General features: G+C 44.7%; 1 protein-coding gene and 1 non-coding gene across 2 annotated transcripts; one reads left to right on the forward strand and one right to left on the reverse strand.

The window, feature by feature from the left end:
- The first annotated feature begins 221 nt into the window (after positions 1 to 221).
- Positions 222 to 30,580, forward strand: LOC144144900 (uncharacterized). The gene is made up of 6 exons (XM_077676403.1): positions 222 to 416; positions 10,597 to 10,697; positions 23,922 to 23,984; positions 24,049 to 24,123; positions 25,831 to 25,884; positions 30,432 to 30,580. Exons 1-6 carry the CDS (start codon positions 317 to 319, stop codon positions 30,513 to 30,515), a joined length of 477 nt encoding a protein of 158 aa, XP_077532529.1. The 5' UTR covers positions 222 to 316; the 3' UTR covers positions 30,516 to 30,580.
- On the reverse strand, positions 14,351 to 14,422 carry Trnar-ucu (transfer RNA arginine (anticodon UCU)). The gene has a single exon. It is a non-coding gene; the product is annotated as a tRNA-Arg (tRNA).
- Positions 30,581 to 72,089: the final 41,509 nt, after the last annotated feature.

Below are 72,089 nucleotides of genomic sequence, written 5' to 3' on the forward strand. Positions count from 1 at the left end.
CAAGGTCTCCTGCTGTACCTTTGCACAGACTACCTTTGCACAGCCACCTTTCCACGGACTACAGGAAATAAATGCGCAGAGTGTCAGCCATATGAGCGATGCGCACCATCAATACAGGCGTGGGGAAGCAGGAAATCTCGCTTCGTTTAAAACAAACGCAGATGGTGCAAATTCTGAGTTACTCCTTTCGGAGAGAAGACCTTGAAGCGAAACATTTAACGTTCTTTTTAGTTACGAAATCTCTAAGCACCACTATGAACGCATTACGGATCATCGTATTTCACAAAGCAACAGAGTTGGACACATCGGGCCAGCAATGGACAGAAATTTGTGGACGCTCCTGGTAACCGTTTTGGCAATGTGCTCGGCTTCCCCTAACGACAGAGAATACTTTCCTTGGTGCGGAGAGAGGCTAAGTACGACGCTCTATATTACTTTTTACTATTACGGCACACGAACTGGGCTTTTGTACATTAGAAAAAGTTGTAAACGAATGTAGCCCGTTATTGAAAAGTTAGCTTAACATCCAAATCGTTGAATATACGTGTAATATGTAGGCTCTATAATGGAATTAGTTGAAGCTGCAGTTAATTTTAAATGTGAATAAAATATGTCAGTAAATGCCACAGGTTTAAGGAGTAGGGAAAACAATGAGGCAGTGCATCGTACTGAACTGTTTCACTAAATTTTGCCGTTGAACTTGTTTGTGCGTGCGCTGTTTCTGAAGCCAGTTCCTGCAAATTTCCGTGCTTGCGCGCGTTTGTAAGGTTTGGTCTGACATCCATGATCAAACTAAAAAGGCACTGTCGGGTTTTACATAATACTTATTGAGGTTAAGTGGTAGTTGCAAAGAAGAGTGAAGGTCGAGGACGCAGCCGAGGGAAAAGTTTCTTTGGTCCATTAATTTGACGGCATTTTATGCACGTACTGAGCACTGAAACGATATTTACAACAATGCCGCACAAAACAGCCGTTTTATGTACGGCTCACTAATTTTACGAAGTATTACAATATGGTTATTTGCCACAAATATTGATTGATTTATTGATTGATCGATTGATTGATTGATTGATTGATTGATTGATTGATTGATTGATTGATTGATTGATTGATTGATTGATTGGTTGGTTGGTTGGTTGGTTGATTGATTGATTGATTGATTGATTGATTGATTGATTGATTGATTGATTGATTGATTGATTGATTGATTGATTGATTGATTGATTGATTGATTGATTGATTGATTGATTGATTGATTGATTGATTGATTGTGAGGTTTAAAGCGGCGACGCTATACAGGCGCCGATGCACGCCGTAGTGGAAGGCTCCGGATTTATTTTGACCGCATGGGGATTTTCAACGTTCGCCGGAATCTCGAACACACGGGCATGATTGCTCTTCGCCTCGATCATAAAAGCGGCTGCGGTGGCCGGGAAACGAATCCGCACCCTTGGGATCAGGAGCTCAACGCCTTAACCCTGAGCCGCAGTGGCGGTGGCCACAAATATTAAGTCAGCCTTTATAGCCTCAACGAATTCCGAAGAGGTTTGCGTCAACACAGCTATAACGCACCATCTTATAAACAAGAGACGATTTTTCTAATTGGCTGCTAAGATATTAGGACGGTTTATGCGCTTAGATAAGGACCACAAAACGGCAACGCCAAAGGACGTATTGTGGCGGAACTTACAGAGTTGCCTGGGGAATATTTTACTTCCTGAGATGTAATTCGTCTTTTTATGCAGCTTTTTTTGTTTTTGCGTGTTATGGGCTTCTTAATTTTTATAATTTACGAACGTATTGTTTGTTACAATAGATCCACGTTGCCCGAATTAGTGAATGCTAGGATAAATTTGAATAGAACAAATATGCGAAAACTACGCTGCTGTATTAATTTCTCCTTAATTAAGCAGGCGCTTGGGTTGCGCGACCCATTTCGCGTGCACAACAAAGCCATCTCGTTTGCAACGTCTTTAACGCTAGCATCGGGCGCTCTATAGATGCTGCAGGACTCGACAGGAAATGAGGAACTTCCGGGCCTTTGTCCCATGCGTAGGAGGAGCGCAGCAAACTCCACTAGTACAAGAGATCGTGGGTATTTTCAATTCCCACGAAAAAGGTTTACACGCGAAGGAAAGCGACGCAAAATTTACAATGCCTTTGTAGGGAAATGTTCGACGAAGCGGTTCGAAAAGGTTCGCATCACTGCTGCACCATCAGCCCAAAGCCCATTTCTGTACGAAACGTTAAGCAATTTTCAGAATTCGCCTTGTCAGAACTGTATTGCTTTAGTATTTTAGTGCGGACTCATCGGGGGAATTTGTGTGCCTCTCTGTAATGCTAGATGCATTGGAGTTGTGCCGAACAAAAACAAGAATAAAAGCGAGCATATTATGCAGAAAGAAACCAATTGAATGCCAAAAAAATCTGCTGCATTGAGATTAAAGATTATGAATCTAAACGTGGAACGCCGGTATCTTACCCATAGCGCTACCGCTTCGTTCTCGGTAGCAGCGGCACTGAGGTCCGTGTCTGTTGTATTGGCCGCAAACGGTGGTGTCAGGGTTCAGCAACTGACTGCACTCACGAACCACATGTGGTGCTGCGGTACCATATCTTAGTACGTTTCGCGCGAACTACGTCCTTTTGGCGCGTATTGCCAAAGTATTGCGTCATTGAGCATTTTATGGTTTAAGCGGCAAGCGCTGTTCTAAAATTCTGTCTGCTTCCCAACATTTCTTCGCAGTTATGCACGTAGCAATCACGTGGGGTTACTTACCACAGTAGGCGCTCACTGATAAAAAATGGAGACGCAGAAACAGGCTACAAAAGCTATTGTGGTGGGCTCTGAAGGAAACAAAATAAGGAGGGACAAAGCATCGCGCGTGGTATCAGCACAACCGCAGTACAATAAGAGGAAATGCGATGTTTTAATGCAGCCGGAACACGCTTCTACAGGAAAATTTGCGAACGAGGAAAATGACAATAAATACAACTGCATTATAGCGAATATCAACGGGTACAAGCATCTCAATCTTTCGACGGCTAATCTCGAGTGATCCCAGCTTAGTTGGTCGAGAAAGCAACCCACGAAATCTAAATACAAATTGGCCGCACACGTGCTACTTCGTTTCAAATGTCTTCCAAACGCGATGTCTTTGTTACGCACCTGACATGAAACCGCCTCTCTCTTTTTAGATGCGGAGCAGCTTATGGTCGCGCCTGTGCCGTCCGCCGTTGTGCGACCTTTTGTGCGGCGTCCACACCCCCACTGCGTATGCGCATCCTCCTCTCCCTTCTCTCATCTCCTTGTCTCATCTCCTCTCCTCTTCGACGCTCCTCTCCTCTCCGGCATTTCTCCTCCCCTCTCCGAAGCACCTCTTCTCTTAGGGATTGCGCAACAAATGCCAACAGCTGTGGCTCCGCGCGCGATAGTGCGAAGCAACTTAGGTAGAGTGAACTAGATCTAGTTCACTCTAGCTTAGGGTTAGATTCGCGACGGTAGCCGCTGGGGGCGCCTCTGTAGCTCCGCGGTATAAATGACGCGCGCGCGCGCTCAGCTCCCTTCGTTCTCCTCCCGCAACGCCGCATTCGAACTGAAAACTAATGGGAACTTGAGTCTGCCCAATGGCTGCTTCGCATACTGCTCAGGGTTTCCCTACCGGACGATGCTGAATTTTTTTTTCCGCTCACCTCTCACGCTTTTACCCTCCCGTTTCGTTACTCGCACGATGAACACAGTAAAATTCGCTCAACTTAATTCATTTTTACCGTGTTGTACGGCTGGCACCACCTACAGCAACTGTTTGTCACGGTTAAACTTGGCACAGTGCCGCAAGAATGTACCCGGACCGCTTTTTGTAATTTGAAATAAAACGCATTTTTAAGGTGCATTCTTTTACTGACCTACGCGAAAACCCAACCGTCACGTATGTATTAATTTCCTGCCTCAAATATTCCCAATGTTGTCTTTTTGCTGAAAAATATTGACAAGTATGAACATCGTTACCAAATTTAGTAGGTTGTAAGTGTTTTTCTTTCTTAAACGTGTAGTTCAAAAACTCAATTGAGTTTCCCCGTGCGGCTGAATCCAGGTACAGAAAGAAGGACGGGAATGCCGCCACACTGACAGATCAAAATTTTTCGCGTTGGGTAGCCAAAGAATAACTTTTTTTTTTAAGATGGCGGATGCTACATTCAGCAACTCGCTTACGCCCGTATTCTTACATAGCAGTCAGGGTTGCAAAGAGCGTTTTTGGAATGTAGTTGTTTGTTGCAATAACCGGATTTCCCCGTTTGGGAACGCTGCCTCAGAGTGAAACCCTTGAAGTGCGTCGTTCGACCCTGGGATAAAAAAGTTTAAGAGTGTCATTTTTATTGTATTTTAAATGCCTTTTGCGTGTCGAAGTAGCCATCCTTTCCATTTTTCTTAACATGCTCTTTGCTTTTGACGCATTAGGGCTACATTGTTTTAATAGAGACAACAGTGTATATTTCATACGAAAACATTGTATTCAGGTCTTTTTTGGTTAAAAAAACGACGACGACGAAGTGAAGTGATATCTACCCCATTCTGTGCTCTCCGGAGTTTATTTTGTAAAGTGATGGTTCTGCGCAGTTAAACGTGATTATACTTGTGTGCACCGGGAATCGCGATGCTGCCCGCGGGCACCGCGGTACCCCGCGGCCTCCCCCGCCCGGCCTTCCTCGCCCGCCCGCAGCACCCGTTGACATGCAAGCTGGGTCCGCTCTTTGGGCGCTTGGTCTAGCGCTAGCTTCTGGGCCTCCGGTACGACTGCCGGCGCAGCAATAGACCAATGCGTCTATGGCAGGGACTGCACCCCAAGAGGTGAGTGCGGCCTCATACGCTAACAACACCCAGGTTGTCATGTCATGAACCATGACGGTAGCTAGATCTCTTCTATCTCCTCTGAGTTCCTCAGCACTGTGATTTAGGAGTACGCCAACAACACCACACCACCTTCATCCGAAGACGATCAATTTCAACTTGTTGTTCCATCAAAACGGCGGCGTCGAGCCTCAAAAATGTCGCTTGCGCCTCGAGACAACACTGTGACTGCGACTCCCCCGAAACATGGTCTTCTTGTGATTGTGGAGCCCGTGGAATCCACTAATATGGTCACGTGCGTCATCCCTTTGGCACTAAAGGACACCATAGAAGCAAAGCTACCAGGTGGGATTTTGCAGCTAAAGTCAAATTAGGGGCTAAATCTACTCGCTATCGATACAGGAAACACTGCTGCTACGGAACACCCCCAGAAGACAAGTGCCATCGGAGACATACCTGTCCGCACCTACGAGCCCCGCCCAGAGAACTGTGCTCCTTAAGTCATCAGAGGAGTGCCACATGACATTTGTGATTGTTAACTTCACGACAACTTGCGGCAGCGAACACCAGTGCGACCAGCGCGGCGTTGTGGAACCTCGGAGGTAGTGAAAATTGTATTTGCTACGCACAAGAGTCCAGACTATGTCATCTTGTGCTACACTCAATACTAAGTGTACGATGTTTCGAAAAAGCCGACACAGTTTACCCGTTATCACACCTTTGGCCACATCACAGTGAATCTACCCGCAAGTTGCGTTGCGCGCACTGTGCGGGAGAAAATAAACTTGGGGCATGTCAGGCTGCTGAAAAGCTGTGGGCAAACTGTGGCAAAACTCACTATGCCAAATTCGCTAACTGCCCAACATACCAGAAAGTGAAATGTATTTATAGGTAGAAGAGCGAGAACAAGGTTGAATACAAGGCTGTGAGAACGGTGGTCTTATGTTAAAAAAGGCTCTGGGAAGCGAAACGCGAGCAAGGTTCACTCAAAGGAGCCAAGGCAGCCAGTGTCTGAGGACATGAACTTAGACATTATTGACCTTCCGCCGCTACGACCGCAGGCGTGAGACCTTCCTCAAAGTCCTGCTCTGCCCGCAGACGCACAGCCACCTGCCTGAAAACGGTCCAACCAAATTCGCATGGGTCAGTCCAACAGAAAGCCGTCGCCAAACTCAAGCTCCTCTCTTTTTACGCTCATTGAAACTGCGCGTTCATTATCAGTGCCGTTTTTGGCTCCTGTGGCTCAAGCTAGTTTAACTCTCCTAAACACCATTACTCCGCTCTTACAGGAATGGCTATATACCATCTCGGGAGCACCGAATCAGTGCGCATGCGATCTCTTTGAAATCGGGCAACTTTGTTTCAGTGGAATACCTGTGGTCTGAACTCACGCTTGCCCGACCTCCGGCAGCATGTTAACACGCATAAATTCCAGGTCATTGCCATTTCAGAATTTCCGCCTGCGATGGCATTTTCGTCTGTCCGGGTCCGGGTACACACTGCATATGTCTTCGAGGAGCTCCGGCCAGAGCAGAGTACTAATCGGAATTCGTTGGGACTTGCCCTTTGTGCTTCACAATGTCGCACAAGACGCATCCAACGAATACATTGAGGCAACAATGAAGCATGACTGTGCAATTTTCACCATATTAATAGGGTACATCCCACCGAGGGCAAAATTCAACACGAAGCTCCTGAAAGACATTTTGGTTACTATACCTCCACCGCACTTGTTCACAGGTGATTTAAATGCACACAATCCAGCTTGGGGCAGCACAAAGACTACGTCAAGGGGAATCAGTTTACTCAGTGTTGCCAGCGAAGCGGGCCTGGACATGTTAAACACTAGATGCGCCACATTTTTCTGCGGCAAAACTTCAAGTGTGTTGGATGTCACTACGGCCTCTGCTTCCCTGCTGCCGTCTGTTTCTTGGCGTTCCGATATTAAACGTTTTGGTAGAGGCCACGTACCCATATACACAATAATTGAAGAAATTTGTAGAGGACCCTCGAAGCGGAAAGTATGATGTGTGTACTGGGTCACCAACCAAAACCGATTGGAAGATAATGCTGGTGCCTTATCAAAAAGCGAGGAACTCCCAGTTTCCATTGGTCGGGCCAGATCAGAATCAACACGGCAGTTTACTACCAAAGCCATTGTCTGCATTTGGTAGGGAATATGAACATCTTTGCTCTATTTGCCGGAGAGCCGAGCGTCGGGCCAGAAACACCCTACGGCCAGGCCAGACGACATCCGAACTTGCGGGCGCCCGAAGGAGCGCGTTCAGAAGCACATAAACGTGCTTGCCAAAAACCGCTGTGCACAGTTTTGTTCCAGATCACATCCACGAAAGCCACTCACACGCATATGGCAGGTGTTCCGCAGCCTGAGAGCCCCACCCAGTGAGATTCACCCATTTTCTTCAGTAGCCCTCAAGCGTGGAGTCAGTGAAGCAGACGTTGCAGAAGAATTTTGCAGAACATTCAGTGCTCGCCAGAGCCCTTCTCTAATTCCCGCGTGACCGAGTGGCTTCCTACCACGAAGGATGTGATGATGGTTATCTGTGGCGTTAAAATGTGTTAATTTACCCACCATGCCTGGGCCTCGTGGAGTTAGTGACTCGGCTCTGCGACATCTCGGCGACAAGGCTTTTCAGCAGTGGCTCAATATATAAAACGCATCGTGGCAGACAGGTTGTGTTGAGGCAAGCTGCGAAATTGCTCGCCTGCTACCGGCTCTCAAGCCCCAAAAATTACCCAGAGACAAACCCTTACCGAACGTTTGCTCTATTAAGCTGCATTGAAAAGGTAATGGAAAAAATGCTACTACAGCGGCTCGTCTGAGACCTCGAAAACAGGAATGCCTACCCGCCAGAGATGTCAGCATTCAGGGAAGGAAGGAGCAGCATTGACAATGTGATCGCTGTTCGTGGACAAAAGGATTCGAAAAGGTTCACCATTGCTCTCTTCCTAGATATAAAGGCAGCATTTTACAGTGTTGCCCACGAAGCAATTCGATGGGAGGTGGCATTTGCACGACTGCGAGGCCAAAAAAGCAAGCAAGCCTGGCTGAGCTATTACCTACACAATCGGCATGTCTCCATGACAACCAACCATGACACGACACGACACGCCTTAAAGCAAGGTGTCCCACGAGGTGGTGTCCTGAGCCCGACACTCCTTAGTATACGCCTCATCCGCACCCCAAAGGTATTTTCTCTGGGAGTTAACATCTAGCTCCATGCTGACGAAATTCGCATTTGGGCTTTGGGCAAGAATCGCAAAACATACGAGAAAAAGTGCACAAGGCTCTGTTTGCCATTTAAAAATACCTCAGCAGCTGCGGTCTGCTTCTATGTCCTCAGAAGTGCGCGGCCATAGCATTCACTAAGCGCGATTTATCTCGATACCCACTAGAGATAAATGGCGTGCAGATAGCCTATGTTTTCAACAACAAAACTCTGGGCATTACAATTGACTGTTTGTTGTCCTGGGCTCCCCATATCAGGCGGCTAAAGGAGCGACCCCTTTAGTTCCTTCATGTTTTGAGGGTGATGACAGGAAGCACCTGGTGCTGCTCAGTGTAAGCACGCTTGCGACTCTACAAAGCGCGTTTCGTAGGCCTCTTTTGATGTAGCCTTGCGGCTTTACATGCTGTGTCCTGGACTAACTTGAAGGTTTTGGGAATCTTGCAAGCTCAGGCACTACGAACATGCCTGGGCCTTCCAAAATGCACCTACACGATACGAACATTATGTGAGGCAAGGGGCATTTCTGCGACCCCTCTCCATTGACAAGAATTGCTCCGTACTGGCCATCGGCACGTTTCTCAATGCTTTGCACATCTACTGGCGGCCGCTTCTGCATCTCGCGTGGTGCACGTCCTCCCGTCTAATTACCTCCGACCCAAGCTGTCTGCTACTCCATCGTGGTTGTCCGCGGGTTGGGGGTGTGTGCATCACTGTAGCTGTGATAGGCAAAAAGTCGTCTAGGCCGGATTCTGCTTGACATATTTTGTCCTGGAGCATATCCAAACCCGTTAACCAGACCACAATCAAGTGTACACGGGTGGATCTGTGACATCGGCCTCTTCGGCAATCGGCGCATGGATTCCGTCAGTGAGACAGGCCAATTAAAGAACAGCTCAGCCACAGAACATCTCCACCACCACTGAGCTAGCAGCTGTCAGAGCAGCACTTTTTTACAAAAGCGGAAGTCCCGCTCGGTGGTGGATCCTTATTTCGTAAATTTTTGACGCCGTGAAGCGGCATACTTAGCAATCCCTTTTTATTAAACTGCATATCTAACAGTATATTCTGGTCAAGGCGACTGATTGCTTGCACAAAAGTCAAATACGTTCAGTGTTACGCGGAGAAGGGACAGCTCATCTATGAGGCGGGGCGAAGCTGCGGATTAAGGAATAATGTTTACCACCTGGGCATATTTAACTTGACCGAAATCGCAGCCAACGGCCGTATTTTGTTTTTATCTTCCTCTGAAAAGTGGCCAATGCGTCGAAAACTGAACCCGCGGGCTGAACCATCTCCAACTCTTAACCATCGAGCCACCATGGTGGGTTAGCTAGGAGATTGGGTATTAACGCGAAGAGGAAGGCGGCTTGGAGCCGGGGGGGGGGGGGGGGGAATGACGGTATAGTGGAAAGAGATTGCGGAAGGGTTGCCGGGTATTGGTGCAGTCGTCGTTGTTATTTCTTTCGCGGAGCTGACTACTGGACCAAGGCCATCACTGTAGCGACAAAGAAAGCGGGCGCTAGTAGAGCGTGATTGGGAACCGCTAAAACATTTCGCCAGCTATTTAGCCACAGTGAGCACAAAACACGCATAAATACCGCTGAAAGATAAATGGCTACCTGACATCCGTCTGTCGCTCTATTAATAAAACTTTTGGGTTAAAACCAGGTATAACGAAGTCACCGGTAACAGCGAATTCTTTCATAAAATCAAAAATTTCGTAAAATCGGGTCTCTCAATTTGCAAGCTGTTGATTAAATAAATTTGATGTCTAAGGGGGGAGCGTACCAGCGCTACCATGTCATGGTATTTTAGGTGGCCACTGCACTCGATGGGTGATAAACTCAGTAATGCGCAAAAATTCCGCGGCAAAACAATATCAAGAAAACCCTAGGGCATCGGGGGGGAAACAAATTATATCGTGGAAAAAAAAACTTGCAATTTCAGCCAGAGTGGGATTTGTCGGGATTACCCGGATAGACTTTTTGCATCACACTAGGGCTTTCAACGCATCCTTGGTTGCTCCGTGATCCCCTGGAGGTTCTCTGAGCAAGTCTATAGCATCCATCACTTGGCCTGGAGCGGGCATAGGAGTTTCAGCAGTTTTAGCTGTATCACTGCTTCAAAAACGGGACTGATGAGTTCACCTCGTGCAGCTCCGTTACAACGAATTATAAGCCTCGTTTTTTCTTCTGACTTTCCGACCTGGTGCAACAATTTTCGTGTCGTTCTGACGAAATGGTTCAGAAATTCGTGCGTTTTAAATGTGACTGTATCTCGAAATACTTCGTTACATCGGGAATGGAGTGGAATGTATTTTGTTTGTTCCAGTTCATAAGAGAATTAGGTTGCAGAGGCACCTGTGGGAGTATCCAAGTGTGTTTGTTAGATCGGGAAATTGGAAGATGGGTTTAGTCAGATCACAGTTCCAGTGTTACATTTCTTATTCCTATTACTTGTACAGTACACTTAAAAGTCACCGTTTTGTTTGCGCAGATCCAAGGGAACAGGGGAAGGCCATGCGAATAGCAACCGAATCTATGCACGCTTGCAAAAGTGACATCATTAGACTCAACCTGAGCCCCTTCGTTGTACAGGTAAGCTATCAAAATATTGTGTCCTGCGAGAGCTTGATATAACGCGCAAAACAGTTATATGTATATATATATATATATATATATATATATATATATATATATATATATATATATATATATATATATATATATATATAGAGAGAGAGAGAGAGAGAGAGAGAAAGAGAGAGATCATGAGGTTCGATGGGCCAGTATAACAATAGTTATACCCCTGTCACACGGGCACTTTCAATCGCGATTGAGTCGATCCGGATCGAGCTCAATCCGGATCGGGCACCTGCTACACGGCAGTTTCAATCGCGATCGAGCTCGATCCCGCTCGAACTCAATCCTGGTTTCTCAAGCGCGATCGAGGCTTCCAAGCGCGATCGAACGAAAGTGGCGATACTCTCGTCCCCGCTCAGTAATGGCACCGAATGTGACAACTTCAACTAACGCCACAAATTGTGTGAAATAACTTGACCCAAATAGCGTGAGGTAATATTTACATAGTTACGTATACCTACGACCGCGCGAAGTTACCAGACGCTGGCCACAAGTACATGGTTAGCGCCATCTGGCGAACACGAGCGCAACCCGTGCAACTTCTCAATCGCGATTGAAACGTGCCGTGTAGCAGCGGCAGTACGCCGAGCGCGCTCGAAAACTCGATCGCGATTCACTTCAATCGCGATTGAAAGTGCCCGTGTGACAGGGGTATTACAGAAGTCGACTGACACGTTTCCCGTTTTTGTTGCCAACAGTTTCGGAGTTAAACTCCTTCTTCAGGGCTGAAGAAGGAGTTTCTAACTCTGAAACTCTTGGCAACAAATATATCTATATATATATATATATATATATATATATATATATATATATATATATATATATATATAGTAATACGTCGTTAACTCGAACTTGCATATCTCGAAAAATCGGCTAAGTCGAAATTTTCCGCGGCACCGAACATTTACCTATACGTCCCATTTCCCTTTTTTCCCTTTATCTCGAATTATTTTTGGGTCGGATTGCGGATAACTCGAAATCTTGACTGGGAGTTGAACGAAAATTCCGCCGCCGGACCATTTCACAAGATTCGCGCGATGCTGCCACGCCTGAAGTCCGTCGATTTTTTTTCTTATTTAGCCGCGCCTGCCATACGTCGATGCTTTCCGCTAACTTAGGAGACGGCGGAGACGACGGCGATGACGAACCACCTCGAGAGGTGCCGACATCTTCTGAGACGATAAATTTGCTGCACTTGCTTCGAAATAAGGTCGAGTGCCGCGGCGAGGAAGATAGACTGACGCGATGCGTCAAGCAGCTGGAGGACGCTTTCCTAGGCCCGAGTACGACCGCAAAGCAGACGAGCATTAGGCAGTTTTTCTCTGCTAAATAAAATGGCAATGCGTCAAAACCCAGCCGGTTAAAGTTTCTTGTATGTTATTTTTTCTCTTTTAAACCTGCACGAGAAGAAAGATTAGAAACTGCTGCTAAAGAGCCGGTAAGTAGTAGTGATTTTTCTGAAGAGCACTCAGTTTTCCCGGCGATTAGCGCAACTTTGCTTATCTCGAAATTTTCCGTGGTTTTTACGACTTCGAGTTAACGAGGTATTACTGTATATATATATATATATATATATATATATATATATATATATATATATATATATATATATATATATAGATATAGATATATATATATAGATATAGATATATATATATATATATAGATATATATATAGTCTCTTTGCTGAAACGTTGGCAACAATAGTGCTTTTACCTTGTTAAATGTTTTCTGTTCCTGTATATATATATGTATATATATACTGTTTGTAGGGTTTAACGCGCCGACGCGACGCAGGCGATGAGGCGCGCCGTGGTGGATGGCTTGGGGTAATTTCGACCACCTGGAGTTTAACCTGCTGAAATCTCGTACACAAGGGCGTTCTTGCTGCTCGCCTGCATCAGAAAAGCGGCCGCTGCAGCAGGGTATTGCACCCGCGACCTTGTGCTCAGCAGTGCAACTATATATATATATATATATATATATATATATATATATATATATATATATATATATATATATATATAGAAATGAGAGTTGGCAGTCAGAAAAACCTCGGAAATCAAAGGGAGGATGTGGTAGGTCATTAAAACAGATAAAGAATTTGTAAAGAAAGAAAGTGGAGAAAAATTGCCCGCCATGTGGGATCCGAACGCACGACATCCACAACACAGATATATATATGTAGTTGCGCTTTTTTTTCTTCACTTTTTTCTCCACTTTCTTTCCAAATTCTTTATCTGTTTCAATGACCTGCCACATCCTCCCCTTTGCTTTCCGAGGACTTCTTGACTGCCAACCCTTATTTTCTGTCTTATTGCAACGAGCCTCTCATTTCCGATTATGATTCGCTACATGCATAGCGAGGGCCTCTGTTATGGCAGTCTTGGTGCCATAGGGAGCTTAAGAGGGTTCAACGCTAGTCGACCACTCTCGACATGTCCTAGACACTCGAGTCACGGCGCGGGGTTTAAAAAGAATGTTCCCTTCACCCCGAGAAGTCAGAGTGGCGCTGGCTTCTACTGCCAAGCACAGGAAAAAATTACATTGACATAAATGTCCCAGAATGTGGAGGGGAATATCGCCCCGCCGAAAGCGTAGTGGTTATTGCACCAGACCGGTATTCTGGAGGTCGTGGGTTCAGATCCCACCTGGCGGCCATTTTTTCTCCACTTTCTTTTTTTCCAAATTCTTTATCTTTTTCATTGACCAACCACATCCTCCCCTTTGCTTTCCGAGGTTTTCTTGACTACCAACCCTTATTTTCTGTCTGTTTACAACGAGCCCCTCATTTTCAATTCTGATTCGCTACATGCATAGCGAGGGCCTATGTTATGGCAGTCTTGGTGCCATAGGGAGCTTAAGAGGGTTCAACGCTAGTCGACCACTCTCGACATGTCGTAGACACTCGTGTCCCTGTGCGGGGGTTAAAAAGAATGTTCCCTTCACCCCGAGAAGTCGGAGTGGCGCTGGCTTCTAATCCCAAGCACAGGAAAAAATTACATTGATTAAATACTCCAGAATGTGAAGGGGAATATCGCCCCGCCGGTAGCGTAGTGATTATCGCACCAGACCGGTATTCTGGAGATCGTGGGTTAGGATCCCACCTGGCGGGCACTTTTTATCCACTGTCTTTCTTTCCAAATGCTTTATCTGTTTCAATGACCTACCACATCCTCCCCTTTGCTGTCCGAGGTCTTCTTGACTGCCAACCCTTATTTTCTGTATCATATATATATATATATATATATATATATATATATATATATATATATATATATATATATATATATATATATATATATATATATATATATATATATATATTTATATTTATATACAGAAAGACAAGTCGGCAATCTGCCGACTTATCTTTCTGTATTTCCCCAACGAGCCCCTCATTTCCTTACTATATATATATATATATATATATATATATATATTTAGGGTCTGGAAATGAGGGGCTCGTTAGGAAATACAGAAAGAAATACCGGCAGTCTACAACGCCAAAGAAGGCATAGGGGAATGGTTAGAGTATTTTTTACCGTTAGTGACGTTACATTATTTTTTATTAATAATTACGTGAGAAAGAAAGAAAGAAAAACACGCGCCCAGAGTGGGGACCGAACCCACGCCTTTCGATTAGATCTCGAATGCCTTACCAACTCGGCTATCTGGGCGACTGTGTTCTCCTTCAATTTCTGGGGTATTTATATTTACTACAACTGTATCTGACGCTTGAGGGTGGTAGCCAGCGCCCCTCAGACTACACGGGGAGAAGGGGACCTTCTTTTCAATCCCCGGGGCGTGACGCGAACGTCTACAGCCTGACAGGCTGTAGACCCCAGAAAGTGAAGGAGAACACAGTTGCCCAGATAGCCGAGTTGGTAAGGCATAAACCAGTTGGTAAACCAGCCGCTTGACGCGTCGAAGTCTTCAGTGTGCAAAAAGAGTACTGATATGTCACCTTTTTCCTTTAGAATTGACCCTCGACGTTGACTCATTTTGCTCTATATTCCTCGAAGCATGTAAGCAGGACTTCTTCCGGCGGGATTATGACACGTTTTGCAAGATGGCGCAGTGTATCCCCTGACGTACCATCATGAATGGACGGAGCAGCCACGCCTGGCAGCGATGTTTTCGCCGCAAAAGCGGCCCTGCCAAGGCTTTAGCGGCTCCTAAACGTACAGATCGTGCCTTAATGAAAAGCGGCTTGAGCTAGTACAGCGAATAGTAAACGTACGATTTTTAGAAATGTCGGTTTATATCAACTTTCGCGATCGTATTATCAAAATTTAGGCAAAATCTGATCGTGTTATATGCACACAGATGGATTATTTCGAAGGAACGTTGGCCGGTAATGAAACGAAAAGCGTATGAAGCCGAAAAACCTAATATACCGAATCGTATCAATGAGATTCCATACTAGACATTATTCGTGCGTAAAGTTTGAGGGTATAAGTGACTGATGTCGAGTTCACCGTCGCTACAAAATGAACATCACGTGCACAACAAGAACGCATTGAGATATCATTTGCCATCCGGAAAATAAACGTCAACTAAGCTTACGGGAATCATACGAAAAGACTAAAAGAGCAAAGAATGACATGGAGACCTCGTGTGTTTGTCGCAATGTTGTTTGCAGAAATTTCTCTTTGTTTTGAAGGCACTGCGACTGGTGCGTTTGGACAGTTTTTGTGGGACAGTACACAAAGCTTGGCATAATTTACGTGCGCATTTTGCTAATATTAGGTCACTTCAATTTTAATAAATGCATTGTCTACAACATACTATCGTACTGTATGCCTTAATTATTCTTACCCATTGCTTTAGCAGCTGAAAATGACAATAGCGGACTCAGTCTTACTGGAGTTGGCTAAATAAGTGAATAGTTTTTTATTGTATTGGTGTAGAATGAAATATTCAAATCCGCACTCTTTTTGTATAGCGTGGACTAGTTGTTTGCAGTCTCTGAAACTAACAAAAGAAGCAGTAGGTGTTCGATCATGTGTTAAGGATACCGCTTACGTTACACGACAGCTTGAACAAATGAACGAACGGTGAAAAATTCATGTTCGTACACTTCTAATGGAAATACCCCGGATAGGGAGTAAATTGCTTGTCCTCTAGCGTGCTCCGTATACGGAGTTTTATTTGCTCCGCTAAGAAAGAGTATCTAGTAAACTCTCCGATGGGAGGGAGCTTTTTCAGGCATTTAGCGTAGTATTTTTGCTCGTATTACTCCGCTGAGGAGGAGAGCTTTTCGGTGTATTTAGCGGACTATTTCGTGCTGTCCATTACTCCGTTGAAGACGAGGTTTTTGGCATTTAGCTAAATATTGTATGTAATTAAGAACACCCATGAAGGAGGCCGTATTTACGCAGCCGGAGGACTACTCTATGTCACCTAAAGCTCCGCCACAAATAATTGTTTTTCAGTGTCTAGCCAAGTATTTTATGTTTTTAAAAACCACTCTAAGCAGGGCAGCACCGAGACTTCGAAAGAGCAAAGCAGACATTTACTTTCTTTTTTTCATCAACTTCAACGTCAACGCTACGTCAATTTCAAATTCAAAATAAAACAAATGGCACGTCAACTTCGAAAAAGAAAAAAATATTTGCGCTCAGTTGAGAGCCAGCGCCGTCTTGTGTCTCCTATTCGTCGTCGTGGCGTTGCCAAGCGCTATTTAGGATGCTCAAAAATACATCAGCTGATGCTCAAACATAGGACAGAACACGGTCAACTACGATAATGACGAATAAGTCACATCGTGAAATAAATCGCATCAAATTCAAATGAAATACCAATCAGTTTAAACATGAAACATGGCAGAAAATATATGCGGCTACCATCCATACGGTGGCCCAGTGGGGTTGAGATACTGAGCCCACGGATGTTAGTACGATGCCGGCCACACCGGCGGTTTTCTGATTAACGCGAAAAACAATAAATTTCGTGTGCCGATATTTTCGCTATGTAAAAAAACCCCACCCGTAATCCTCCATTACAGCGCGCCCCATAGTCATAGCAGCTTGGGCTCGTTGAAACCCCGAGATACTTTGTTTGCAGCTCCAAAGCAAGCCCATAAGATTTGCGCCTATTTTACTCACTCATTACCGCGAATTCCGAAGAAAGTGACCAAACGTTGTAAAGGGGAAGTTAGACCTCTTCCTGATATAAACAATGTGATGTATTTAAAATAAAAAAGAAATAAAAGTGGAAATCAGCACCATATTTGACGGGTATCATTATTATCAAGTTTGATGCAGCTTACAGGAACAAGATGACTAGCCACGTCAGAAAAAACAACTACCGAAAGGCTAACTGAATTCAAAACAGCCCAAACGATACGAAAAAACTACACACATAAGACATCTGAATACAAATACAAAAAAACTGAGGACTCACTAAAAGAAGAGAATAAGCAGGGTATTCACATAAGAAAAAAATGAAGAAATATCACCAAGCCTGAAGAAAAGGAGATGTTTAACTACGAGAATGCAACAAGGTGACCACATTGCAATGCGACTAGGAACCTGCGTAAAGTGCAAATATTTTCGTTACCAGTCAACGTGCTTTGTGTCCGTATATCCCCTTCTTTTAATCGCATTCCCTAAACGGTAGGGGCACCCGGCAGTGCCTCGCTGTGCACCGAACGGGGCTCGTAAACGCTCTCAGGAAACGACGGAGAGATGTTCTCCCCGCGTGACGAAGGGCGAAGCGAGTGATGTCTTCTTGAAGCAACACCATCGCGGCATGTTTACGGTGCATTTAGAGCTTTTCTGGCACTGGAAGCTAATGAATATAAAGGAGAAGGGACGACTTCAGGCTATGAAAACAAATAAAAACAAATTAACATGTAAAGCTACTTTGTACAATCATATGCTGTTTACAAAAAAAGAAATGTGAACGGAACACTGCAAACAATGGGGCTATTACGGAAAACTCTAGCTTCTCTTTGACCTACTCCTCTTAATTTAAAGCAAGGTGCAGCTCCTGGGATATTTTTTTATAAAAAATGAAGGCGGGTAGCCCTTAGAAAATGATTGCAGCCAGACACAAACACGTTCACTTTCACGCCACCAGAACCGCGCCACAGTTCCCGACGGTGGTAGCATCTTTAAATTGAAATTGAAATTACAGGCTTTGAGAAACATCACGGCGTTAGCTGACTTTATCGAGTAGGCACCTACCGCAGTACAAAGTACAGGCCAGTACGCTTCCCTACCGTTTTCGACATCCACCTTGCTGTGTAGGAAGATTGGTTGCTTTCACAGCGCAACCCTTTATCTGTTGACGATTCCTGCGCTTGTTGATCCGATTGCCACTTGAAGTGTACTGTTAGTGCTCCCGCACGCGCCCACCGCAACATTCCACACCGCGATGCGAACGCGCGCACCACACAATGCGTCGGGAACAGTCTTGGTTGATCGTGCTTGTACATTCTTTTCTTGTATGCCGTTTAAGCGGCAAGGTCATCGCTTTTTGGAAACTGCACGCGAGAACCCACGCTTTCTATATAGAAGCTCGCTTTCTCGCTGCATGTACACCGGGAGGGGCGCCCGTTTTGACGACTGCCGTCTCGTTTGTGGCGAGATCTCGGGAGAGGCTCGTCCTTCAACTCCGCTGGTAGACGGAGCTTTTTTCGGTATGAATCTCCCCAGCCGGAGTTTTCTTGGAGGTTACGTGCTGAACTCCGTCCTCGGTCGGAGAATTGAGAAACATCACATTACCGCTCCGTATTTGCACCGTCATTTCGTTGACGGAGTGTACAGGCGTATTGTGCTTTATACACTCCGCAGTACGGAGTAAGCATTGTACCGCTGGAGGATTAACGTGAGCATAAACCTAATGAAATTCTTTATGTGGTTAGTTTTCATTTACTGTGTATTGTAAAGTTGTTTGCCACCTTGAAAGCTGTTTTCTATTGGTGCCAACACAAAAAATCAAGCATGTGTGATATGCGTCGTTTCATCGACACCCTACAAAGCTTTGGCTGCGGCTTAGTCTCCTGCGAGAGAAAGAGACCCAGCGCCTCCGCGCTTCCCAGTACATAAACTATACTTACCCACTCTTTCCTATGTGGCGAAGGGCTATTGCTCAAGTTCAGTTTTCAGTACAATGATTCTGCTGGATATTGCGGCGTGGAGATGCAGGGCAGAGTGGTGAAAATGCAGCCCTAATTATCGTTTGCAAAATTTGGGCGTTCTCTGGAGCTGTTATACATTTTAGTTGTGTCAATGCCGAGGCTTTTGAGCGCAGGTCGAGGCCGACTCTCTGGACGTCTTCATGCGTGGCCCATATAACATGAAAAGCGCTACATCTGCACAATACTTTTACTGTGAAGAGTAGCTTCGGCGTAAGATTCTCCCAAATAAAAAAATAAAAACTTGCGATATCCTAATTCTTAACCTACCCTTACACAATTTTCCATGAAGTAGCAATCAGTATAATCGCCTGCCCACTCAGTGAAATCCTATAATTCTAAAACAGAAGACCCTGTCCTTGGAGTCGCCATCTGCAGAGGGAGGAAGTCGCGAGGAAACTAGACCATCAGCTTGAACAACTCTTAAAAAGGACGTTGTGACGATAAAGTGATTTCATACGCACTTGCTTAGATTGCCTGCACATCCATACCTAGAAAGAAATACCGCTGTGCTTGAACGATAACTATACAAATGACCCCACCACTACGCTGACCTTAAACCGAAAGTTACAAAAGTTCAAAGAGGACTGACTGCCTTTGGGTTACCAAGCGGCTTGTCTGAATTGTGACCCCTACCTTTTAAATGCCCTCAGCCCCAGAAATGCTTCAGAGGCTGGGTGAGACTGTGAAGTCTGGCCTAAAGTGCCAGCGATGGCCAGAGTAGTAAGGCGGCGGAGTTGTGTTATTAGTACGGTTCAACTCCACAAAGTCGATCACATTCGCCGAAGGCGTGCTAGACACTGCACCAGAACTCAAGCCAAATCAGTACGATTTATCATTTGGTTCTTATAGCTTAGGTAAATAAAAGTTTTTAATGTGGGGGCTACCGATAACGTTCAGTAGTAGGAATCCTCGATGTCTATAGATTCCTATATATTTCCTACATATAGTGATTTCTTGATTCTAACGCCTACATCACTTGAAGAAACGACACGTATATTAATGCATTGGAAAACACTTGTTCCCAGGGTACAATGATATATTAGACCTGTACCGATCTAAGCCGCTGTGTAGCACACCATCGGTGCACTTTCTTATACATGTAAAACAGTGCTCTTTCCTGGTATACTGCCTGAAAACCATTTATTCTCACTGTTACAACTATTTATAAGGAAGGAAACCAACCTGACGTCAATACCAATAGAACAATTTTTGGATTACCGCTTTTTTTTCTAAACTTGCTGAGCGTAATATTCACAAAAAAAATGCAGATTTTTCATAGACAAAAACGTGATTTATAAACAGAAGAATGGGTAAAGGCGGGTAAGTCAAATGAATCTGCTCTACTAGATAATTAAGAAAAATACTGTCAAACTTCGAGAATAGGCTCTATACGATCGGTGTTTTTATAGATTTACGAAGAGATAAATGCTATCGACTCTATAAAACATGACATCTCAATTAGAACTATAAATGCATGGGATTCGGTGATTGTCTGGTCAGCTCATTGAAAGTTATCCGAGTGCAAGGAAACAATATACATACACAGCTTCAGGAAATCCGGTCAGAGGAAACAGAAATAAAATGCGGAGTTCCCCAGGGATCAATTCTCCGTCCGTTGCTCTTAGTCGCCTACAATATTGATATCGTCAATATTCCCTAAACCTCGGATATCCTTGGTGACACGGACGATTCAAATGTTTTCTTCTCAAACCAGACCTTGCACTGCTAGAATCCGAAGTTAATGCTTTGCCTAATGAAATAAATATGTGGCTGAATATAATAATATTGCAGTCAATGTGAACAAAAGGTAATTTATAATTATTGCTAGAAGAAAAAGTCTTCTTTGATAATATCAAACTACACATTAGCCATTCCCAAACTTATGTTCGCAAGTACTTCTGGTTACTTGAGGTTTCTTTCGTATCTGACGTAACCTGGTCGGACCATATCAAACATGTCTGCTTAAAGATATCTAGGTAAACAGACGTGATCTAGCGACTCAGCCCGATCTTAGCAATGCGGCTGCACAAACCATTCTATTTTTCACTTGTTCATTCGGCCCTTGAGTAGTGCCATTTGGTAATGGGCCTAGGTAATAAACCTGAATCAAAGCGGCTCCAGTATCTTCTAAGCAAAGTTTTACGATTCGTATTCCCGATATTTTAAATAGAAAGCTCCATTTTTTATGGTCTCAAAATTTCGGTGTTTGCTGAACTTTATATTTCCTTCTCAGGAATTTTTCTCTGTCACAAAATTAGGTAAATTCGCACTCTTCTTCTAAAAATATTTAAAACTAGAGGTACTTTATACTTTACGTATGAAGTACATAGTCGCCTCGAACTACCTGGAGAAACTATGGTAGCAAAACTATACGTAAACAAATTCTATCACAGCAAAAAAGCCATTCTTCTGTAATTGATGAAGTCCATAGCTCTAAAACAAGTTTGCATTAAAACAGGGAAACAAAACTGCCTCTGTTAGACGTACCGGGATTTAATGAATTTTTTCGTGTTGAACTTTGCATGTAATAAATATTTTTTGAGGTATGCATCCCCTATGTTAATTCGTTATTTTAACAACATAACTTTAACAACATATTGTTTAGATGTAATTACTTTTTATGACCCCATGTAATGAATATCTTATATTTATACTGTACCAAGTGTACGCGCTTGTTCTGTCCTTAATATATACTCGAAGTGTTCGATTTTTGTTCTTGTGTGGAGATTTTTGCACTGCTCTATTTTTCTTACTGCCTCTACTGCTTTGCGAACTGTGCTCCCAAGTACGAAGACTGTTCAGGAAATGTACGAGTCTCCTTTTGCCACGCCTTGCGGACATAAATACTTCTATATATTGGTGTCTGAAATAAATTGAAACTGAAATTGACCCGACAAGGCAAAATCTTTTCACCTCCTTTGGAAAGCCGCCGTTCTTGCATGCCGGTGCGGAAAGGGCTAACACTGTAAAGAAGAAACAAAAAAGGCAATTGTTTCGTTTGTGATTTGGGCCGAGATCTCGAGGTAGGAAGCAGTGTGAGCCATTGTGATATCCCCGTAAACTCGCTGATTCGATCTTGCTGGTTAATCCGTCAAAGAAATGGCGAATGAGTAAAACAGAGTGACACGGGCCACCCCGATCACTGGTTGTTGGCGCCCTTTATTTGCGTTGCCAGTCTGCTTGTTGAATTATTTCGCACTAAAAGCTTAATATAGGACAGCAGAGATAGACATAAGTATAATGTAGCAGTAAAACAGCCTGTGGATATATTCCGCAACAAAAGACTCAGAAACAGAACCGAAGAGGACCAAATGCACAGAAGCAGTAACATATGTTTGATTAGTATTACCAGGCTTTCTCCTTCAAGGTACGTAGAGAGAAGCTGGTGCGGCGCGGAAGTTTGGAATTAAACTTCTGCTTAACGAATATTACTGCACATTTGCTCTACAACGTAGAAGAACCTGATGTAAACTTTTTGCATCCTACTAGCTTGCAACATTTTGAAAATTTGGTTTGCGCCTCTTCGTTCTCTATAATTTTAAAACCTTTCCGGATATTTGTGGCGTGGTTACCTGTTGTACTCGCTAAAGTATTCCTTGTACATCAACTGATGAGCAACAAGTGCCAACCAGCTGGATATTTTTTATATACGTGCTCTCAATGCTATCTGGATGGTGAGGCCGCAACAATCATGAACGCCCATGCCCCAGCCACTTCGCCACAAAAGTCATCCTGCTCGTGGTAGCCCCTAGTATTATCAATTGGTTGCTTCCAGAAAACAATTTGCTTCCCAAGCGTCTTACCGATACCCCCACCGATACGTTGAGCATGTGGAAGAATACCAAGCAAAAATACTGGAACGCGGTTCGGCCCAAACACATTAATTTGTCGTAGCATGAGCTATGAATGAGGAAAAGGAATGATGTCGTTTGCGCTGATGTATTGTTTGGAGGTTTACAACTATGCCGTATGCCATGGTCTCTCCCCATTGCAGCGGTGGTAATGCAAAGTTTTGTAATAAATTCATCGCGCAGAAGAAGCAAACCTCCTTGCTTGTTTGCAAAAACCAAGTGACAGCTCTGTGACACCAACCGACAGTACTTTTTTCGGCCAACCTTTTTTCCCCTCGGGATCAATGTCCCCATACCGTAGCCGCGATCTGTACACTACACACAGAGACGGCCGATTTATTTCTTTAAACTCACGAACATCAAGCCTCAAGTTGCCAAGTCGTACTTGACAACGTCATACGCCTAAGTAATCCGTAAGGAGTGACGTGGCTAGTGGTGGCCTTTTAGAGGTCTTTGCCCATGTTCAACCGCAGAGTATGTGCGGCCACAATCACGGTTTCATTCGTAATGTTCGACGCGATAATAGTGCTGCAATATAGGACCATGCAAACTTCTGCTTCTTGTTTCAAGGTGAAATTTTCTTGGGCTCACCGGTGGTGGTGTCCAAACAAGGAAGTACTCCTAGAGGGCCAAATTTACACATATATAGGGCACACGATGATGATGATGATGATGATGATGATGGCAATGATGATGATGATGGGTATACTATTTATGGTAATGGCGTCACTCTTCCAATGGTCCCGATAGATCCTGGGTCCTTCGAGTACGAACACGATGTCTATCCAATGGCGCCACACTGACATGGTTGACAATACGCGCGGAATTAGTTCCTCACGTATTTTGTTTCCTCACGAGGGTGATTCCGCGTGAGGAATGAGGAATTACTCACGAGGAATCTTCCTCGTGAGGAATTAGTTTGCTATCGTACTGAGTCTGTACTGTGAATCGGAGGAAGTTTGAGGTTCGATCGATGGCACTTAGGCTTTGACAGTCAGGTTGTTTACTCTGTTAGAGTAGCGCGATCGTTGACGCCTTGACTGTGATTGTAGTGGCTTTAAACTTGGCACTTCGCCGTTTTACTGTCGCATGCAAGAAAACTTCGCGTTTCAAACAGCTTCGTTTTTGGACGGAGGAGTTGTGAATTTTTTGCCTTAATTGGTTGAAATATTGTTTCAGGAGGCACAGAGGCTGTGCATCATGTTTAGAATTTGCTTTTCCTATGCAGGGCAAACCAATGAGGTGAGTTTCTTCAATTTAAAATGTTTTCGGCGCCCTCAAGCTTTGAATTTACTTTTGCCTACAGACCGTTGATACCTTTAGGCAATCCTACATCCACTGCATCGATAAAATTCTTCACGTGAGCGAGGTACTTAATCCGGTGAGTCAATTTCAGTGCCTGTGCCACTTTCCCTTTACCTATATCAACCAACTTCATTTCAACTACTTCTTCCTCATTGCTTTGACACACCATCGGCATTGCATAGCCCGGATGGTTTGTAAATTAACACAATTACTCTTTCATGCATGCGAGTAACTTCCACACTTTCTTATTCGAGCCTGTGTTCGACAGTGTGCGCTATATTGCTTACATCATTCCGCAGGCACCTGCCACGTCAAATAAAGTTTTCCTGTAACATTTTATCAAATGTAGCTCCTACTAGGGCGTACCCGTTGGCGATTGCGTGTCTGTATTTACAATGGATTTGATTTGCTTTCTTGTCGCTTAGTTAAGCTTCATTCGGTTCGAAAACGTTTCTGATACAAAATTGTGGTTCTCTCACTGAACTTAGAAAATTGAAATCAGTGAAACAGCAATTTGCAATGCACGTACTATAAGCCTATTTTTCGCCTTCGTAATGTCCTTGAGGTTGGCAAGAAAAAGCCTTTCTCCAACAAAACTTATCGTGGTCCAGATTGTTAGTTGCGCGTTTTAGAAACGAAAAAAAAAGTTTCTGTCTCTAAGAATTACAGAGGCATATGTCATTTGATTATGTGAAAGATTAGGTTTTGCCCAGTGCAGAACAGAGTTAGCATGCCACCGCCAGCAAGCGTCCTTATGACTGAGCTGGGTAGAAAGGGTTTTTACGTATTGTTGACGAACCACAAATATTTAGGAATTTAAAATACCAGATGTGTTCTTTTAAAACTTAGGAATGTTTAAACAATTAAAAGCCGTCTGACTATAGTCCGTCAAAGTAAAACGACTGTTTGACGAGAGGCTGCAAGTAAATAAAAATATCGGCTACTATCAGACTCTACCATTCCTTCGAAACAAAGAAGCTAAAATGTTTTTAATCACTTTCTCCTCATAAAACAGCATATAAAATGAGCAATATGTCACAAAGGATGTAAAAATAAGGAGGGGAAGTGTCATAGCTTAAAGGCTCCTTATTTTCAAAGATAACAAACAAAGAATTTTAATAAGCTCCTTAACATGGTACCTGCAGTGGACAGTGAACGTTATCTTTCGTACACGTAGGCGGTATCAAAATGCGTATCATGCTCGTTTAAAATGCATTAATCTGCTTTTAATACAGGTGTAATTTTTGGAATTTTAAACATTGTCAAGAAGCCACAAAGCTTTGTTCTTGCACAAAATAAGCAAGAGCGTGCGTCCATGGCTTGAGATTTCGACATGGAAACTGTTCTAACCCCCGATTTACCACGGTTTTCGAGACAGCCAACCACGTTTTGCTATCTGTTAAGTGCGCCTGCTCGCTGATATCGTAGTTTGCCAAAAAGAGAGTTGTGAAAAGCGGCGCTATCAAATTTCTACGGTGACTTTAAGGCCGATCACTCCGAGCGCATGATTCCTAGTGATGAACAGTATTTAGCCATGCGGTATACGAATTCGTAGAGCATAACACGCGTTACATAGAGCTTGCGGGTTTTATTGTCGCTTCCGGATTATGGCGGGTATATATATATATATATATATATATATATATATATATATATATATATATATATATATATCGTAAAATGCAACACTCAATAAAAACAATATAACAAAGTTGTATGTATGGAAGCGAAACGGCTGGACTAAGTTTTTGAGTGCATCGTAATGCCTGTGTGGTTTTCGCAGGAGCTGTTTAACAAATACCGTGCGAACGCAACAAAAATTACGGAAGCTGCAACAGTAAGTGATGATTTTGCAACTCATTGATGCAAACGTTTTTGCGGGATCTTTAACGGGCGTGATTTTTTCCATGACGCAATCATCCCACCAACCAAATATAGTGCCCAAATTATTGTTCAACTTTAGGGTAATTTCAGTTCAAGATTATGAACGTATCGGCTTGTTTCGCAGCAAATATCAAAATCGGATCGTATTCAACCACGAGTGCCCTAATATTGTCTCTTATATCTCTCTTTGCCACGCCTCACACGCTCCCCGCCTCCTGTTTGTCTCCTCCCAAGAACAGGAATAAATTGAGGTTTAGTGAATTCCATTTGCCCGTGTTTGAACTGATCCCGAACCGTCCGTATAGATTTTTGTGTTACTGTTCGGCTTTTATGACCACGTGAAGCTTGGGCTGAAGTGTTTATGGTTGGTTAAAAAAACAGCTTTGTAGCGTTTTGTTTATATTACAAACATCAAGCAGACTACACTTTTTTAGTTAGGCGAATGTCAAAAGGAACATCGCTGATAACAGTTACGCGACAATGTGACGCTGCAGTATGCCTAATGTTTTTATGAACAATGCTTACTGTTGTGAAGTAGGCTACCAGATTTAATTGCTGTAACGGCTTTGCCTTTTCTTGCTTTGCTTCAAGAGTTCTGTTACCATTCCGCCTAGACGCTCCGTTTTTTTACTGGCAGATAGACAGACAGAGTGACGGGCGAAAATATGAATTTTGAGGTATTCAAAAAAAGCTATTGTATTTTAAAATCAGTGAAAGATCACTTTTGTAGGCACAAAACCGTGTACCAACTTTGGCGAAAAATTGTACGCCGTTTGTCTGAACGCAAAATTATCGTTGTGCGTTTGTCATTTTTCAAATACCGGCCACGAAGTTGAGTGAAATGTGCCACTTATAGTATTAAGAATGAACACTCAGCCGGTTATGGTGACTTTACTTTTGTCGTCGTAGTTGCGCTCCAGTTACTGTGTACTTAAATATTTCACGACAAATCGCGAACCGAAATTGTTTGCTATGAATAATGTACACAACTGCATATTATATACCAAGGCCATCAATCTTTAAAAAAATGTTGGGTTCCTAACGAGTAAGATTGATGAAACTTGCCTGTGGTGTCGTCATCCCATGCTTTGTCAAGTTTTAAAGACGATAGTCTTTCTTGGGCTACTTAAACCCAGATATTTTGGCCTGTCTGTATGTCTGTCCGTCTGTTTGTCTGTGTCTCGATTCAGCCACCCGGCCAAAGCAAAACAATGCCTGCGCAATAGTCTTATATAGTCACAGCTAAATCTACCCGTCTATGTCCGGTGTAATGTTCATACTTGTCAACATTGTTGAAGAAGAACAAGACATGACGCAAATATGAGACAACAAATCAATACAGAAGTGATATTTGCAGTGTTCCTTTATAGCAAAATCAAACATGCTTAACTTTTGCGAAATAAATACTTCATCAACTGCAGAAAAAGAATTCACTCCGCCGTCGCCTGCTGTCACCCGCGCCACTATAGCTTCTGGCGCCATTTTAAGAAATCAACCGGCAACAGTTACACAAGGTTCCACTAGATAGGTTCCACGTTCTGCTTGCAACGCACGTGGAGTAGGGAAACGCGGTTCTATAAACGTTGAAGTAAGGCGCCTCGATTAACGCGCGCCTTCGCCGTACGGCAGCGTTCGCATCGATACACCCGGTTTGGAGCAGTGGAACGCGGGAAATTTAAAATGATTTAAGCAAACCTTCGGCGTCTTTACCTTGGGAGGAGCGCGACGAAAGAGGAAAAACATGAGAGGTGAGCGGGAAAGCGAAGGGAGGCATTTACTTCGCAAAAGCCGATGAAGACTATCGTCTTTTGACGGCATTTGCAACGAAAGGAGCAGATACGCGGCCAATTTTTTTTTAGTGTTTTTGAAGCATGAATTTATTTCATAACACTCAAAGAATGCCACTTTTCGTCCGTCTTCGATGACTTTGCGGTGCCTCTCAAGTAAGAAGATTTATGCGCCGTATTGTTTCAAACAAGCATTTGCGTAGTACTGCAGTTAGTGTCAGGCAGGTTGAACTAGCCCGCAAGTGGCCGAAATTTGTGCTCTGGAATTTTCTAATATTGTGAAATACGCATACCCTTTACGTTTTTTTTGTAACGAGGGTTCAAGAAATTGTTGCCCAGACTAATGCATGAATCATGTCCATTATTTTTTTCCCCTGAGCACCGATGCTGTGTAAGAACAAGCTTATGCGTTCCAACCTTGTCCGACTGCTGCTCACACGATCTCGAGCGAGCAACATTCTCTGAAAAGAGTGAAGCTGATGCTTAGGAGAAGCAAAAACTGGAGGGCGAATCTTGACTATTGTGGCTGACTACCCACTGACGCTTTTCTGCTTTACTTGGTTTGAAAAGATTTCTAAGGAAAAGTACTGCTTACTTGACAGCAGTCCAAAGGAGGGCACGAACATGCTTCGCGTTGCCAGTCGGTGGTGTCCACCAGGCTGGGGGCGACAATGCTTGTGTCTCCTTTTCAGATGGGAATCGGTTTTTCTGTTCACTTCTTAGTTGCTTTTCCAATTTTTTTTCTCGGTTACTTTTCTAGTTTTTAGGTTTTGAGTTCTTTTGAAATTTTTGGTGGGTAATTTTATACGCTGTTATTTTTTGCTCTTTATTTTTGGGAAGCATTGGTGCCGTCATTTTTGTCCCTTCCCGAGCCTCGCTGGCTGCTGCGTCGCTTCTCTCTCCCTTCTCTCTTTCTGTAATGCAGCTCGATTCGCTAAGGTGAACTCTACGTCCTTTTCCGCACGCTGCCCTCGGCCCCTGAACAATTTCTCCTTCCTGACTAACTCCTTTGTAGATACTTCCCAGATTGAGAAGAACATTCTTGCTGCGAAAAGTAATATCACCGCTCGCAAACCCAATAAAAACTGCTTCAATTCCAAGAACACCACCACCTTAATAGATGGGACACTTCTGAACCAAACCTTAAAAAAAAACCAATTCGCGGTGCCCACTCAAATTTACCTAGAAAAACGTCGGCACGCAGGCGGAGAAAATTGTGGAACAAGTCACAATTACATTCCAATCACCTCAACGTTCTCTTCATCATGATAACCATCATCAGCCCATCCAAGTCTACTGGAAGAAAAAGGCCTCATCTGCAGGTCTTCCATTGCTCTTGTTATGCGCTTCGCTTATGCATTCTTTACTCGAGAATTTTATAAGTCGTTCCCCCAATCAGTCGATGACAGTCCCTACATCTAACCCCAACTCTCGGTTGACACTTTTTTAACCCTTTGTGCACGCAATACGCCTTTTGTCGCGGCATACTATATATAAAGCCCAAATATATTTTTTTTTTATTGAAGTCACGCAACTTCAGCGCCTTCGTTCCCTGGTATTAGACGCTTGTTTTCTATTTCTAACCGCTACTCCTACCATTTTTCTCTCTTCGAGTAACACAGATCCCCACAGGTGTATTGAAGAACGTTTTTTTTGTATAATAAAAAAGATCATTTAGGTCCGTCCAGAATGTCTTACCAATATACTGCTCAATTTTCTTCACCTTGAAATTGGGTAGACATTGTTAACATCAACCACAAAATATCCGGGATGTAACACTAACTTTTTACGAGTAATGAAAAGCCACACATTCTGTACATAACATATACCAGCGACGGTGTGTATCAACCGGTTTAGTAAGTGAGAACGCGTGCTAATTTCGCAGTGTTTCCTGCGGATCTTGTACCTGTGAAATGTTGTCTTTTACGCAATTATGTTCTAAATCTCTATCACTCACTTCGATCACCCGACCAAAACGACGGAAATCTTGAATATTAACTATGTAAAAACATGGTCCCTCCATAGGTTGTCAAAACCGCTGCAATGACTCATGCCTGTCCACATTGCTTAGTAAAAAAGAACCTTTTTGCCCTAATTTAGGCAACCTTTTGTTACCTCACAAAGGCTACCAGTGTCCGCTTTAATAGGTACACCAAATAATACGTTTAGAAAAATGTTATTAAGAATATGGCACGTGAAAGACGATGTCGGCGTGAGAGGAGTTAAACGCAAGCAATACAACAAAAGATTTGGACTCAAGCTGCTCCAACAAAAGAAGCGCAAGATCCCGACAGATCGCGTTTGATAAGTGAAAATACGAGAAATGGAATGCAGTTCCACAATACTTAATTTTACTGTGATCGAAGGGGTAACGAGAGAAGCGAAAAGTTTGAAGATATGGAAGGGAAAAAGTGGAGGGTATTACGTGCACGGGCGTCACAAGAATGTCGTCCTCCGGCATTTGCCCTGATAAACCAGATACATGGCTCAGTTGCTTGTGTTTGTGCTGTCCTCTTCTGTAATATTTTAATATGCTCGGCTCTGGTAAAAAAAGCTTCAGACCTGAATAACGTTCGCAAGCAGCCTTGTTCACTCTATAGTACTTTTATTATTGAGGTGGCGAAGGGGTTGATGAAATTTCTCAAGTGTAGATTTGCGCTCAGCATGATGTTGATGGTACCTATGGTCTGTGCGTCTTCTTTTTTTATTTCAGAGGTGCAGTTACCACCTGATTCCCCAGGATTACCGGTACACGCTGGTTACATTTGGATATTTTAAAAACTTTATTTCAGGATAAATAGCAATTGCAGGCCAAGATTTCTGGCAAACCACTGTCTTTAGGAACATACGCGGCAACTGTTGGACGCCCTTGATGAATGTGGGTGCGCTCGAATAAAAAATACTTTTAATAGTGAATAAAGCATCATGTTGAAAAACAATTATTAAAAGAGATAATATCTTTACAACACTCTCTTTCCGACGAAACAAATGGTATCAAACTGCTTATATTTCTGCTTGTTGCGTGCAATTTGCTGAGGTGCGCAAACAAATATTAATAAAACACGCTAGTGTCATATGTGAATAAAATGCCAATATATGTTTTATTAAAGAAAGGCTCTTTGTAAGATTGATTTATCCAGTATCTTACCCATAGCTTCTTCCTGGTAACATTGTCCGAGCATAAACAGAAGGCTGTGTTGAACGGGGTAAAAATGAGTTTACTTCAATATTCCTAAGAGGTGTGTTTTTATCGGCGCACTGTTTCCCTTAAAAACTATATTAGTTTGAATTATTAACGTATATTCCAGCATAACGTTACAGGCATAAATAGCCGTAGCACTTCTCGTACATCCAGTTTTCGTAGCTCACTACATAAAAAGTATAAATATTTCCCCACGAGTAATGAATTAACTCTGAAGCTTTACGTGGTACAAGAGGCAAAAATGCCGTAGTTGCGAGCACATGATGACCTAGAAATTCCACATCAGTGTGTAGAACACGACTTTTGTACCGAAGAATGCCAAGCGGACAAAAAAAAAAATACCTCACCAGCCCATCAGGACCGCAATAAGCACGACAGCTCCGCGATTCATAGCGAGCCAGCAAGATGCATCAGTCCGCCGGGTCATTGGTCCGTCTTGTCCGAGTATCTCGCGCGTCTTGGGATTGACAACGCAATGACGTTGGCGGCCCCGCGACTTTCCGATTCCGCGAAGCACTGGTCAACACGCAAAAACGCCTTCAAGGGCGAAGCCCAGGTAGTGTACATAGCCAGCGAAACAAATACGGCTTTCGTACTGAAGCCACTTGACGATACTTGCGGGCTCCTTGTGTATTCTTTTCTTCTTATACTTCAATAACACCAGGAGATTGTTGGGTTTTCAAGAATCGTGGCATCTTGGGTAAAAGCCTTTGTACTTGTAACGCCTAAATAAGGAGACGGAACAGCAGCACCGTATGATGCTATACACCAACTTACCAAATGCGTGTATTATTGACTTGAAAAACTTTATTTGCACCTATTCAGGTTGCATAGCAAGAAAACCACACCTCCACACGTCCGCATTTCACAACGAATAAGTCATGTGTTTTGTGACGTTTGTATTCAGTTCCTGTTCGTGCGGTTCATGTTGTCTGCCTTGCGTGGCAGGAAACGGTGCATCTCTTGCTTTTTACACAGAATAGACTGCCATTCAAAGCTGTTTGGGGCGCTTTTACGCAGATATAAAACTTAGTCATAGCGTGAGCGCTATATATGATTCAAATATATTGGACCCCATTTCCTTTCCCCACCGAACTCTGGTGTCTTACATAATTACTAGAAAAGTGACTGTATTCAAATATAGAGTGTGTGCTGGTTAGTATATTCAGATTCTGAATCCTTCATAGAAACGCCAGGTTTGGGTAGCCGCTCACCAACTTTTCGGCTTTGAATGAGTAAAAAAAGACGAAGTTGTACGTTCTTCTGGTAAAAAAAAAGTGAGAGACACTACGCCTAAGAATCGAAAGATTTCAAGACGGAACGTTTGTTTGAAACGTAACAAGCGAAAACACCTAATTTATTATACAGCACCTTAAGAACTTCACTTTTATCCCTGTTATACTACGTCAATACAGCGGCTGTGCCGAATATGCAAAATACAACAAGGACTGAGAAACTGCAGCATGGGCGAAAATAACAACCTGATTTGAATGCATTGATTTGATTTGAATTTCCACTCAGTGGCAGGGCATAGAAAATATTAGACATTTTGCTTCACGGAATACAAGCCCATTACAACAAAGAAATCAGAAATATATTTCAACAACTTTGCAATAAAAGGCAAAGATGAAACGATGCCTTTCAACTCTATGTTGTTTGTATTTGGCAAACATGCAATAACGCTGCAAGGTGGGCTAGTTGGTAACAATTCATAGCTGTAACTTGAGCGCACTAAAAATGAGGACTGAACGGAGACACGAAGACCATCGCAGACTAACAACTGAAATTTTATTCATCCTTTAACACATAAATACCCTCTTTGACAACACCCGCGCATGATCAAATGTGTACGGATCACGTCATATACACAAACACAGAAAAAAAAGGAAAAACACTTTAACCTTTGCATAATCTCATGCCGTCTAACAACGTAATTTCCTTATCGGACAGGGTAATAAGTAAACCGTCAGTGGCCCTGTCCGATGAGGAAATTAAGTTACTACGCGAGGTGAGGTGAGGTATCTTTTATCGGTTCGTTATCGGTTCGTTATCTATCGGTTCGGCCTCCCAGTTAGTTACTCTGTGCTTGCGCTTCTTCTGAACTCGGCGTCCGTTGCTAACCACGATCTCTATGATGTTGTGATCACAGCCTAGGTCTTCCCCGGTATTACACCACGTGGCCTCGATACCGCCGTGCGTGAGGGTCAGATCTGGCATCGTGTCGGCTGACACGTTGTTTCCTTGCCTCGTCGGTCGCATGGGGTCTGTTTTTAGCACCAGGTTGTGATGTTGAACTTTCTTTCATAGGGCCTTACCTTTAGCTAAAATGTGTTTGTAACCCCAGGCTGGGTGTAGAGCACTGAAGTCCCCTACTACTATCAGAGGGTCGCCCTGGGCTAGGCTTTTCACTTTGAGAAACAGGTCCCCGAAACCAGAAGAAACCACATTTATTTCGCTTGGGTAAACTGTAGATATTTAGAATGCATAGATTCCTTGCCGCACGTTTCCGCGGCGTGAGCTCTACCAGCGAGTGGTCGATTTCGGTGTTCCCGGTCTACCACTCCCCTGCCGCAGTTGTCGGGTGCAGGCATGTAGGTTAGAACTTCGAACTTTTTGCCTTCGATCTGCAGTCATCTCAACGCAAGCATTTTGACGGCGTCTTCTCCTTTAGGTGTGCTGTAGGTTAACGTGCCCTGCTTGTCGTTCATCACGACTCTATCTTCTTCTTGTTCTTTTTTGCCACTCTGTAGCGGCTGATATTCTCAGTAGCCCTCCGATAACGAATAGCGATACCTTGGTGAGTGCGAGCCCTTCTTTGGGTCGTATAATCACTCTGTTATCCGCGTGCGGCAGCCACTGAAGATTAGACACGATCGATTTTTCTGCCAGCTGTTTGCCGGTTAGCTTCGCCTTATGTTGTTTTGCAGCCACGTTTCTGCAAAACACTTTTGCATTTCGCTCCATTCCGACCGCAGCTATTTCGGGCTGTAGGACTTTTCGTCGAAAGGCAATTCGTAGCAGGTCAACTCGTAGTAGGGCGATTCGTCGCATAGGGCAATTCGTCAAAATGACAATTCGTCACCCTATTAGAAGTTCCTTGTGTGTTTGGGAGTGCTGTGAACTGGACTAGTCGGTAGTGATTCATTCTAAGACTACGCGAAACAACAAAGACCTAGGCATACACAACATGGGACACAGTGCAGGCTAACAAGGAATTTTTATTCAGGAAAAACAATTTCAGAAAATGAAATCCTTCGCGGGTGCGCAAAATGACCGCGTCGTACATTAAAAACATGAACAATTATTCAAACTATATACATCATGCTGCGACGCAAATACATCACGAGGTACCCTTATTCCTATATCCCGAATCAAGAAGAGCTATCTCGCTGTTATCGAGAAGATTGTCACACACTGGTGGGCGATACAAGATTTTGGTAGAAATAACGTTTATTGGCGTGAACGTGTGCCCCGCAATAAAATGGTGTCAGATCACGAAGAGTTCTATTTGCGTCGGCAACTCTGGATATCTTTTCGCTTACAAGGTAATGCTTCTAGCGCAAGCCTCTAGGATATCCATGTTGTCTGTTCCATCGAAGCGTTGAAGAATTCTTTGAAGGCGCTTCTTGTAGGTTTGCTGCTTCCGCGACACCCTTGTAGCAGTGATCCCGCTTGCCGCTTGACTGAGCTTCATTTCGCTTAGGGCCTGCTCTTTCTTCAGACAGTGCAGGAACACCCACAAGTTCGGTGAAGCGCACCTTACGTTGCTCTGGCAAACGAGAATGGGACCATAAGAAATGCGATATTAAAATTGTCAAAGGAGTTTGCGCGATAAAGTAAGTTGCACAAAAATTATGAGCAATTGCCTGCAGCCTATAGTGGCACGCCTCCACACTCTTGTTTGTACGGGGCATTCCATGAAGTGCCGACTCGTGCACGGACCACAGTTTCGGAGGAAGCTGAGCCGAGCAGATGCCGTTCCGACGGGGCTTAAGACGTACACATCCTCAAAGTAATCGGCGAGTTCGATCGCCTCCTGTGGAAAGACTTCTAACATGTCTTGAAAGGCCTCCGAGATAGCACCAACAGGCAGAAACGCCAAGGCCGGGAGCATTTTCATCTGGAAATAAAACAGCTGTTACGTGAGCTGTGTGAAAGAAAACGGCCATTTATCTATGTATAGGCATCTTGCGGTGGACAGAGACCGTTGCTAATCCAGACATACACTACCCAGCGCTATGCGCTAACTTCTCAGCCTACTATCGCCCAGAGTATGGCGGGCTGCACCCCGATCGGTGCAGTGCACCGCGATGAATGACAGTGCCGATTCGCAAGAGCAGAGCAAGAGCAAAACAGAGTAGCAGTTTTGTTGCATATTTTGTTTTGTTGACGTTATCACGGGCTTCTTGAAATTATTGCATTGGTGGCTTGGCTGTTGCTAACTCTCTCGATTACTATCTAGAAAAACGTGCTGATGTTCACGTTCTCTTAATTCAATGAAAGACGGCTATAACGAACGCTTGATGTACTACCCATCTAATGACGCCTCGAGCCACCAGGATGTTTGAATTGGCGCTGCTGCTCCTGAGGCAAACTTCAGCGCAGGAGGCCTATAACAACAAACTCACCTTGACTGCAAATGACTCGTCTGTGCCATAACGTGTTTGGAATCCCAAAGCGCACAGCTTACGATAAACCGACTGGGCCAGCTGAAAAAAAATCGCGCCAATCCACCCCGTGAATGTGGTTGGAAAGCAAAGCTGTAAATGGCACCCATAACGATTACCTATGCGACGTCACTTACATTCACTCACATCGCTCTACAAATGGAAAAACCAGAGAGAAGTCAAATGCTCCTAACCACACCATTTATTGCTTCAAAGAAATATTCTTGTTAAGGTTAAATCAATGCATGAAGCATGAACGGTGTTTGGTTGAGTAGTATTGGTGTAGCGCCAGAGTGGAAACTTTTTTTTATAAAATTAAAGTAAGCTACAACCCGGTGTTAGACAATCTGTCTTCTCCGTCTCTGCGCCGCTGATGGAGGCGACAAGATTTGCGGAAGAGAAGCAGGAGGAGGAAGAAGAAATACTTCTGTTATTTCTGAGCGGCCTAGAGTGCCGCCCTGGGGAGTGATTCCTCCTTCCGTGGGGCCCATATGCAGTCCTCGCAGCCTGTGTTCTGTCCACCCGCTGAAGCTGGGTAGGTAGACAGCTCCTGGACAGCAACACCTCCCATTGCTCTTGTTGAGTAGTTGATGGAAAGAGAGGAGGGCGGTCAGGGCTAAAGTCGCACACCCCGATTACGGGGCGGAGTGTTCCTACTTCTGATCAAAATATACATTCAGCGTCGTAGCGATTCGGATACATTAAGTGAAGACGCGTAGGCTGTGGGAAGGAGCCCGGATTTTATGAGCCGTAGGGTAGTTTGTTGTTCTCTCGAAAGGTCAGGGTAAGGCGAAGGTACGGTATGTCTCAGAAGGAGATAATGCTGGGTTATCTCCCTGAACGTGACACGGGGGTGACTGTCCTCGTGCAGCTCCGTAGAACGGGAGGTAAAAGCGCAGGCTTGTTGGGTGGGCGTATTTGTTGCCCTCCATTGAAGCGTGAGGGGGTGTCCAGATGAGCTGAATGGAACAGTTTGGGGAGTGTTCTTTTAGCACGCGAAGTGCAGGTCAGGACACCCAACCCTACTGGTAATTCCAGTAGGCTTGCTGGGAATCGTTGACTACCCTCCGAACCCCTGGTTTAGCGAGAGCCAAGGTGATGGCTGCCGTCATTTCTTGGGTCCTATGTGAGGTACACGCAAGGAGGTTGGTTCTGAAGGAAGCCACGATGATGGCGTATTACTGCCCCCGATGTTTGGAGGCATCTGTGTAGATAACTGCATGATCCCCACCGAGGGTTGTGTTTAGCGCTTGAGCCCGTGCTTTTCGGTGACCCTCGTCATGTGAGCGGTTCATATTTCTAAGCAAAGAGAGCATCTTTAGTTTTAGTCACCAAGAGTCTGAGAGTACGTCAAGCTGAGTGACATTCTGGGCTGCCCAGCCAATCTGGTGAAGCATGCGGTTACCCATCGCAGTTCTGAGTCCGACCTTCTGGTTAGAAAGATGGCCTTCTATCAGCTCTTCCACCGTGTTGTGGAGCCCCGTGCTAGGCAGCTTCTGTGTGGACGCATTAATGATAAGACCAATGGCCTGCTCGACCGCCTTTCTAGTCATTATATAAAGCATCTCTATGTCTTCCTTGCCGAGAAGAAGATAGGGGTTTGTCGTAAGAAACTCTCGAGAGGACAAAATCTTCAATTAATCGAAAGGGACCGGATTCTTTTAGGCCTCGCTGCTTGGTGGCAACTCGCCTGGTCACGTGTATGATTTAAAAAATGCTGTTTTTGAGGCGCTGCAAGGAGACGTCACTCTTGGTGTTGGCCTGGAAATGTAGGCCCAGGATCTTGATGCTGGGGTTTGGAGTGAAGGCCTGGCCATCAAGGAGTATTTGAATGTATTCCTTGGTTTGGCGTGAGGGCGGTCGACAAGGAGCTGTGATTGTTTACGTAAACACGGTAGGCCACACGCTTTATAGCCCATTGGCGGACTAGAAGTGAGATGCCATGCATTGGTGTGAGCTTCGTTTAATTTTCGTAACTCTTAGCACATGAGCAAGGTGCGCACAGGGCCGCTAGACGGGCGTGAGTGGTCGCGTGACGCTTTCACGTGGCATTCAGCGAGAAGAATGGGGGTAAACCCGAAGAAGATTGGCAAGTACACCACCTGTCTTCCCGGCCTTCGCGTGGGCTCGTAGCTAAATCGGTAAGACAACGGGCTTTCGCTTTGCTATTCTATTAGTTCCAGGTTCGATTCCCCGCGGTGCCAGTAAATTATTTTATTTGTTCGCTGGAGTTTTCTGGTGACACAAACGGTCGCGAAAGAACCCTTGGGGGGTAGAGGTAAAAAGCTTTGCTTTAAAAACACCCTTGAATTCGGATGTCTGAAATCACGCCCCGAGCAGCGTTAATAGCAGCAATGTCAAAATCCGTGTACAGAATGCGAACAGCGCAGGGCCCGAAGTTGCTGATGACGACTGAGAAGAACCTGGTAAGGTAACGCGGAATGAAAATGGTTTCAACAACCAACCGATCACTACGCATTGGAACAGCAGTTAATAAGGTAACAATTATGAGTGACGTACCTCCGATAGGTTTCTTCGGTTTTGTTGGGCAGTAGGTCGTACACCAAGGGCACGACAATACCGTTACAAAGAGCATGGACTGTGTACAACTGGTAGAATAGCAAGGGCACTACCTTAAACGTCCCATCACTGAACCATGCACCTGCTCTCCCTAAGCACTCCAAGTTCCGCTTCGTTGCAAACACAATGATGCGGTTGACACCACTCTCGCCACTATCATGCAGTAAGAACGCCTCTTCTTTGAAATTCACCTGCATAAAGAACTCATAAAAACTATTTTTTGCAATTTTAGTAAACGCACCTCGAATTCAGGCGGGAGATGTATATCTTTTATGCGGGGAGGAATATCGTAGACAAATGTTGCACGTTGCCTTTGCCTTCTAACTGTTCGTCGAAGCGTTGACGTAGAGGGCAGCTGGGATGCGGTGCTGTCTGTGACCTTTGCTGCCGCGTCCAGAAGAATCTGCTGTACTGACGCCCATCCTCCAACTAAAAAGGCAGTATGCGATGACTATCCAATCACCCTCACAACAAAACACAGAAACGAATATTCATGCGTTCTCACCGGCGCTCGCCTTCATTTCTAAGCGAATTTTGAGGCAGCTAGTCTAGGTTGGGTCTCGAGCATGGCTGTGGTCATTTGAGACCCTAACAACGCGTAGCTTCGAGACGTCAGTCACGATCTTTGCTTTGCAGGTCTCTCTTTTTCTACACACCCACTAAATTCTTTGCTCATTCCTTCGGTTAGCAGTATATAGAAATCCTTTGCAAACCAGCATTTCCCCGCCTCTTTCTGTACTTATGACTTCCATAGCGACTGCGAAAACGAACGCTTAAACCACTTATTTTATAGTATTTCGCTGGTGAACTTTATCGCGTAAGTCTTGATAGTTCGTTCTGGAAGCCCGATTCAACTTTCGGCCTTGAATGATAAGATTGGTCCGGCGAACGCGCAGCCTCCGGTGCACTGTCAGCTTCAGGGTGAATGGGACTTATCTGGGAAGGCTTCTGAGCTTTATCTTTTATGGAAGCACGTACCATGCCCCTCTTTCCCGAATTCCGTTATGCTGTAAGCCGGGAAATGTAAAACAAAAAGTTTTTTTCTGAGCGACTAGATGCCGAAGCGACGAGTAGCCTTATGACAAATTGCCCTACGAGACCGATTGCCCTCCTACGAATTGCCCTATTACGAATTGTCTTTCGACGAATCGTCCGTACCCCGCTATTTCGGCCGCGCCTGAACCACCGCCTTGACTTCCTCGCTGCCCCGGTTGTTGAAGCTCCTTGACTTTCTTGGTCACTTCCGTCATCTAATTCGACTTCTTTAGCTCCGTCGGATCGATGCCCGTGCCGTTGACTGTCACTTCCATCACCACGACGGCGACAGCAAGCTGCCACCGAGGCTGGCGGCTCCTGCCCGGGCTGCTTGGCTGCCACGCCTATTTAAGCTTAGTGAGACGTTCGGCGTGGTCGACCGCGGAAGATGGAATAAAGTCTTAAAAAGGTCCACTCATTGCCTTGTTTTGGTATCCACAGGATCCACGTCACTTCCGGAGAGAACTCACACCACTTTCAGTCGTAAATTTGCTTAGTTCCGCAGTTTGGAATGATGCGCAGTTTAAAGCATGTTTTCCACCGAAATAAATAATAGTTTTGACTGTTTCCAAGTCAGAGATCATGGAGCACACAAATTACATGCTGTATTTGGATTTTATTTTTGGCAATAAAATAAAAATTCTTTGTTTTTCTTAACCGCTACATAAGAGGGCAGTACAAACCTCTCCTTGATAAAGAGAACCCAATGCATGGCAGTTGTCCACACTCCTCCTAGTAAGCTGCTGGGTCGCATGATCGAACTCAAGAGAAAAACAACAAAGAAAAGTGACTTGCTTATTGCAGCACGGATTGAAGTCGAGCTGGACAATGAGTGAGCGGCCGACATCGGCGCGCTCTGCGGTTATCAGGTGAAGCGCTTAGATGCTTTTATGTGTCCTGCAAGCAAAGGTCACGGCCGTCTTGTTCTGGTATCACGCCATAAATTTGTAACATAGCAGTACACGACAGCGAGGCGGCGGTGACGGCCGGGAAGGTGATAACGCAGCAAAGCTTGCACTCAAGAATATGAGCCGAACTATGTTACTAAAAGCGATTAAAAGCCACAAATAAAAACGGTAAAAATTGTTTGATGTTTTTTAGCTCAGCACCCGCCTTTCGGTCGCTTTAGGATCAACGTTACTCAATCGCCTTGCGCTCTTGACGTTAATTTTGACCTGCAGAAATATGTTTCTCTTAACAGTCTCAGCTACCGTCATAAGTTTAATAGTACACGCCAAGTGTTTTTATATCTTTTATACGCAATATTTGCTAACTTGGTTGCGATCTTTATGAGTGAAGTGTCAAATTACACTGCATGTCCTCAAAGCTATAAGGGCATCACGTCACTGATTGCTTACGTCGTGCTTACGTAAAAAAACATGGCATATTGTCTGGAAATTTGTGTAGTGCAGAATAGAGTTCCAATTCTTTTAACCTGGCACTGACCAATGTTCGTAGCATACTGGTCTCGGCGATGGCGCTGATAGCAGACGCGTCTAAAAATATTTCAAAGTAAACATTCTCAGTGTACATCCATTTGATAGCGTCGCTTTTCCAGCAGCTAGCCACCGCTACAATAGTGCGAAAGACGCTGCCAGATGTGTCTGCTATCAGCACCATCACTGATACCAATATGCTGCCGAACATGCTCTTGGCCACCTTACAGTGGCCCCGAATATTGTAATTGTTAGGAATTGTAGACAATGGAGCTCCTGGCACGTATACCACCACACTATCATTGTAATTGTAAATAGGTCTGTCATCGCCATTAAAATCGTTCCATCAGGGTGTCTGACGCCTCCGTTCCCTGGCAGCAACCGCAACGAGCCCCCAACGACGTGGGAAACTAGTGACGGCGACGCAGAGTTTCTTCTGGAACCGTTCGCCGGAGCAAATTCATCCTCCACGGTACCACACCCACGTAGGCAACGCGCATACCTTACTGCCTGCCGAGCAAGTAAGCCGGAAATGTTTGCTCTACGGTGAACCGGCTGAAAGCGAAACGCGCTCCCAGGCGATTCCAAACGACAAAGATTTTACACGAGACGACAGAGCTCATCGAGAGTGGCGGCTCTGGCCGAACAGCGCTCAGAAAGGTGACGGACAAGCTCATAGACAGCCGCGGGGAGCTTCGCAATATCGACGCTCAGATCGAGGTAGCGATTCCTGTCTAGGAGCTGGAAAAAGAGTACGAGTCTTCAGCGCACTACAACGATCAGACACTCCAGACTACGACTCATGTTCAGTGCTGGCTCGAGGACCCCAGCGTCAGTGGGGCGGCGCAGGCTGCCCCCTCGGCTTCAATTCAAGTGCCACATGCCCCACCGATGGTTCTATCAGAGATCGCTCGACCTCGTCTACCAATGCTCGCTATGAAGCATTTTTTGGAGACGTGTATAAATCGACCACGTTTTGGGAGCAATTCAACGGCGCAGTCAACACCAACCGGGATCGAACCACAACCATAAAGTTTCCTTACCTCCGAAACTACGTGGAAGATGAGGCAGCAGCTGCCATTTCCAGACTTTAAAGAACGGATGCGTGCTACAAGAGGGCCATCCAGCTTCCCAAGGATAGGTTTGGGGTCAAGAGCCGCATTACACAGTAGCATTTTCGATTGCTCCACGGGCGTCCGTACGTGCAATTTGCATCTGATACGAGAGAGCTGCGCTGCCTATACGACTCCGTTCCGCTGAACATCCGCTCCCTGAACGTGTTGGACGTCCCAACGAGCAGATTCTCGGCGACGATGCTACACGACATCCTGCTCGAGGTTTTGCCGGAAAAGATCATCGTAGCGTTTCACCGTCACGTCCGCCTTCAGGAGAAATCAACGGCCCCGGTATCACCTTCTTCTGGGAAGAAAACGTAAAGGCTTGATGGCGACAAGAGCAACCCTTGCGGTGCACGTAGATCGAGCTCGAGGTCAGAGAGCAATGTGCTCCAGTGGAGACTTTTATAGACTCGAGTGACCCCTCGAACGTAACGGCCGATCCACCTCGGTACTGCACGCCTAGAAGAGGCGATGTCCGACGAAAACCAGTGCTTTTTTTGTAAATCGCGATAACACATTACCTAGGCAAGCCACGCTTCTCTGAGCATCCCTGAAAAGAAGAAGCGGCTGGCAAAAGCTATGTGATGCTATCGATGTAAGGGGACGGGCCACCGATCGAAAGAGTGCCGAAGAAAGACATGCGCGGCAAAGCAACAACCGTCATGTACGACCAGGCTACAAGTCAAGGCAAAACGAGTTCAACAGCGGAACCACCTGCAATTTCCCGATGCAGGCGCTGGTTACCAAGATAGCATCTGCTGCCTTCACCAGCTGCGAGCAAGACAAAGGAGTGCACCTCCATTCACTCAGGTCATGGGTAATCGGTCCCAACGACACAACTTACGTACGAGGCAGTTTGGACGGTGGCAGCGAACTTATATCAAAGAAGCCCTCGTGGCAAAATTGGGACTAGAAGGCGCGGGACAGACGAGCTCGCTGTAAATTCATTTGCGCCAGCCGCCCTCCAGAAACACGCCGATAAAGAATAGTCGAACTGCGACGGCGCTGCCACTTTGGCGATGCAGAGCATGGTCTCCAGGGAATTTCTGTACCAACGATTAGTCCGAATGTCCCAAATACAGAGATGAACAGCGATTTCGTGAAGCATCTACGTAAATTTGGCTACCAGCTTGCTGACGACCATATCGTTCCCCGAGGATGTAAGGACCAAGGCGTCGCACTGCTCATAGACGTGACCAACTTCGGACAACAATGACAGAACACTTCATTCCCGGCGATCGAGTGCTAGGCGTAGTAGCTATAAAGACCTCGACCTCACTAGGGTGGACACTGTAAGGCCCCGTTTATGAACCGAAGTCTGGGCTTCAGACAACGGAGGAAGGGACTTGCGTGCTAAGTACGCAAGTAGGAGGCAACGGCGAATCAAAAGGGGACCCTGCAAGTAATCTACAAAACAGCCTGGTTGCCCTATCTCCAGGTATTGCGTCCATCGCAAACACACAGACACGCACAAAAACTGAGGAAGCAAGACCACTTAAGTGATTTGAAGTGAACTTGCAGGGTCAAGGACAATCTATGTTTTTAAGCGCGGACAGACGATACACAAGAAGACGACAATACGGGCGCTTTCTATCAACTGTTTATTCAATAAAAACGCACACACGCATTTATACACGATCGTTAATTTACAACACATGCGCAAAGAGCACGAAGATAACTTTTGATTGTATGCATTACCATCCCGCATGACCCTCGCTTGTTGCATCCAAAATATTAACTTCATTTTTCTGTAGTGTTATAGATGGCTGGGCGGCCCACGTGTCTCCGGATTTGCTTATTTTGTTATCTTTAACGATGTGTCGGCACATCTCATCTTTGTGCGCATATTCTGCTGTCGCACTCCAAGAAGCTGGTTGGCACCTTTTGCAGGCTTTACAACGTAGTGCAAGATTCGAGCTCGGCGTTCCTTTCAGAGAACTCTCATACTCGCGCAATCTTACAATTAAGCAGCGACCGGTTTGACCGATTTCAAAGCCCAAAATTCCGTTGGGCTTTCCGCAGTCCAACGTAATGTTGCACACAAAACATTTCTTGCACTTTACATAAGCATCCCGGTGCTTGACGACGGATTCGCCAGAATCTTTGCACTCTCCATCTGTTCTCCTCGAAACGCTTCCGCAGGTCCTCCCAAGCTTCTTCCTAGCCGTAAACATCACGTATACGCCATAGACCGCAGCGACCATTTTCAGGCGATGCGAAATGTTGTGTATATGTAGGGCACCACCGCCATCTTCCTTCGACCCTCCTGCTCCTGTCTGCAGGGCGGCCCCTTACTCGATCGCTTCAGTTGCCCTAACAGTCGCCCTGAAATTGAAGCAAGAGATGTCGTACGAAAACCTGCCTGCGTGAGCCTCCGGACTAACACTTCGAAACCTTCGTGCTTCATGTGCACACACGACTTGTTAATTGAGGCCTTTAGGCCCGACATGGCTAGGCCTTGTTTCACTAACTTTTTTTTGAGGTGAGGTATTTTTTATTTCAATTTATCGGTATTCATCGCAAGGCTGACGATAAAAGCTGAGTAGAAGCAGTTTGACAAGCCTTTCAGCCCAATTCAAATGTCCGGCAGCAGACGGCAAATATACAAGCTGTACAGCCTCTACAGTAATAAACACAAAACACTCCAAAGTATCGCAATACTATGCGATAACAAAAATATGCAAAGTAAAAAAATACATATGCACGCTAACAACTAAACAAAGAAATTATAGTGCATTCGAAAAACATGAGAACGCTACATGAAAATCATATTTTTGCTGAGGAAAAAAAGGCAAACTAGGAAAAGAAAAAAAAAACGACGAGGCACATACTGAAACAGACAAAAGGCAAATAGTGTCAGTTTACAAAAATGCAACGGTAAACAAAAGTGATAATAAAAACGTATACATATGAGCTACTGCATACAACAGAACAGGAATAAGCCCTTTAAGAAAAATGGTTACACCAATCAGGGTATTACCCACAGTGAGATGCATAATGAATTAAAACGTTACACATAGGAAAAAAAGTAATGCTAACTTTGAATGGCTAGAAGCGAAGCTCAGGAACAGTTTTTCTGATCTCGGTGCATACGATCAGCAGACGTAGTCTCGTTCAAACTTCAGCCTGTAGGTCTACAAACTGAATCGCACCTTCTTTCACGGCTTTTATTGTGATGTTGAAGCCTTTTCCACCCCTTTTAAACACCTACAGAACATGGTTGGTGCGCATTTTTTTCCTTGGGTCCACATTGCCCAGATATTCGTCGAAATCAGGATAGTCGGGCAAATCAGGATACACGTGTGTCGCCCAGGCATCGATAACCCTACAGGTGAATTAAGTTAAATTTTTGGATGCAACAATCGAGGGTCATGCGGGATGGTAGTGCATAATAACAAAAGTTATCTTCATGCTCTTGATGAATGTGTTGTGAATGAACGATCGAGTATAAATGCGTGTGTGCGTTTTTATTGAATAACCGGTTGATAGAAAGCGCTCGTGTTGTGCTCTTCATGTGTATCGTCTGTCCGCGCTTTAAACATGAATCAGATCCAACTAGCTCAACTTTCCGCTCAAGGACAATCAAGCAAGCATCCAAATTGGCCGGAGCCAGACAATAGATGGTGGATGCGTGAGCGCAAACACACCACTCTTAAGGAATTGTTTCATTTGCCGACCTCGTCCCAGACTTTACAAGCCGCTGACATGTGCAATGAGTCAAACCCTATGAATGGTGATTGCGAAGACAGAGGTCGGGCTGATTCTATGCCAAAAACAGGAGGTGATTCGCTGATTAATCAGTGTGCGCGTACTTCAATGGCTACCAGAGCCGTCAGCACAGCAGGCACTGTTTGTTATATAAACTCATATGAACACAACAGAAGAAATGTGATTTGCAACCTGGAGGGAACGTAAGAAAGCAAATATCACGAAGCCACTGAGAAGGGACCGGAAGAAAGGAAATAACAGGAAGCAACGCTAGAACAAAATGACAATCTAGGTTGAACTGGTTGGAAAGCTAGCGTTTCACCGGAACTGCGGTGCCATGGTTCGCCAGGAGACTTTGGCAAGATGTTAATGTTTTTTACACATCTCTTTTGTGGCCGGCAGAATGTTGCGAATTGTAGAAGATGAAGCTCCTGGGAAATACTGTCACACTATCATCGTCATCGTAAGTAGGTCTGTCATCCCAATTAAATGCTTTGCATCTGGCTGTCTCACGGCTCCGTTACCTGGCGTCTCAACCGCAACTATTACTGTGGCTCGGCCACAGTAATAGTTCCAAAACCAAGCTCATTTTCTATTGGACACGCCGAAGCCAGAAAACTGAAAATACGCAAAGGGAGTTGCCGTGCAGCATTATACAGGAAATAGTGGAGTGGATACACTCACCGCATGACACTCGCTTTCTCTGGGTGTTTTCATGCTGATGTTTTCATCGTTTTTGAAACACATGAGCATCAATAGGAGTAAATTCCCTGTGCGGAACACCGACTTATTGAATGCTTGTAATGAATAATGACAGCAAACACCCGCAGAAACTCAGAGAATAACCCCCAAATGTGTATCATTTTTATGCCAGTTGTGTAGAGTGTGAGTTCTTTACAGCCAAATATGGTTATAAGTTTAAATTGATCTAAATTTATAGCACTACAGCGATCAACCGCCATTAATACGCTGATAATGTTTTTTCCCTGACTTTCAAGGCGTACTGCAAGGTTGGACAGCTCACGCTATTTTTTATTCGCACGTATGGCGTCTTTTGTGGATCTTTTCGGATAATTCGTCGGTTTTGGTGGGGAGCTGTATAAGATACATATGTTAAATTTTGTAAGATCATATATGGGAGAATTTTATTTCTTTGTTTTTCCTATCAATTGGTTTTTCCACATGCTGCCCGAACATTCATCTTCATTCACGCAATTATAACTGAGGTTACTCTTTTGAATTCTACATTTTCCTGTAAATGCAGCGCGTTACGTAGCTTTCGCCGCTGTACTTGGCAAAGGATATTACCCAATAAGTTTCCGACTTAGAACGTCCCAAATATCTTGCTTTCTGCAAAGCGATTGAGTGGGACGTAGTCAGAGATGATGGTTGTACACGTTCTCCAATTCCCGGATCCTCTCTTCCGCTACCAAATGCGTCTACTTTTAAGGGAAGAGGAATTTTGACTGAATTGTTCCCGAGCAACAATTGTAAGTGCATTTGCTTCTCAACATTGCTTTCTGTATAAAATGCGCAGGAGGCCTGGGGGGATAAGGTCTCATTTGGGATTGCAAACAAACCTGCCTCCGTTCTGACATTGAGAAAAAAAGAAGTGCAGGGGAAGAAACATCGGGCCGCGCAGGCTTTTTCCGGCAACTGCGGCTCAGTACACAGAGGTATTCAGAATACTGAGCTCGGTTCATCCTAAGCACGGACATTTATTTTAAGTGCAGAGGACTTTAGGCCCTCGCCTTCTTGTCCTAGATCGCTCGCTCGACCAAACTATATAGAGCACCATCCCGGTGTCCCGGCGTAACTATGTTTTGCGGCGTAACCCAGAGGCTTGGAATACCAAGTGTTTGTTTATGTAGTCATAAGCGTTCGGAACTCGTGAAACGCTTGCGCTTGTCATACATCTTCCAGTTGTTTACCGTAGTTACCCAATTCTAACGCGCACGTTTTTTTCCGATAAAATAGGCCGAAAAATTGCATGCGCGTTAGAATCAGATACAAAACCGAAACTGCCGAAACAGCGGAAATTTCGTCCCACCCATTGCCATCGCCATCTCAAGATGGCGCCAAAGCTTTTAGCAACGATTTTCTAGACGCAGCAAGCCTAGGCGTCTAGGCTTTTCTATCGGCGTTCACGCAAATCGTCAAATCGTTTGACATGCGCGCTTGATAATAGCAATAGCAGCAGCGGCTCCCAGGTGTTCAAAACGGGCGGTTGGCTGAAGCGTGCACCTCTGGAGAAGCTCTCGGGACAAGCGTGCGAGGCGTGGGCCACGATCCCGTCGACCATGGTTGAACGTTCGTTCAGAAGTGTGGCATCCCGAATGCGCCTGAAGGCACCGAGGACGAGATGTTGTCGTCAGCGGACAGCGACGAGGAGTGAGATGAATGAGATTACTTCGGGAAATAAATCGCCTGTTTCTCTCGCATTCGTTTGTCTGGGTCACAAAGTCCCGTGCGTGTTACAATCGGCGGTGCAAGTTTTTCCGGTTTTTTTGCCAGGAAAATCAGGTGCGCGTTAGAATCGGGGGCGCGTTAGAATCGGGTAAATACAGTACTACAGGTACCTTTCAGGAAAAATATACGTAATTATCCGGAGCGCCCGCGTTCCTTTAGTTGACGCCCGCTGAGTTCGTTTGTACGATAGTAAGCGTAAAATGTGGCAGTGCAACGTCCACACGTGCGCGGAGAAAAGCACAAAGACAACACAACTCCCGCTGGCGCAGTTTAAGGCAGGGGGCGCACGAGCACTGCGAAGGCAGGAAATTTGATTTTGATGGGGTGGTTGCAGTAAACGGATAACAACGCTACAGCCCATTATGCCGAATGACGGCTCTGCCCTTCCAACAGTTTTCACATTGAGTGGAACGGCTTTAATTTTTTTCTGTTAAGGACGAATTCACACAAAGCATGATGGGCTCCGCCGTAGGAAGGAAGATTTGTACAGGGGTTGTCCTGTTTCCCGAATTTGTTTGTTTCTCGGGTGTGGATGGAATATTGGTACTCGCTGACCAATGACCACCGAAAATTTGTGATCTTGAAACCCTTGCAACAAAAGAGGGGTTAGACTCCTACTTTCACCACAATTTGATGTGCCATCGTGCTAAACGTTCGTGCTAGCCTCGCGAAATCATATGCGCTCAAAGATCGCTAAGCAAAGAATGTTCGTTTAGAAAAACGAAACGTACAGCGATTAGATGGCATGATTAGCGCACCGACTGCATAACAATTTTTTTTAGTTTTCGATTGATCTGTTTTAGTTTTGCGTTATATCCTCGTTTAGTATTCGTTGTTATGTTCTGAGTAACCTTTTATTAAGAATACGTCGATTTTGCCGCAGTTCTCGAAATCTGATTCGCCATCCCCTTCCGCCTTACCCTTACAAATGTACTCGATCAGTCTCCCACGCGTTATACCGCTGTATGTTTACCTTGATTGATTGCAGGGATTAACGCGCCGCCGCTACCCATGCGATGAAGCGCTGCCTAGTAGAGGGCACCGCATTAATTTTTCCTGCATGTTTCCCTAAGCTATTGTTGGGTTAAAGCGCCTGTTAGAGAACGCATCACCCTTCAAACACATTTGGATCTTCTGGAGCGCTATAAGAACGGAAGCATTGCAAACAAAAAATAAACGCCCAGCCGCAAACACCTCGCTGTATTTGATGACTCGCGCTTTAAAAAGGTGCGCATAAGGCTGGCGACTCCGCAAGACGTCTCGATGCTAGGGTATCAGATAGAAAGAGACAGGACGAACTTTACGTCCCCGGGAATATGAAAATGAAGGGGAGTGGCGGAGGTCACAGGGCTGCCGCGACGTCCAGTTCCCGCGACGAAGGGCATAGAAAAATGAATCCTAACTTACTACGGCTCCGCTATAAAACTACACATATTTTTTCTGATCTCAAATGTGCTTTAATCAAATTCTTCGTGCCTTCTATAAAAACATTGGTCGTAATCTGCTCCATTTGTTGCAAATGACGACAAAAGACGATTGTTGTAGCGACATTTGCCAATTAAATACCTGTCTTTCCTTTCCCGCTCCCTTCTCACTCATGCTGTTCCTCTTTTGTCGCGCTCCTCCCAAGGTAAACCTACTAAAGGTTAGCTTAAGTTAATTTAAATTTACCGCATTGCTCTGCTACAGCCCATGTTCCTGGATGCCTGCGCTGCAGTACGGCCGGCACGCGCGTGAATTGAGTCGCCTCACTACAACGTTTATAGAACCACGTTGCCTATCTCTACGTGCGTTCCAAGCGTGAAACCTATCCAGTAAAACGTTGCGTTGCTGTTGCCGTTTGATTTAATAAATACCGCAATGAGCAATAGAAGCGCTGGTAACAGCAAGCGACGATTTTCTGCAATTAATATAGTATTTATATCGCAAAAACCCATCATACACGACTTTTATTAATAAGGGAACACTGCAAATAATGTTATGTAATAACTTTTCGCCTCATATTTGCAGAATGTCTTGTTCTTGTTTCACAACGTGGACAAGTATGAATATTGACGCGGCACTTCGACGTTTATATTTGGCTGTGAGTATATAAGACTATCGCGCAGATTTTGTTTCAATTTGGTCGGGTGCTGAATTGAGTCACAGACAGACAGACAGACAGACAGACAGACAGACAGACAGACAGACAGACAGACAGACACACCAACATTTCTGGGTTTAAGTAGCACAAGAAAGGCTATCGTCTTTAAAAGATAACTTGTCCTACACCAATATTTGAGCCTATGAATGATGACTGGAAGGCGCACACTCTATCAACTCCACAACGTCCCCTCCACTATTCCACATCACTGCCCCCAGCGGATTTCAGGATTTCTGGTTTCAACTTGCCTGGGTCCCTTTTGCGACTATTACAATAATCAAGTTCACTGTAGCCATGTTACGAATAGTGGGTTGAGAAGTATAGATGGGTTATCACCGTCGGCAAGCCCGCATACGTGTTTTGCTGCTTTTGTTTACATCCGGTACGGTTAGACGGAGCTCTAATGCGGTTCGGTCACAACTTCCGTGTTCCAATTATTCCTTACAGAGCCTGTACTATCATCGATAGGCGCAGGTCGACTCAGCTCATTATTGGGCACCACAGTACGAACAAGGGACGCTTACCGTGCTTTCGTGCTTCCTTATTTTCACGTCCGCCGTATCGCCGCTGTTTTAACGAAAGCAGCTGTAAGTAGCCGGCGCTCCATCGCGGTGGTAAATTGGCTGGTAGAGTGATATACATGTACTCATATAAGGCGTTCCCTCCCAGGTTTAGGAGGGTGCAGGTGTATGAGCGTTATTTTAGCCCGGATATAATTGTCTGTGCTATCATACCGAAGGTCCCCAATAGGAACGACAAACTACAATCGTGTCCAGCGCCACGGGTTGCCCGTAAAAACGTCTACAGGCGTTCCAAAAGTTTATCGGTGCACGGAAGCGGTGGCCAACCGGCCCGAAACTGCATGCCAGCCAGATCTATGAGCACACTTGTGCCGCAGTTAGCGAAAGTTTGTAGGGACATCCATCCGACCCATGTCGATATACCGATGCTCGCCTTAACGTCGGCACAAGCGAATTCGTGCTGCTATTATTCTCCCGAGGGGGCCTTTTATGCTGTATTCAACCATTTTCTTGTCGGCGCCGTGGACTATTTGGTGTTTATGGGCTTGTGATTTCTCCTTTGCCTGGAATCCCCCCTTTATATCCGAGTGAATTTTATGGTTCGCTATTCACTCGACAGGCAAGTTTGTGGCGTCATGGGGTTTAGAGGCTCGTTGATCAATATGTCAAGTGCGGCATATATCATGCGTGGCCCAAGAAAATGCAGGAAACAACAACAACAACAACAAAAACTGCTTCTGAGTATTGGCTACGTTGCTATCACCGACCCGCCGCGGCGGCTCACTGGCTAACGCGTTGCGCTGGTAAGCACGAGGTCGCGGGTTCAGCTCTCGGCCCCAGCGGCCGCTTTTCTGATGGAGGCGAAGAGCACAAACTCCCGTGTGTAGGCAATTTCGGCGCACGTAAAGATCACCAGGTGGTCAAAATTAATCCGGAGCACTCCACTACGGCGCACCTCATCGCCTGCGTTGCGTCGGCACGTTAAATCCTACAATCAATCAACCGTTGCCTTAACCATGCAAATAGCCAACAAGGTGCTCAACGAACTGAAAAAGTGAGCTCAATAAAAACCAGTTAGTTTAACGCACATTGCCGTATTACACGGAAGAAACAAAAAACAATTACGGTAGAAGATAATGATTCGCTTGACACCGCAAGAGTATAGCCGCGTCTACACTGCATGGTGGAAAAAGCTATAGCTGGAAGAACAGGCTGTGAGGTTCAAAAGTGCAGAGCGCTTTAGGGGCCGCCTTGTCGTCATAGCTCACTCGCTGGACCCAAGTAGGGCCACACGGTGGCCCGTCGTCGCGGCGTCCCACAGAGGCTTCGAAAGCCAAGCGGTTTATAGTCGGGAGCGTTCCAAACTCGTGAACCACTGCTGCTTGTTATACATCGGCCCGTTGTTTAGAGCAAAAAAAAACTGCAGGGAACATGCAAGGCAATATATATATATATATATATATATATATATATATATATATATATATATATATATATATATATATATATATATATATATATATATATATATATATATATATATGTGTGTGTGTGTGTGTGTAATTAACCGGCAGCGCCCACGTTCATTTATTTCAGAACGCCCGTTGGGTCCGTTTAACAGACAGTAAGCAAAAACATTTGCAGTGCAACGCCGGCACGTGTAGAAAAGCGAGCAGAAAAACAAGAGAACTCCTTACGGTGCAGTTTGAGGCAGGCGGCGCTCGAGCATTGTGGCAGGAAATTTCATTTGCATTGGGTGGTAGCAGGGAGCGGATAACGGTGGTACAACCCAATATGGCGAATCACTGCTCTGCACTTCCGACAGCTTTCACATTGAGTGGAACGGCTTTATTTTTGAATGGATGCCATGAGGAACTGCCATGTATATAAGCTAGAACGTTCTTTAGGGAGGAGTATGAAAGGCTCTATAACTTGCGTTAATTGTAGAATTGCATACTTCGTTTGGCCGGCAGTAAACAGATAATTGAACAACCACAACGAGTGGCCCGAATATGTTGACTTTTGCCGCGGAGCTGGTTACAGGATAATTGTTTTTTTTTTTGCGTGCGTGCTGCGAAAAAAGCCACTCTCAACCTCCTCACTTCGGCCATGTGTTCTTCTCAAGCGCTTCAGAGCTTGTTACACAGTGGCGCATATTGACCGCGGGAAAACGTCTCCTGAGTCAAGCATATGTATGAGCGTTTACAAGAGAAGTTGACGTTACAAAGATCGGTGTAATTTTCCGGCTAGTAAGTAGGTTTTGCCACATTCTACAGCGAAGTCTGCTCAAATAAAAATATGCCGCAATAACCGCGAACGCAACAGAAGGAGACTGCCGACGACCAAAGGGCCGGCCATGCCAAGCGTACGCGCGATGCTCTTATAGGGAACCAGGAAAGCGCAAAATGTCTCCTTGGCTTAACTTCCTCTGAACTCTTCCGCGGTGCGGCGGCCGGGTTCGAGAGGGAATTTCTGGCCAAAAAATGACCTACACACTGCTCCGCTGGTAACCGATCTTGAGATAGTAGAACAGCACTGATTTTTTTCCGCCTTTCTTAGTTTGTGCATTGTCGATTTATTTTACGTTAGCGAAAACTTCAACCAATATTAAACAGTCGTTTTGGTACGAAAGGTAAGGAATCGTTAGCATGAATGATGCACAACTCCCTGTTTTAGTTGATGCCCCTCGTGATTCTTTTTCCCAGGCACGCTTGCGAAATACAAAAAGCAGCTTTAAGTTCGTTGACCCTCTGTAATAAAAGCAATTTGTGTTGAAGTAACAGGCCTTACGTTAGCTCACTTACCTAATGTTGTAGAGCCCGTATATTTTTGTAGGGTAAAGACAGTTGCAATACCCATAAACAATTAATTTATGTTTTGAGCATCCTTTTGCGCCACGCGTGGTTTGTGCCAAATCAGTCTCACTTCGTTATTACACTTGCGCAATCAACTTGCCTCTTAGTGAAGGGCAAATGCCGGAAGTCATGGACATTCAAAATAGTGCATTCCTGGTTAAGCAGAAAGCGCACGTCACTAAAGACCAAGTTTTCTTCATGAAAAGTGGCACAGGAATGTTTGTAAATGCAAGGAAAGCGCCCCTGTCGATCACGAATGAGAGCAGCACAGCTTCGCTCGAGTAAGCGGCAATGGGAGAGTCAGAGCAACGAAATAGCCCGGCCAGATGCGCGCACGTACTCTCGCTACTTCCGGCGAATCTGCTGTTACACAGCGCTGGAATGGAGTTTCGGTCGTTGCTGTCGTGCTCCGTTAAACATCTGGATCATCTATACTCATTTCCTCTAAGGGAATAGCCCACCCTATACCCTTTAACAATATAGGCCATAAGCCTTCAAATATCTGGGATAATCAGTAGATTTTTAGCTACCGATAGATGTCAGTCCCTTTTGCAAAGAGCTTGTAAGCGAAACGACGTCAGTTTGTTACGTTTTCTCAGGGGATTTGTAGTGTTTGTACAGTAGGGATGAGGGTACTCGCGTTTCGCTGTTTTTGGCTTGAAGTAAACCAAGGTACTATTACTCTCAGTGGCGGGGTTTGCCAAAAATACACAAAGCATAGCAGTATTTACAGTTGTCTTAGCAAAACACAACTAGGAACCCCACGGGTGCCACATTCGAAGCTTCTAACTCAAACTCAGAGCCTTAAATAGACAGGTGCAAGCAACCTCTATACAAAGGCACAGGCATATACCGGTACGTTTGAGAAGGGAGCATCTATCTTCGATTGCGCAGCTGCAACGTGTAGGCTTATCTTCCTTCCGCCGTAAAGAATGGAGAAAAAGAATAAAAAACGGGCAGTAGAAAATTGATTTCTTTACCCGTTATATCATAGTATGGCATGACTGCCAAATGAAAAAAAAGCAGTAATAAAGCAAGTATTAAGGTTGCGACATATTAGGAATTCACAATAAACTCGGGATACGGCCCGGCTAGCAAACCATAAACCATCTTAAGTACACCGCTATAACCTCTTAATTTTATTCTGGAAACGGAGTAGGTGCTCATTTGTATTTGAACGCAATAGTTGGTGTATAATATCACGGTGCATTCAGAAATGAAGCATGCGTTCATTTTTCACGGTGTTCACTCTTGCGAGACGACGTACCTGGAATATGCAAGCCATTTTCGGCTGCGTTTCTTTCAGATGCGAAGCACAGGTATGTCAGCCGTTGTAGAAGAACTACTTGTCACCCCCTACTAACAGGGTAAAAAAGGAGTGGTGCACTACTCTAAAGAATAAAAAATGAAATCGACAAAACCGAGAGCTAAACAATGGGGCTGTCAACCTCATGCATCAATGGTAACTACCACCTGCAGCATGTCGTGTCTGTTATTTTCTGTGTCTGTATTCCCTGTGGTTTTTATTCACCACGTGCTTGCAACACACCCTCGGATAATCAGGCTATTCACAAAATGTAAATGTAACATTTGTCAACGGACTCAGCACTTTCGTTTAGTGGTTGCCTTGATACAGGCAGCCACCAACTGAACACTCGGCTCCACACACAATTCCAGAATCACCTTTCCAACACGCCGCTTAACCCACATACGCAGGCCTGTTGATCTGGGTGCCGTTGACTTACGCCGACTGTGCCTATTTGAACAAGTGCTTTTCCAGCTGCTCGAAACTGCTGGAGATCACCTGCTTCCGCTGCCTTTCAATCCAGTATCTTGTCGTCAATTGGCATACTGGATCTAATACGTGCACCATGTCGTCAGGTACGCCATTATTCCACAAATATTTTGACTCTCTTGGTGTCCAATGCCAACAATATTTATGAGACAACGAGAGCTGTTGCTTTCATTACCTGATTCCTTTTGCCATTTCGTTATTTCAACTGTGCCCTTCTTTCTTAGTCCTTATTTTGTGCGCTGTTTTGTACGTTCAGTATGAACCAACTGGCCCCACTCGAGACGTTACTTCAACCGTTTCTGGCAAGCTGCATTTGCAATTTTACCGGCAGTGGCGCTTCTGAGAGTTGCAAGAGATAAGCCGGCAGCGTGAAATTTTAACCCGACTGACGATTTAAACAGGGGCAGTAAATGGTTGGAAAGGACCGGTTCGGTTCGAGCGTTGATAATAGCTACGATACAGTGTTTCGCTAATTTAACAGACGCAGCCGCGACAAGGGAATGTTGGAAGCCTTGTTAGCACCCAGACAAATGGTATGTATTAATCAGAAGGCTGATAATGGTGATCATTTCTGAGATCTTTCGAAGTGCCGTAAGTCTGAACAGGAGACGACACGTGAGATGACCACCCCAAATTGTTATGGCCAGAACGTTAGTAACAGTCGCCCAAAGTGTCGTTGAAATTTCTGGTCAATTTATTTCCGTCTTCAACTTCAATGTGCTGTCATCAGACGCATTGCTCCGCCCTCACGGCTCTATATTTCAGGCGCCATGACCCCCACGGGTTATTGTGTGAAGGCGCCTTGATGCACAATGATGATTCAGATAACTTCACGCATGTACAGTGCGACTTAGGCTTATCTAGGGCATGACAACCCAATCTAAGTTAGGTCCGGCCTGCAGAATGCGCCTTCCCGCCGGGGACGGCGTTAGTTTTTGTTTTAACTGGCGTTATTGTAAATTCTAAGAAAACGTTGTACAACACAAGTCTAAACCGAAATCAAATAACTCTCCGGTATTCACTGAATATGTGCAAAGCTGTAACGCATGTGTCTTAAAGCCTTTTTTATTTTGTAGTTTGAAGAACACGCGAAATGTTTGGTTGGTCAACTGCTTAGTATTATGGGGCACGTAATAATTGCGTCTTCTTTTCTCGTACCTTGTTGAAGAGCGAGGAATTGCGTATCGTTGCTTCGTTCCAAGGACCATACAGGAATTTAAATGTTGTAAACGTAATGATCGAAAAAGTGTTTTGATATAAAAGTTTCATTTAGCAACGAAAGAAATCAGGTAGCATCGTGTTTTTGAATATTTCGTCCGCTTTGCCAAGTACAAATCATATGCAATTATGCGCAGCAGAAAACGTACGATGGAATGGGCTCTGCCTATCCAATGTAAGGCACAGTTATCACATATAGCAATACGGTAGCTCACCACGCTATAATGGAATGTAGAAAAAATTTTCTTGACGAAAACGGAATATGCGTTTGGATAACAACGATGGAAGACAACGTAAAAGAGTGCACAGTTTCCAACATATGCAACTCGAAATCTTTCATATTCTATTTATTCTGAAAAATTCACAATATTTGCTCAACACGCGAATAAAAGGAAATCGGTCATCAGACAAAAATTTCCGACGAGCTGCGGCGCCGCTGTCTACTAACTTTGCGCAGGAGAAAAATTTTCCTAAAGCGTAACCTGCTTTGCACTGGACTTTCAGTGAATGGGTATCCCCGATGTCTATTTCAGGTTGTCCTGCAGCTGCTGTAGCTTATATCCTGTTGGGCTGAGATGGAACATATTGTCTCCTAAATATATGTAATCAATTTTTTATCGCCCCCTATGTGTATCTTAACGCCGTTTTCCAAAATATACCACGGTGTTCTTTGTTTATTTGTTTTTTGTTTGTTTAGCCTTCCCTTTGCATCGCTTCATTCTGGCACTCCAAGGCACGGCACCTAACCCAGTAAAACTCGCAAGGTGCAAACACGAATGGACACACCAAAAAGCGTTCGTCGATTGCTCGCAGGTTCTGCGAAAGAAGACTTGGCTACAAAAAGCACCCCGCCTAATTGCGAAACTTGTCGCCACCCAACGCCAGGTGTGGAGGAAGTGGACAAATGCTGGGATGTAGCTGTAGTAACCTGCGCAGTCATCACTTGTTCAGGGGCCATGTTTAGTACTTTGGGGATGTTCTACGTGTACTTCATGGATACATTTGGTGTAAACAGAGAAGCAGCATCGTGGCCAGGGAACGTTCTCGGCCTGTCAATGGCCTTGGCAGGTTTGTAAACCATAAATTTTATACCGCAACAGTGTTACATCTCTTTTCTGTGCAGTGTTCTGTCAGAGTTGTTTCTCAAATACCAAGGTCGGCTTATGATCACACATTCTAGTGTGCGTGAAAGAAAGTCATACGCTTTTTGCAACTATTCTAAATATATAAAGCCAGAATGTTCTTCCATATGTGAAACGAATTCCCGTGAAAATTGCAACGGGTAAAAGTACTTGAGAAGGTTTATAATGAAGCGGTTCCATATTGCGGCTACTTGCAAGGAGCACACGCTGAAGCAGTGGTTCAAACAACACTGTGGTGTATGCACCGCTCACAATAATTGAGGCTTGAAGGTTGATGACCGGCAACAGAGACTGTCTTCGAAAATGGGGTGGCCAATCTCAAAGTGTCGGCGGTGGTGCGTTCACGGCAGACGATGGTGACCTCAGCCACGGTCGCCTGTGCTCTCCTCAGGAAGCGTGCGTGAAGACGGGTAGCGCTCACAACGTCTCCCAGTTGTCAGGCCGTGCGGTGCTAGGCCGGCGCTGCATATGACTTCCTAAGTCCCCGAGATCCTTGGAGAAGGCCTAGGCGTGACAGGAACCCGTGCGTGCCTCTTGAGGGGGTTGTGGTCGGTGCAGACGAAGAGCCCCCTGGCAGGCCCAGTCGCCTGTCATAAGCCATTGTCCGCACTAACGCCCAAAGATCTGCGCAGGGGTAATCGCGACAGGCATTCCTGACGTGCGCGTTCATGCAGGTACGGCGGTCGCTCTGCTTTCACTTTGACACGTAACTGGAAGGACGCGTCCAAGCATAGATAAGCGGCATGGGTTCCTACAATAAATTCATATTGCTAAAAAACCATAACTGGTGTTCCAACTAAGGTAAATGTCTGCAGTGCAGTCTTTACCTCCCAATAATTGAACTACTGGTAAATACAAGGCGCCCATGAAACACGTTGGTTGTTTAGGTTAAGCAACACTTCGTAATCCGTTGCACCATAGGTCAGCGGCGTCTCTGACTTGAATTTTGAAATCGGGTTCAGAAACCAAACTTTAATCGCACTCGAACACTACAGTTGCCACCCCACTTCCTCGGTGTTGGAAGGCGGATTGTTAATTAGCCAAATACCGTCCGTTGAGGTTGCAGTGAGCTTTATGCCTGCACAGCGCAGTTGCCGAAGTGACAGCACCGAGGGGAAGCAAGAATATTATGCAGTTTCAGAAAATACACTGTGTGTGCCTGTTGATGTTCTCAAAGAGTTGGAATGGAGAACTTCATCTAAGGCTTTTTCCTGGCAAGAGTTTGGGCCAAAATGCGGAAAATGTACTGCTTTTTGAAGACTCGATTCCCGCTAAAAAATGGAAACAAAAATTGTAAGAAAGATTAAAGAGACAGACAACCGATTTCGGTCGAGTATATATTCTCTATTCAAAATGAAAGGGCATCACTTAAAGCACCTTGACGAGCAACGGTGTTGCTGATAACACCATAGAACGTTTTAAATCGGAAATTTTAGATCTACGAGCCGAATGTGTCCCTCCCAAAAATAATGCTGGCAACCATGACAGAGTAGCTCGGCAACAAACTTTTCTCTGTATGCGAAATAAAAAACGATATTTAAAAACTTGTACCCAGCTAAAAAAGCTGGAATCGCAGTCTTTCCTGTTCCTTTATGTGTTTTTTATTGCAACGGTCTATTTTGCACGAATGCGCCATCTGTTGGGATAGACGATAGGTAGAGACTGGCTTCACGTTGTGGTGGCGGAAAGTTCGATTCTCCCCGGGCACGATGTTTCTTTTTTTTTTTAAGGCTGCCGTTGGCGTATTTGGAAGCAGGAATAAAATATTTTGACAAAAAAAAAAGGCCCCTGACTCAGGCAGAATCGTGAAAGCTCCTTCACTGGGTCTGTTTACTGAGCGCTGCCGTTGATTCTGGGCATGGAGGCTCAGTTAGCCACACTAAGAGGAACCAAGCGACGGCGGGTGGCGTGTCTATAAAAATTCCAATTAATGTTTAGAAATACATATACAATTTAACCTTGTGTAAATACTTATGTTAAAAGGTTTTCAATACGTAAATAAACGTTTCAGCAGTTACAGTGGCTGCTAGGTTTGCAGGTCACGTGACAGGGACACATATTGTAGAGTCAAGTTTCGACACTACGAACCGCCACCCTTCCGATTTCAGGGAGTTGTGGCCAAATTAAAATTATTTCCGCCAATTTGTTCAGAAAGTGCTTGTGGTTCCCGGTCTATATGAAACGCTGGCTTTCATTTGAGCTAGAGAACATCTACGCGACAAAAATCGGTTGTCTGTCCCTTTAATGCATGTGTGCTTAATGAGAAGTGCATGCCAAAGAAACTCTGCCGACGCACATGCTTGTAACTATAATTGGCCTTTTAATGAACCGTGGACCTAGAATTCGTGTATAATTCTGGCTTACAGCGCTACTTTGGGGAGTTGTTACCGTGATGCATATCCCAAATATTTATAAAATGCACAGGCGAACCGAGAAATTTATCCAACAGTTATTTATTCCTCGATGACATCCTTTTATTTGTGTAAATAACCCTTAGATTACACTAATGTTTCTCAAAGTATGTATATGTAGCTTATTCCTCACCGGTGTTCATGTTGAATACAATTTTACATATAGAGCTATCGTTTTGCAAGAATGGCTAGTGCTGAGGGTGACGTAGACGCAGCCATCGCGGGGAAAATCTTTATGTGAAGTAAGATAAATCAGCAATTAGCGCTTCGGAGTAGTGAAGTTACTGAATATTACTGGGTTTTTTTCGCACATTTAAACAATTTATTCTGGGCACGCAACTCCTCTTACCGCAAATTCTTGCGAACGCCCGTGTCAAGTAGAATTATCCGCATCTGCGTGGAATTATTCGCATCTTCCATCTTTATTGCCCAATTCTTCGGAGTTGGTTTACGGATATTGTCAAGGGGAATGCTTACGCTGCTGGCAAACGCGGAGTGAATCGGTTGGTTGCTTATAAGGGCTTGGGCAATTGTGATTGACCAACACCTTGAGTGGTAGTGTAACCAATAGCAAGAAGAGCCATAAACATGCAGTTACCTGTTGCGAATTTTTTTTTTCTGGTAGCTTCGTAAACTGGCATGACTGACGGGGAATGTGGGGTAAAATTACCAATATGTAACCTCTAATGCTTGCGCAATAGTGTCCCGTAGGCCGACGTATGTGTACACAGGTGAAAACTGCTACAAAGGATCCACGAGCACGTGGCCCCCGGCACGTCCAGTCATCTCGGCTGATGGACACTGTCATTATCAGCGAGAAAAATGAAGTAGTGCTTCTTTTATTTTTTCAACATGCAGCGCGTGTCTTTGTCGTCTTTCTCGGTGGGAAATTAAACAAACAAACGGGTGAAAAATATCGGGGGTGATTACTCTCTTGAAAATGACGCACAAAGTGTTGAGCCATACGCGAATTGTCGCCACTTTTAATGCTTCGGCATGCGTGCTGAAAAACGTAATGATGCTGATTGCTGATAACAAATGTCTGTGACAAAGAACGGCGCCAAAGGAGAGGTCCCAAATTCTCTGGTTATCAGCGAACACAATTTGAAAATACACACATTAACCGCTGTCGCAATGAGGCGCTGTTTATGTCAAAACTTTGTCATGCAAAGAAGGAAGCTTAAGGGTATTCTTAACATGCGCAGGTGTCACAGCGGCATCCATTAATCTCGATGGTTGTGGCACCGGCCATCAGCAGCCTACGGTGCATGTATCGAAGGCTAGACGTCCGCTCGTTGTTGTTAACAGTTTGAGACCTCTGTACTTCTGCCGAATTTCATATCCCATTGTGGGAGCGTCGACCAGTCGCGGGTTCTGCGCCTAATCACTGTAGCCAGAGGCGAAACAAGCGAGGCTTGTTCGCACAGTTCCTATGTGCAGAATGATCCAACCACTGCAACCGTCGTGTGCGAGGCTGTTCCCGCAACCATGACACAACCCCTTTTTATTGCCGTGAAGCATGGAGTTCCCTAACGAGTATACTAGAGAGGAAACTACACCCGGTAATCCATGTCGTCCTTGGGGTGTATGGAAAGACCCCCGCTTTTGGCTTGGGCTTCGCATGAGAATCGAATTTTGAAACGTTTTTTGGGATTCGCTTTTACACTATGCATTAACAAATCTACGAACTACGAGGAATTCGCAATGCTCCTTGTCCTGTGTTAGCCATGTTTGGGGAAAAGGCACGGAATGAGTGATCGTACCTGACGTTGGTTCTGCCGAAGTCAAAGCACGTATGACTGAGCGGGTAATATGCCTCGGCGAAAGTTGCAGCTGCGAAAAAAAACACCAAACCGTAATTTGACGAAAGCAAAATACGACAGATATGGGTGCCTGCATATCCTATTTTCTCTTCGTCCGCAACTGTTTTAGGCCACGTTTTCTATTTTCTTCAAATATGAAACAACTCGCCCAGAAGGAAGTTTCCTTCAACTAGCTGACGGTTGGTGCACCGGTTCACCATGAAGACGGACGACGTTATGACAGACACGCTCGAAAAGTTTTCCAAACTCCTGAAACAATTTATATATGACATAATGGTCAAATTAATAAACTAAGGTGCTCTAATGCGTTTCCCCCAAAACATTGACTCAGTTAACTACCAGATTGGCCCACAGAATAGTAGGCGCACCTTTTCCTGCAAAAATACACTTTACTTCCGTTTTCCGTAGCTTTAAAACAGCCTATTTTATTTACCGCTCATATACTACCGCACAATTCTTCACGTTTTTTTTTGTGGCACAGTGTTTGAATACACGGCCACTAAAGCGTTCCAATCCAAGCCAATGATGAAACTAAGGCGAGCGCATGATGCAACTCCGGTCCACGGCTACACAGGCAACGTTGATGTGAGTCGCATAGACGCTAGCGTCAGATTTCTTTCAACTGTATATTGTAAGAAACCGCGCCGTGAATCCGGGCCCACGAAATTTCTGTCAAGCCAAAAGTGACGATAGCCGGTTGATTATAAGAGACACGGGTTGTGTCGTGGTGGCGTGACCCGCCTAGCAAACGACAATGAACTGGCATGACCATTGTTCCCATGCGACACACCGTCTTGTTTCGCCTCTTTCTACCTAGGTACGGCGCTGAGCCACTCGCTGATCCACGCTGCCGCAATGCAGAACTTCAGCATAGTGGCGAGCGTATACGCTAAGTCTACGGCGGCGGGTTCGGGGACCCAATTGGGCTGGTGCGCATTCGTAACGCGCGGTGGGTCACCCATGGCTCTCCAAGCCCGGGCTTTCACCCCGCTGAAGGTCGACCTCCCCACCCTCCCTGCGTGCGCATGCGCAGTCCGGTCCCGGTAACCTGCCGCCGTAGCGTTAGCGTACGCTAACCGCTCTGCTAAAGCTCTATTATAAAAGAAATTTGTAAGTGTACGGCAAGGCTGTATTTTGCGCAGCGTACATTATGTGTAGTGAAAAGACTCGACTCTCATCTTCGGTGCTTGGGTTCCACTCCTGGTCCGGAGATCAGCTTCCGGTGTTTATTAATAAATGGGGCGTAGATGTTTGGGGCATTGCTTTTTACAAGGCTGGGGTTTTTGCTTGAACGGGGTAAAACGCTTTCGGAATAAAACGCGCGGCATCACCGTTGCCTAACTATGTGTTAAGCCTTGCTACCACTCGTATAGATGTAACGATACTTGAACACCGGCATCCCAATCACACATATTTACACATTTGTGAGGTGGCAGTCAGCACGTGGGCTCCTGAAGCTACTAAACTGTCAAACTGTGTTTATATGGTGGCTACTCTCTGTAGTAACTTTATCCAGCACGCTAAAGTTTCTTAAACAAGAAAAATGGTATATTCTCCCAGCTTCAAAACACAACGCTTTGTCTTCTTAGATTTATTTCGGGCCGGTTAGTTTGAATTCCAATCCGCAACCTTTTTTCTGCAACGTTTTCTTCCAGTGTGACGCTTTTTCAGCTCCATGTCGTTATGCTTTTCTAAGATATATTCACTGGGTGTACTGTCTTTTCATAATCGCAAACGGCTACATCTCGAAAATATTAAGTGAACGTATTTTTTGATGTCGCACTTGCGTACCCACAAAAAGCTGGCAGATTTAACTTGAATACCATTAGAAACGCTGTTTATGCTATGTCATTGCCGTTGCAGGTCCTCAAACGCGTCATCATAAGAGAGGTTACAATGAGAAAAAAAAGCGTTTCAGCGATACTGGCGTGATAGTTGTTTAGTTTTGGTAAATAAATATGTACCAATCTCTTCTTACGTCAGAGTTTTAAATTATTGCTAAACATTATCATGCTTCTGCAGGCCTTATCGTCACACCGTTGCAGCGCTGCTTGAGCGTATTCCAACTTGGAGTCATTGGGACTGTGCTTTTATGGGCAAGCCTTATTATAGCAAGCTTTTCTCCATCTATGACTACGATGACTGTGTTTTTTGGAGCATTTCATGGTACGTGTGTGCTATGCTTCACCCTTGTCGTTAGTAAAATATTTTCGAGACATGATTGTCTTCGTGTATACCAATATCTGAAAATCCCACTCAAATGTTAGCATCATAGCCTATAAACGGTAAGTGTAAACACAAAATATAAAGCTCTCCTCAGTCTCTCAGTAGGTGCACAGGGCTCTGTGAAAATTATGCGTGAAAAATAAAGGACCATCTGCAACAAAACTGGTCAGCTGTACTAAGGTAGGAAACCAGCGCTTAGTTATATTTTTGTTTCAATTGAACGTAAAGGACCACTAATGCGCAAGAATTTCTCACCGTCAGAACAATCCCAAAACGGTGTCCTAAGTTTGTCATTGAGTAGACATATAACGAAACCTATCAATGTTCATAATTTCCTTTTTTTATCCCCTTTCTCTTGCTGTTTTAAATTGTTCTCCATTAAAAGTTCCACTGGTTTTCATAGTTTCATTTGAAGATTAACTGCCCGTTACCAGCGCATAGACAATATTGCTGACTACTCACTTTTTCCAGCCAAACAACGGTCTGGTATATTTCCTTACTTGTAGATGCATATTTTATGCCTTACATAGTAAGTATAAACTCCAGTGGATTTTTTTACGAATTGTAAATACTCTGTCTCAATTCCTGCTTATATAAAACTGTCCAGTGTATTAATTTGGTTTTCGATGGTTGTTTACACTTTCTATGAATTTGTTGCGAACGCTGATTATTCGTTGTCACTTTCTTCACTGAGAAAGCGCTTCTATGGAACCCATTTTCCCAACTTTGTTACTTCCTTGATGCCAAAATTTATTACACAATACAAACGCCACGGCGAACTCTAAGCGGAATACTTTCACGTATGATATTTTAAAGAATTTCTTTAAGACTTTTCTACGCGGAACTGGGGGAATAACTAATAGTTATAGGCACGGTCAGTTTTCTTGCACTCAATAAGTTTGCCCATGAAGCTCATTGCTTTTTATTGCTTTCCAGGCCTTGGCGTCGGATTTCTGGAGAATACAATGGCTTTGGTAGTTGGTACATACTTCTGCAAGTACCGAGGGGCAGCTATGGGAATTAAAGACAGTGGCCACACACTTTCCTCTCTAATTTTCCCCAGCGCAGTATCCAAATTGCATTCGGCTTACGGCGTTCGCGGAGTTCAACAAATCGTCGGTGCCATTATGATGAATGCAACTGCTTTAGTGCTCTACCTTCGCAGGCCAGCTGTCACACAGAAACGTCAATCATTGAATCTTAGGGACGTTCAAAAGGACCTAAACTTTGAAGCACCATTACCGCAGTGCAAGAGCAGCCCACCTGCAGTCCTTGTGGCACAAATTGTAAAACAAACCGAAAATGAAATGGAATCCCAAAGAACGAGCCCTCTTATATTGAAAGGTTCAGATTTGGAAAGCATATCATGCGGGGATTCTGAAAAACCCGAAGGCGTGCAAAACAAAGGAAGGAAGCGCCCCAAATGGGAAGGGACGAATACGCGCTTACAAGAGAAAAAGGCCGTCATTCACAACTTCACAGAAGAAAGAACTGAGGAATTTATAAATAGAAGCTGCCTTCGCACAAGCAGCCATGACGTAGAAGCTGTGAAAAATCAAGCCCGAAGTTCCGAATCAGTAGAAGAGCCTCCACCTACAGTGACGTTCCCTGGAGTGGACCCCCCAGAAAGTGCTACAACAAACTCCACTCTTCAAACACTTGAAAATTCTAATCAGCCTATGTCGACAGTATCCTCAAGAGAGCGTACTGTCGGGTTTAAAAGTATTTTAGTCAACCCAAGATTTTATGCGCTTGTCTTTCAGAACATGGTGATGAACTACTCTATGGTGCTGATGCGGGCGATAACCGTCGACTACGGAAGAGACAAGGGCGTGCCCATGGCACACGGCGAACTTCTCGCCACGTACAGTGCGGCAACTGATCTTTTGTTAGGTCATTTTTGTGTTCCCTTGCTTGCCGACAGAGGTTACATAAGCCGAACAATCCTTGCAGCTCTCGTTTTTGCCTTTTTTTCCGCGATGCTTTTTACCCTTCCAGCTGCTCATGGTATAGCCGCGTTCACTGCAACGTACATAGTTCTTTCAATGTTCCTGGCTGCAACCGTATCCCTGGGTCCAGTACTGATCGTTGACTATTTGGGGGTCAGCTGGTTACCATTTACCTGTGGCGCTTCAGGACTTGTTACCGGTCCTTTGCTACTAGCCACCGCATCCATTACTGGTAAGTCAAATTATGCTGCACTTCTATGACCTACAGCTGCCCGAAAATATCAAAGAATGTTTGGAAGAAACCCAAGTACTGTTATTGTTATACATTTTCCCTTTACAACACTCAAGCACTAAAACGCAAGAAAAATGACGCCAATAACAAACTGCACTGAAATAGCAAGTAACTGCATTCAATATATTCTTGGAAGGCTGAGAGTGTAAAACTGAATGTGTATAGCCACTCCAACTGAAGTAAACCTGGGAAGCAGCTTGCCGCATCAATTGCAGTTTGTTCTTCGTCGTCCGGCAGACTGCCAATTTGCAACATTGGTAACCACTTGTACAACATTTTTTTTGGAAACCGCAAACTGCCAGCGAGTAAAAAAATAAACGAAGACACAACTCCCAGAAATTTGTCGCATCTTATCAATGCAACGAATCCATGAAATCTATGCAATCTAACAGGTCAATAACACGTACTCAACTGCTTGTAAATCCGAGTGCTTGTGGCCACAGTATGACAGCAAAAATGCATTGCCGTTGTTCCGGGGTTTAAACACTGTACTTTACGAAACGAGAGGGAATTTTTTTCCGCCTAACTGCTTGGAAAAAGGCGTCTTCTATGTTGTAATCAAATAAATGTTTGTTACTAGCCACTCACCAACGTACATTTACGTGCAGCAAAATGACCTCACAGGCTGAGCTCCATTCGACGCCTCTAAGAAAAGGGCACCCGCATACATTTGTTCGGCAGAACAATGCCCCGTACAACCAGCTACCGAGTCGGTTAAAGAACAGTGACTTCGTTTAAAACAGGGTTAGAATATAAAAATTTATGCTGCGTCAATTTCTGGAATGCGGGCTCAACGGGAACGTGGTGCCACATCTCATGACGATTGTTCATACAGCGTTCGCACTCTTCGTCTGGCTAGGGCAGCTCTTCCAAGAAACAATAGAGGCGGTTCGGGGGTCTACTACACGGTACTATTGGGAGGGGGGAGAGGGTGGCGTTAGAACGCGCGGTGCATATCGCTCCAACTTCGTATGACGGTGTCACGTGAAAGAATGCGAGTAGGTATTCCAGCGGGCGGATTTTTTTCTGGCCTATGCCCACTTTGTCAGCAATTACGTCGAGCAGTAGTGTATATTGGCCAATTCGAAGGTTACCTAAAAAATAGGCCGCGCATCTTTTCAATCCGCTGCAAATATCCCAAAATGACAATGGTCTTCTGCTGCTCCTGCCGAAAAAGTAGCTCTCTTCTCTCTTATGCACACCTCTAACTTTTTCCCCCGAAATTGACGCTCCTCCCGACATAAACCAGGCAGAAGTTTTCTCAAGTAAATTCAATTTCCCTACGTTGTACATCGTGGTGGCCATTTATTGGATCATTTCGTAATTTTATATTTGGAACGTCGCCACAAGTTCATGCTCAAGCGCTAGTCCTCTTTTTTATAGCTTTTGGTTGAAACAATGTTTTCACCATGTCTTTTTTATTCCCTATTGCAGAGCTGAACCAGGCACGCATAATTTATAAAAGAACACTGAAAGAACGACTAATTGATTTATGCTTCGCGTCAAATATGCGTAATGGCTTCCTTTTTTCTGGATAATTTTTAAGAGAATGAATATTACTTACAAAGTTGTGGCGCTGAAAACCTCCCGCTGAAGTACTCTTTTTTCTTTCGGCCGGAAGGCTAAATAGAGGGAGGCACACAGACGGAGACATATATACAGATAGACAGGTGAAACTGTTTCAGTTGAGTCAGGCCAATTATAACTAGTCTTTGAAAGGCGATAATCATGACGATACTTCTGTGTGGCCCAAAACGGCATTACAGCAGAATCATCCCTACATGGAGGTCTCACTCAAGAACGGGAGCTGTTACTGATGTCCTAAGGATATTTAGGATAAAATATTGGTTTCTAACTAGCTTGGATGGTTTTTCACAAACGCGATATAAAACGTTGAGTGCGGCGTAGAAGCCGAAATTGTAGGTTTAAAAAATAATGTTTCCAATAGCGTCTTCTCGTACAATGACATGACGCCAGATACTAACTAAACGTACTTGTATTACGCAATTAGCTAGTAAAACAGTTTATTCCCAGTTACTCTAGTGGTGGAAACCCTTGAGACCATAGCGAAATTACGTTTCATTCCCATAATGGTCCATTCGTTGTAAGTTCCTTTCATTGCAGCCGTTAGTGCACTTGTATTCTTTCGACCTGCCTTCTGTGCTACTCTGTTTTTAAATACGGCAATGAACTCATCCACACCTTCAAATGGTATCGGCAAATATATTGATAAGGCCTGAGGCCAGACATGATATTCTATTAAAATAGGTACTTTAAAGGCAATAAATTCAGTCGCTTTGGAGTTATTTTGAAAATGCCATTTCCCACTCCACTGTATTTGTGATTTGTGATATATGTAATTGTGAATTGTGATAAAAGAGCGCAAGAATAGTTAAAATCCGTCCGTGTTCAACTCATACTGCCTGTTTAAAACAAGGTTTGGCTGAAAAGCTGGTGACACAGTGCCGCGAGTGGCCAGGAGAAGAGCTTACGGCATCACATTATCGTATGATTCAGGTTTAGCCGAATGCACTCGATTGATAAATTTATTAGTCAGCCACACTATTTTGCATACAATTCCCTTGACAAGTTGGATCTGCGTAGTGACATCATCAAAGTAAGAAATAAAGTTCTGCATTGCGTATTTCAAGTCTGAGTCAAAAGTTATACTTGTTGGTCTGGTTCGCTGAACTGTATTTGGAGGGGCTGTGGATTGGTCATTGTTGTTGGTTGAGCTTTACGACTGAATGATACAAGAGTGCAGAAAATGCATGGCGCGCGTAAGATCTCCCGTCAGCCATGGTAAACTTAGCTCCTATCCGAGTTTTTAATTTATTGTCTTGGGAAGGAGACGGTAAAGAAACCATTACACCTGCATTCATGTAGGAGCAACCGGCCCAGGGTGCCTCAGTAGCGATGATGGGCCAGGTTACATCAGTAAGGTTTTATTTTTCTCAAAATACGATTTCTACGACTAAGATCCTGTGAACTCTTCCTTGAAATGTTATCGGCCACCCTGCATTACCACTCTAGCCCCAAATTATTGTTCTGCCCGTATACCATTACAAATAGTGAAGGCTCTAGTATATTGTACAACCATCTGCACTCAGTGACTATGTCAAATTCACCTGCTGTGCAGCAGTACACATTGCTTGAGGCTTTGTATTGTTAATTTTCTGTGTGTATGCTTTTTTATGGCCAGAAATGATTGAAGGTAATATTAGCTGCATTGGGTAACACGTTTTGTTCTTTACCTTTTTGTGTATTTGTATATGCAGGCTTCTTCAGGGACACAATGGGCTCATATGACAATCTTGTTCGCCTCCTGGGTGGTTTAGCTGCCGCTGCAGCGTTGCTGATTCTTCTACTCAGAATATCAAGAAAGACAGCGTGAACGCCTAAGAATGCCCAACCCCAGCAATGCAGTTAATCATGTTGATAGGACACGAGTGACGGCCTCCCAACTTTTATTTGTGCTAACAAAGATAGTGCATGTGGCGCGCTGGGTACTTGATAAATCGGGGAAAGGCGGCACAGTTTCCTTCCAAATGTGTGTATGAAATACCACAATGTACAATTCCGTTTTACACCAAGACAATCCCTGTGATGTAGTTTGTCCTACTTCAGAGTTCTGAATGGTACTGGGACATTTAGGGCTCATGTGAACTTGGCTTCTATTTATTGCAAAATCAATGTTACTGTGTGTGACATCATTTGTGAAGGGTGATCATTCATTTGCACTCTTTGGCTCTAGCCAACGTCAGTATTTTCTGCGAGAAGAAAGGCCAAAGCATCATTTCAAACTATTTGCACCGCGAATAAAGAGCATGTGCCACGGCTAAAGCCTCATGAAGTACACACTAGCATATGTAGTCGTTGTAACACCGTAGTTCGTCTATCCGTAAAAAAGTGTTCTGAAACAGCAGTTATTTCCGGTGTACAATAACTCAGCCGGCGTTACTGTAGACCAGGGGCACTGGCGATACTCTAGCGCCAGGAGGTCCCTGCATTATAACCACTGGAGACATGGTCCTGGATAAAAGTCGTACTCAGGAGAACCTACCATGTAGTCGGTTTGCTCCTCAGCATTATACCTAAAAAGCTTAATGTAGCAATGGCTCACAACGACGCACGCAGTGCAATGGTAGTCCAGAAGGCTACCTGCCATACGCCGTTCATATCGGAAGCATCGCGTATGCTAGCTATTTTTCTAATACACTGTTGTGTCCGGTCTACTTCGCCGCAGACGTCTCTGGAAACGCCTGCGAAAGCCGCCATTTTTGGGCCTTTGTTCTTGCTTCCCGGACAATTCTTTACAGCTGCGCACTTTGCGATAAGTTGCTTTGCGTTAGACCGGGCAGTACAGAGATACGTATGCGCAGTGAACAGCAAGAACATGTTTAAATACATAAAGAACCGCTGCCTTTTCGAATGTCCACAATGGCGGAATAATGTATAGTTGAAAACATATTGAAATAATTTAGAACTCCATTTGCTAATACATTCGAAACCACAGCGAACAGCTGCTATACATCCACAGTACGTACTGTAGTCTTTAGAAATATGTTTCTCATTACGTTTTGCTTCACTGCTTTTGTGGCTAAAGCGTTGCGCTGCTGAGCACGAGGTCGCGGGTTCGATTCCCGGCCGCGGCGGCCGCTTTTCTGATGGAGGCGAAAAGCAAAAACGCCCGTGTGTACGAGATTTCGGCGCACGTTAAAGATCCCCAGGTGGTCTAAATTAATCCGGAGCCCTCCACTACGGCGCGCCTCATCACCTGCGTTGCGTCGGCGCGTTAAACCCTACAATCAATCAATCAGCTTCACTGCTTTTAAGATCTTAATAAACGGTGTCGTCAGGTTTTCGTGAATTTATTTTTTGGTAACCATGTTATCTTCTGTCATTTCGCTTTAATTTTACTTTCATGTATGTCTCTATTTCAGCGCGTCTTTATACAACAATTTGTCGCCCTGAAAAAGTTGCGACATTGTAAAAATACAAAGCTAGATCTAGTGACTTTATGGGCATAGCTTTCAGGCAGCCCGAATTTGGCGCATACATTCTGGATTTGTTGATTTACTTTATTTCTGTAGGTCGACATTGGGTTTTTTTTGGGCTACATGGCGGGTTTCTTTTCCAAGGGCTCGAAACAGAGAGAATGAGAGGTGTGGCGGCACTAAATGAATGAGCGCCACAATTGCACGTACGCACAACCAGTTCTCCTCATCTCCGCGCAGACTGTGGCGCAGGTCGCCTACCGGGTTTAGCACCAGGACCCTTCCTGCCCTCTTATATAACCAACTAATACATGTTCACAGAGCATGCACCAATTTTATTTAGGACCACACGTTCGTTTTTGTGGTGAATCTCTGTCGTAATGACGTTTCAAAATGCGGCTGTGCCATTGCGTTCCACATACAGATCCCAATATAACATGAAATTCGTCAGTGACTCTAGGAATCGCACCGCCAGCTCGGACGTGGACGTCCGATCCCGGCAGAATTTATGAGGGCGACGTACGCCTCACGCCCTCGAGTTGGCGCGAAGTAAACCCGCACGCTTCCGTGTCCCCCGTTTTACCCCTAGCCCATTTTGTCCGCTCGGATCTCCCGTAATAGTGGTTTCAAAATGCAGGTAGCGCTGCTCCGTGTCAACTCATAACGTTCCGCGTCTGGTCGTGGTCTTTTTTATTTAGTGCGTACTCTTTGGCCTCTACCGCCCAGCACGAAATATTTAGCGCTGTGTATGAGAGCAGAAGTGCATGATGGGAAGGACAACACG

The sequence above is a fragment of the Haemaphysalis longicornis genome, unplaced genomic scaffold (genome assembly GCF_048455015.1).
Source record: "Haemaphysalis longicornis isolate Haplotype H1 unplaced genomic scaffold, Haemaphysalis longicornis Haplotype H1 scaffold_7, whole genome shotgun sequence".
Taxonomy (NCBI): domain Eukaryota; kingdom Metazoa; phylum Arthropoda; class Arachnida; order Ixodida; family Ixodidae; genus Haemaphysalis; species Haemaphysalis longicornis.

Coding starts and splice junctions, on each gene's coding strand:
- LOC144144900 (XM_077676403.1), top strand. CDS start 317: ATGGACAGAAATTTGTGGACGCTCCTGGTAACCGTTTTGGCAATGTGC. Junction 10,698..23,921: donor TGAGCCCCTTCGTTGTACAG/GTAAGCTATCAA, acceptor ATATTGTTTCAG/GAGGCACAGAGGCTGTGCAT. Junction 25,885..30,431: donor AAATTACGGAAGCTGCAACA/GTAAGTGATGAT, acceptor TTTTTATTTCAG/AGGTGCAGTTACCACCTGAT.